At 39.9% G+C, this 72,089-nt stretch overlaps 1 protein-coding gene across 3 annotated transcripts; it reads left to right on the top strand.

Moving 5' to 3' along the window:
- The first annotated feature begins 15,401 nt into the window (after nucleotides 1-15,401).
- Nucleotides 15,402-66,956, top strand: LOC148009212 (heat shock 70 kDa protein 10, mitochondrial-like). 3 transcript variants are annotated; one of them, XM_087673695.1, is made up of 5 exons: nucleotides 15,402-15,735; nucleotides 15,821-15,879; nucleotides 64,385-64,463; nucleotides 64,550-65,116; nucleotides 65,557-66,956. In XM_087673695.1, exons 1-5 carry the CDS (start codon nucleotides 15,670-15,672, stop codon nucleotides 66,784-66,786), a joined length of 2,001 nt encoding a protein of 666 aa, XP_087529821.1. In that variant the 5' UTR covers nucleotides 15,402-15,669; the 3' UTR covers nucleotides 66,787-66,956. The 3 variants fall into 3 exon arrangements, with proteins under 3 accessions (XP_087529821.1, XP_087529822.1, XP_087529823.1); XM_087673696.1 differs by lacking the exons at nucleotides 15,402-15,735; nucleotides 15,821-15,879 and adding an exon at nucleotides 63,619-63,684; XM_087673697.1 differs by lacking the exons at nucleotides 15,402-15,735; nucleotides 15,821-15,879 and adding an exon at nucleotides 63,772-64,292.
- The last annotated feature ends 5,133 nt before the right edge of the window (nucleotides 66,957-72,089 follow it).

Raw genomic sequence — 72,089 nt, 5'->3', positions numbered from 1 at the left:
CCTAGATGCTACAAAGTGCAACTATTTCAACAACCTCAAGAGTCTATTCATTAAGAGATTCTACGAGGCTAGGTACTCCAATAATCTCATAGTGCAACTAATGAACATTAAGCAGAAGGACAAAGAAGACATCAGGGACTATGTTACCCATGTGCAATGAACGACACAACCCACTAAAAGAGTGGTGTCGACGGTCTTCATCAATGGAATTCACAATGAGAAACTCTACAAGGCCTTGGCAAGCAACTCTAGCCTATAGAGAGATGCACTAACTAGGTCTTCAAAGAGGCCATACAAGTGGATGACTAGCTCGAGGAGAGGAGCTTCCTAGGAGCTCAAATAAAGATGAGGCCAGCTCTAGAACCTCAAAAAGGGCAACCACATCTAGTAAACAATCAGTTCCACACACTCAAGGGACAAGAGAAAAGGCATTGATCAAAGTCAAAAGCTACCACAGATGAAAATGGAGCTAGCCAAACTACAAGAGATGATGAGAAGACCTATGCACCCACATGTCCAATGCATGTATTGTGGTGAAATCACATTTTGACTAAGTGTCCCGACCCTTGGTCTTGACCTTGTGCCAATTGTAGTAGGTTTGGTCATGATGCCATGCATTGCAAGCTACCAAGGAGATTTCCATATTCACAACCTTATAACCAGCCATACCTAGGGAATAGCCTCTGAATTTCTTGGGGAGAGGAGCCCCATTGGCTCTTCTAGCACCAAATGACGTGAAACTAGCCATTCCTAGGATGGAGATCAATCCCACATGCATACCTAAGCTGCCTGGATCTTTCGTAACCCATCCACCAAGCGATGCTCTAGTCCACTACATGGAGGAGCCAAATGATGAGGAGCCTTATGTGAACCCTTATGTCTTGTACAACAAAGAGGGCAATCCAGTTCTCATGGACTATCGACCAATGCTGGTGATGGTGTTAGGAAGAGGAAGAGGCAGAGGCTTAGGAGGGTAGAGTTTTAGTTTTCTAATTAATTCTAATACAATTATCTTTGACATATACATATAGATTTCTTAATTAACCCATTAGAGCATGTTCATTCACATAATATTAGCACAAATACAAAGTGAAATTTAGTTTATGAGAAAACATGAATCTTTATCGCAAAGTAAAATTGTTTTATTCCATCAATTCTATGTCCTTAAAGTAGACTCCAATCAAAACATCAATTCACCCTCAGTTAGCATCACGGCCTTCCAAGAGACTTATTCTAGGCTCATAGGGGGTTAAGCTTGTCTTAGTGCACCCAAGGAATTATGCCCATAGCCCCCTGGATCTTTGGTGTATCCTAGCTATTAATAGGTCCCTACGAAGAATCTTCTTATGTTTGATACCAGTCCTAGCATCCAAATGGACAATTAGCTCCTTGCTAAAAGAGCTCACTATCTAGCCTTGGTGGAGACCAAGCACACTCCTCGAAATTAATCTATTTAACACAATCCTTTGTAATGCATCAAGCAATCCTTTGCAATACAATCCATTCACAATATATATCTAAATACCTTGCCCTCTAGCATGGGATTCCATTTAGCAAATCAAGTTGGCATGAACTTGAGGTAGGCCTTAACATGCCTCCTTGGAACAATGTTAATCTTCAAGGTTGTTATGTCATCTTTAATTTGATAGCTATGTTATTGTGTGTAGATTTCTGTAACATGTGGATTTTATCATTCAAACACCATGTCTATTTTTATGTTTAAATGTATATTTAATAGGATGTGGAAATGACATATAGAATGTATTTAAAGTGTCATGAAAATTAAAATTAGGTTGCAATTAAATACAAGTTTAAAATCACAGTTTCCCTTCACAAAATACAAGTGATGTTAGATGTAGGCTTTTTGACACACATTATTACTTAAGTATAGATGCACTCGTAAGTCTTTTTAAGTTCAACAAATGCATCTATGTGGCTATCTACAAGCCTAATCCATTGTAATTTATTGATGCTTAAATACATGTGATAATAATCACTTCTAAATAGGGGTTAGGTAGCCTCCAAAAGGTAGTAAAATCTTATTTTCTCTCATTTACGTGCATGGTTCATGAATGAAGTTGTGTTTTATTAATTTTATTATCATATGGTTCAAAAAAGTTGCTGACTACGAATGACTAGCACTCTTGATCACATTTTACTATGATCTATGTAGCCCATACATGAATCCACCTTTAATCTTTGGATCTTAGAAAGGAGGTGTAGATAAAATGAGTAAGAGATAGAGATAGAGACACTAATTCTTCAAATTTCTCTACCATCACAACATAGTCATACATATGAGTCTATATCTTTATAGGATGCTTACCTTTGATCTACTTGCAACAATATGATGACATTTACCTATACTAAATAATATTTGTAAGTTGTAAAATTGTCCATTCTACTTAGTGTGTGCATGAGAGACACTACAAGAGATTAGGCTTGTAGATTGGACTTAAAAAAGAAAGCTTAATTGTGCATCAAGAAGCATGTGTCTATAGTCACATGTATTTTGTGTAAGATAAGCACAATGTTAAATGCAACTTTTGATGGTAGTCTAAAGGCTCCTTCAAATGCATTCCATCAACAATTTTCACATGCTTACAAACACACCTATAAAATTGATCTATTCTAGCACAAAAAACCTAGGCAACTATTGGTTGCCAAATTTAATAAAATAAAGTTATATAATTATGTGTCTAACAATGATTTTGATAATATATTGAGTAAATTTTAGAATACAAATATCACTACGTTAATCTTTACACTTATGTGAATGGATTCTTGTATTACCAAAAGAAATTGTGTGTAACTACATCTTATAGAACTCTCGTTATGAATGAAATGCATGCACCTCTATATATGGGTTATCAAGGAGTATACATGCAATATCAATCTAAACTTCTAGGTTTTGGGCACAATAAGTCGTGTCTAAAGATCCATAGGGTTAAATAGCCAATGGAGCTTTAGTAAGTATAAATATAGAAATGTTTTGCAAATAGACAAGTTTAAAAGAACAAGATCGATTAGAACTGTCAGAAAGAGCATGCCTATCTGCCTTTTTTAAAATTGGTATGACAGGGTTAAGATGGTTTACTCACCGCTTAAAGATAAGATCCTTATGAGATCAATGCAGAATATACAAAAATATGATACCTTTATTTAAAAGTTATTCTACACTTTTATTCAATTGCTTTGGGTTTCAAATAGATCAATTGATTTCCTCTAGCTGGTCCATCATAGGGAATGCAAAAACCGAGATTTACTTGATTTAGTATTAGGTGGGAACTCTAGGCAATAATTGGCTAGAGTTCCCGCCTGGTCCATCTAAAGTATAATGTTTCTAAGTGTATATATATAAATGCATTAAATGCCATCATAAAAAATCATATGGTTTACTTATGCTTTTTCCGATACTTACCGGACCTAAAGCAAATTTCCATGGATCTTATAACTGACCACATCTATAAAAAATGACATGATATGGACAACTGTGATAGATTCAATAGACAAGCATATTTTATACCACATTAAAAGATTTTATCTACACCTCAAGCTACTAAATTATTCATTCTCACCATCTTTTGTTATCATGGCTTTCCAAGGTTATCCTTATTGATCGTTTGAGATGGCCGTTTTACAATCACTTTTGGGTTGCTCTTTTCAAAAATCTAGAAACAAAAATGGATTGTACATCTTTGTTTTACCCTAAGAGTAATGCCAAACCAAAGCAATCAATAGTACCATCCTTGATCTCCTTAGGTCTTACACTATTTATCATCCTAATATTCAGGATCAACATCTACCTTCTTCATTTGCATATAACAATACATCTCATAAAACTATTGGTCCTTCGTCTTTTAAGATCATATGCGGTAAGAAATTACCTATACCTATATCTATCATACCCACTAATGTACCTACAGAAGTTGACTTATTGACAAATGATCAATAGAAAATTCTATATTAAGTTACTAAGACAAGATTCAACAATAATAATTGTGATATACTACCCAAGCAAATAAAAAGTGCAAATCTATGTCATTCGAAGAAAACTATTTAGTATGGCTTTGAATTGAGAAAAGAAGATTGAAATCTATTGAATGGCATCCTAGAATTAGACTTGCTCCAAGAAATTATGGCCCTTTTAGAATTGTTCGCAAGATAAATGACAATGCTTTTCGTTTAGATATTTCACCTTGTTAACAAATCCATGGCAATGCTTTTCATCTAGATATTACACCTTATTAGAAAATCAATAATTCTTTTCATATTACTTTACTTAAACCCTTAAAAGGCAATCTATCTCTTACTGTATGTAAGAAACTGATAAGAGATATTATCTTAATGAGTTTGATAAATAATACAATTTCACATAGACATAGGCATAAAAGATGTTGAGACTTGTAGTTTTTCAAAATCATCATTCATTAATACAAAATTGTAATCTCTTTATCTCACCTTCTTCTCTAAGCTTTTATGGGTCCTCTCACCTCTCTCTTGTCTCTCTAGTATTTCTCTCCTCATCAATCCCTCTCTCCTCTTTTCTCTCTCTTTTGCACTCTTCTCTCTCCTCCCTAGTCCTCTTCTTAACAAGTGGTATCAGAGCATTGGCCTTTGATTCCATCTAGTCACATCATGACCAAGGTTTTCCCATTCAGACAATTGATCCAAGTTACATAGGTACATATTCTATAACTCTTGAAGGGGACTAGTGCAGAAACCAAAGGTCCTTCAAATGCAGAATATGACCTAGTCAAAGCTATTTCTTGGACATGGAGGCAAATTTGGAAACAAGATGGACAAGTTAGTAGGTTATCACCAAGATACATGCTATTTTTAAAGGTATTTTAATTAAAGAAGAGGTAATTAGAGTTATTCAAGTCTTAGTCACTTTTTACAAAGTCTCTCTCTCTCTCTCTCTCTCTCTCTCTCTCTCTCTCTCTCTCTCTCTCTCTCTCTCTCTCTCTCTCTCTCTCTCTCTCTCTCTCTCCTCTTTAAGATTTTCATAAAGCTTCCATGGTGGATTACTCTCTAATCTCTCTTCCTACTCACAAGGCATCGTTTCCTTGTCAATGACTAGTATAAAATCTGCCACAAATTGCACATAACTAATTGTTATTCATTTTCTGCTTTCTGCTTGGTGATCTCTCATTTGTGCTTCAAATACTCAACAATCATTGAGTTACAAGGCTCTTCAACAAGATCTACCAACATTTGATCTCTATTTCTTCATCTTCTTTGTCAAAAACCCTAAATCACCGCAGGGCATCCATAGATTCAAGCTTGAAGCTCTCATTTTCTTCAACATTTGTCATTCCCCAACCTTCAACACTCTTTTACCATGGCTCTACTGCAACAATGGGACCAATATTGTATTCATTGAAGAGGATTCAAGCATTCAAAGGCATTGTGGGGCAACATTTTGGGAATTCTATACCTAGAGCTCAAATTTCTCATTACTAGGCTTTCAAAATGATTAAAGACACTTATATCTCAAGGTTTATATGCCCTAGAAGCATTGGATTGGACTAATCTATGCAGATTATGGCTATTGAGCATTATGGATTAGTTTGGGGTTTGCCTTCTAGCTTGAAGGCTAAGGCTTGATTCTCATTAAATCATTACTCTTTTTCAATCTTTCATGAGATAATCTACCTTTTTAATCTTTGAAATCACTCTTAAGCCAATTGTTCAAGCCTATCCAATTGTTGATGGTAGATTATGGTAGGCTTCTGATGTAACATGAATTAGATATAGATGCCTCTTTAGATTGATTAAAGCCTCTTGATCAAATTTTAGCATTGAGTCAATTTCAATTACAATGCTTTCATTGAGAACCGTGATTTGTGCATTGGATCTAATTATGCCCAAAAATACAATGTAAAAGAGTAAGTTATGCAATCAATGAGTCGCTAAATTGCAATGGTAAGACCCTCAACCCGTTCTTCATTTCAATTCTCTATTTTCGATTGAACCATGCACTTTATGAAAGGCTAAAAGCTTCAATTTTAGAAATTTATATCATCCCTATTTTCATTTATTAACATGATCTTGCCATGATGAATATTCCCACTGAGGAAAAAGATTGATGTTGGGGAGTTAATGGGACAAAAGAGAGGTGACCCTCCCTTTCTATTATTAAAGATCTTGAAGGGGTGCAACCGACTAACTTGGAAGGGGACTTTGCCCGCCTCTTGGTGATTCGGATCTTGTCATGTCATTTTATCCCTTACACAAGTACCACAATTGGACTCATTAAGGATTTTAAAGACTTGAGCTGAAGAGGGTCAAAACAATGTATTCACTGATTAGCCCACACAGATTACATGTTACTTTGGTCTTTTAAAATAGGGTACAAGTACTTGTAGATGAACCATGGCACTAGATTTTATTTTGGGATGACTTCCATCCATTCACAACTGCAATGAGCTATTATAGGTTACTTGTAGCAAAACAGGGCACTGGAGCTTGTTTTGGGGTGATACCCATTCATTTATAGGTGGTACAAAGTCATTTTAGGGCATAAACAGGACTGTTCCATATCATTGCAATTCATTCATAGTCCCATAGGTCATATACAGGTTGTTGTAGGGTTTAGGTACCTTGCTTTGGACTTACAGGTGGTTGGAACACCAAAACAGTGAGTTTACAAGGTACTGGATAGTTTTGTATAGCTATGAAAGAATATTCTTAAAATATTTATCCTAATTTTAATGGAGTGTTTGGTATCTCATCTCAAATAGGTAATAATTAGCTTTAATTTGAATCAGAAACTAGCTCATTTACATATCAAAGTCAACAATTAGAGCTATTTTTGTGACATGTAGTCTGTTTGGATAGCACTTGGACAATATATAGAAATGCCAGGGAATAGGGGTAAGAACAAGGAAATTCTAGTAATAAATTAAGGAAGTAACAAATGCAATGATTGAGTCATAACATGAGGAAGTAAAATCATAAGAATATGGGGCTTATAATACCTTGAATGCCACTCTATGTAACCACGAGACTAGGCATTCCATCAAGCATATGGAGCTTGATTCAAAGTTGAATTGAGTGGTTAAGTAGATGGTATAGTCTAATGCCTAAACCAAAGAAAAAATGGAGCAAATAGCCCATTCTACCAAAGAATCTTTGGATAAACTCATTTCTTCTACAAAGGAATCATTGGACAAGCTCATCGCTTCAACAAAGGAATCATTGGACAAGCTCATCGCTTCAACAAAGGAATCAATGGACAAGATCATTGGCCAAAATCTCATAGTGTGTGGTAGCACAATTGGTTGATACGGAAAGTAGGAATTGATAGATTGAATATTGCACTATAGACATAGAGCAACAAACATGGAAAATACTAATAGGATAGACAACATCACACAAATAGTGGGTGAAAAGCTAGATAACAATAATTTTGCAATATGGAAATTTTGCATGGAGAATTTCCTGATTGGAAACGGATATTGGAATCTGATTACAAGTGATGAGGTTGAACCTAAGCTTCCGGAACAAAATCCCACTGCTTAATAGTAGAGATAAAGATAAGGACTACAACTATTGTGGGAAGTATGGGCATAATCCTAAGGAATGCTAGAAGAAGCAAGAAAATCAAAGAGACAAGTAATAGGGACATTATGCTACATCTAGTTAGGCTAAGAATGCTACTATTGGTGATAATTTGTTTGCTATGACCTACGTTCAGAAGAATGTCACTAAGGCTAATAAGTCAAAGTATGTATGGTACATTGGTTCCAGGAGCTCCCAATCAATGACTCTACACAGTGAATGGTTCACTAATATGGTTCCTAATAAGCATGGTTATGTTTATACAGGTGATGATACTCGACATAACATTGAGCATAAGGGTGTGATTCCCTTGGTCATGCATGATGGGCTGAGGAAGAATTTGCATGATGTCTTGCATGTTCCTTATAGAATCTATTGTTAGTTGGGCAGATGATTGAATAGAATTTGCAAGTGTGGTTCGATAAACATGACTAATTTATTGAGGAGTTTGGAAATGGTTGTAAGCTTATTGCTAAGGGCAAAAGACATGGTTGAATGTTTACTCTTGGTTATGTTTGCATGTGGACAAGGTGCAGTTATAGATCTTGAGATTTAGCATAAGAGGATTGGTCATGTTCATATTCAAAGGTTGCATACTATGTAGAAGAAGCAACTAGTTACAGGCTTGCCAAAGTTTACGTACATCGATCTAGGTCATGTTTGTGACACCTGTTAGTTCAACAAGCAACCTTAATTTCCAATTCTGACACATGTTCGGAATAGCCTAGGTCACTACAATTAATCCATTTTGATGCTTGGGGGTCAATCCATAATGCTACTATTGGCGAATCAAGATATTATGTGTCATTCATTGATGATTTCGGTCAATATACATGGGTGTATATCATGAAGCATAAATACGAGGTACTTGTCATTTTTAAGGACTTTAAGCGACAAGTTGAGAAAGATTTGATTGCTCAATCACTTGTTAGTGGCAATGATATATGTATCCAATGAATTTGACAGATTCTTGGTAAATATGGCATTCACAGGTAGCTTACTTGCGATTACACTCCATAATAGAAAGCAATAGTAGAAAGGGAGAACAAGGTTCTTATGGAAACTGCATATGCGATGCTCAATGAGAAAATATGCCACTGTATTATTGGGATAAAGATATTATGACAACTATATATGTGTTAAATTGTACTACTCATCTGGGATTCATGACATGACACCATATCAAAAGTTCTATGGACATAAACTTGACATTAGCCATTTGAAAGTCTTTGGCTACATTGCATATATACATATTCTAGATGAGAAAAGAAGGAAGTTGGATCCTAAAGCACATAAGTTGTGCTCATTGGCTATGCACAGGAGTGGAAAGGGTACAAATGCTTCAATCCATCTACACATGAAACGGTAATCAATAAAGATGTTATCGTTGATGAGCTAGCATCTTGGTATGGCTCACTTATTGCTATTCCACGTGATGTATCTTCAGATCATGTATCTACTGAGATTTCGTAGCAGAGTACTACTGTCACTAGGCCTATAGGTGATGTATCTCTAAGGGTTTTTCCTTGGACTGGTAGGTTATATAGTCATGCATCACCATCCACTAATAGCACACTGTTAGTGAGGGGGGAGAAGTGAAGCAGAAGGCCAAGGAAAAGAGAAAGTTCTTGATGATGCTCCTAGGACTTTAACTTCTAGATATGACTTGATGGATTGCCTAGATAATGAGCTTGGAATTCTATCTGTGTATACTCCTAGAGTTAGGCAGACTAGATATGTACTGCCTCATGAAAGAGAGGAATTGAGCAGTCCACCATAGTTGAGATGCTTACAAGGGGTGAGATACCCCATTGACATGCTTATATATAAGTGAGTTTTAGGAAAGCATTATGCATATATTACAAAGGTCATGGAATACAAAGATCCTACTACATTCAATGAAGCTACCATGGACAAGATTTGGTGTAAAGCAATGGATGCGAAGATCATTGCACTGGTTGGAAATCAGACTTGGAAATTGGTTGGGTTTCTTGATGGAAAGAAGTTGATTGGTTGTTAATTGCAAGTCTGATGGCAGCATTGAAAGGTATAAAGCCAGGTTAGGGGCCAAACACTATGCACAATAGTATGGTTTGAATTATGTAGAGATATTTAGCCTTATTGCCAAAATGACAACTATCAGGATAGCGATTGCATTGGCTATAGCAAAGGGCTAGAAATTATAGCAAATGGATGTTAAGAATGCATTTTTGAATGGAGACTTAGTAGAAGAAGTATTCATAGATTAGCTGAAAGGGTATGGCACCCTTAGTATCCAAATTATGTCTACAAGAAGCTGGAAAAAGCACTCTATGGGTTGAAACAAGCTCGAAGAGCCTAGCATGCACGGATTAGTGCTTACTTGCAGAGTCTTGGATTTGCAGTTGGTATAGTTGATCATAGTCTATTTACGAAGAAAACATATGCAAGTCTTGTGGTATTAGTCATTTATATAGATGACCTGATCATTACTAGAGATGATAATATTGGGATACACAATGTTATGACCATGCTGAAAACTGAAATTTAATATGAAGAATTTGGGAGAACTGAAGTTCTTTATTAGTATTGAGGTTTTAAATTCGACTAATGGACTATGGCTGATGCAAAGACAATGCACTTGAGATGATGAAGAAATAAGTTATGATAACTCTCAAACCCTTGGATACTTCATTGGATCAGAATACTAAGATGGATGTGAATACTAGAGCTGAAATTTCAAATATTACTATGTACAAGCACATGGTAGAAAGTCCCATCTACTTTACCATCACTAGGCATGATCTTAGTTACTCAGTTGAACTTATTGGTCAGTTCATGTAGAAGCCTAGAAAACCCTAGTTGGATGTAGTCAGGAGAATTATGGGCTATGTCAAGGCTACATTAGACTATGGACTCTTCTATAAGAGTGGTAAGCACATGTAACTCATGGAATATACTAATGCAAACTGGGCAATTTGTCCATATGATAGATGGTCTACTAGTGGGCATGCATTCAACTTTGGCAATGGAATGATTAGCTAGAGCAGCAAGAAGCAACCGATAGTTGCACTCTCTAGTACTGAGGTAGAGTATAGAGATACTGCATTAGCAACACGTGAGATTGCTTGGTTGCTAAAGTTGGTGATAGATTTGGATATGCAAATAGACACTCCAATCACATTGTATTGTGACAATATGAGTTGTGTAGTTCTCATATGAATCATATGTATCATGTTAGAACAAAACACATAGAGGCACACTATCACTTCATACAGGAGATGGTATTTGTAGGGTAGATAGATCTCTTGTATGTCAAATTTGAAGACCAAGTAGCCGATATCTTTACCAAGTCACTAGGTTAAGATAAGTTCAGTCACTTTAGAGAGATACTTAGGGCTAATAGTGTTTTTTGAGCTTGAGAGGGAGTGTTGAAGATCAAGCTCATTAGTTCATGTGACTTATACAACTATATTCAGCTATAGCTTAACTGTACGATGTATGTGCTCAATAAGTTGAGTTAGTAACTCAACCATAGTTAGAACCTTAGTAAGTTGTAGACCTAGATTACAACACTTGTGTGTGTCACAATAAGAGTGTGGAAGACTATGAAGAACAATGAAGAAGAAGATAGATGAGAGCTCATTGCTTTGTTCATTGCTCCAACTCTTCACCTCTATTCTCTCTCTTGTTCTTTCACAAGTTGTATAGTAACAAGAGGCTCCTCTTGAAATATCATCTTGCGTACCTCAACTACCTCGTCAAACTGCTTATGTGCCTTCTCCTCATGGAAAACAACATCATGGCTATGGATGATCTTGCTAGCCTACAGATCCCATAAGCAATAGCCCATCTCACATGCATTCGCATAACTAAGAAAGATGCATCTCATTGAGTTAGGGTCCAACTTATTGCATTTGTCCTTGAGAACATAGCAAAAGCCTCACATCCAAAGACATGCAAATGAGCATACGAGGGAGACTTTTTGAACTATACCTCCTCTGTAACTTGGCAAACAATAGCAATGCATGGGGATCTATTTATCAAGTGTACAGTAGTAGTAACTACCTCAGCCTAAGAATGTTGTGGTAAGCCTACCTGGCTAAGCATATGATGGACTCTATCCTAAATCTTCATGTTCATGTGCTTTGCAACACCATTCTAGGGTGGGGTGTAAGGGGCGGTCAACTAACGCTTAATACCTCGCTCATCACAAAACTGCTCAAATGCTTCAGAGACATATTCACCCCCATTATCTAACCTTAGGCATTGCATCCTATACCCAGATTGGTTCTCAATAAGAGCAAGCCAATGTTGAAAGTTAGCAAATACATTCAATTTCTGATTACATATTGAATCTGATTTTTTTAACGCACTTTGCATATAGGATATGTGTGTTTTGAGAATTAAAGGACTCGATAGCACGAGCATGCTCGGTATGCTGACCCTATGCAACACAACAAATACGTGTAGAGTGAAAGCATGAAAATGAATGGTTTTTCACTATCACAATGATGTTTTAAATGAAAAAAAATGGTTGAGTACTATGAATCATCCACTCTTGCATTGCATTCAACACAAGGTATCATTCTGGATGCATGGCAATTGTCTTCATAAACATTGATCAATGCTAAGAAAGTACCTGCCATATCTTTGTGTTCCAATGGGTAAAATTTGTGCTATCAAGTTTTTCAATATTGAAAATATCACTATTTTTCAAAGAACCATCCATAATGATAGTATAGTAATGTAAAATCCAAGAGAATGGACTACTATAAATGATTGCAAGCCAACCCCTAAAACTCACCAAAACAAGGGCAAAATATGAGAGAATACCAAAGTATAGAGATGTCTACCACAAACTGTAAGCAATAGACTGCCAAAGTATAATGTCCACTCTCCAAGACAATGCTGAAAAACATAATTACAACAATGTTGAAATAAAAACACTAGTACATGTCAATCCAACTATAGGCAAATAGCCAAGAAAGAAAGCTACCATTTCCAAGAATATCCAAATAGCAACCAATATATAGAGAATGCAACTAGGAGTGACTAAGCATAGACCATTGATACCAAAGATTGTCACAAACTTAAAGTGTCAATAAACTATACATCCTATAAGCATATACAACACTGACAAACTGATAATAGAAGTAAGTGCCGTTGTCCAAGGCATACGGAATCAAATTAGGCCACAAGCAAGAGTAAGTGCATCCAATAACATACAAGAGAGGATATACATGAACCAGGAGTTCATGTATATTATCTCTTAAATTCGTAGATCTAAAATAAATAGTTATGAGCATAGGAGATGGCTTCGTATAGGGAAGAAGATTGAAGAGCGTTTAATTTTGCTAGAATTTCCAATTGCAAACCATCTTCATATTTTCATTATTGTGTATCCTCGACGTCTTCTTCCAACATGTGTAAAAGAAGAAGATGCTACCATAATGAATCATGAACCCCCTCCCTTCTTTTAGTTGGAAGTACTCAAACTATAAGCAATGTGTTTATTGGAGGAGCAGCAAGAACATGCTAGCATACAAAAATTGGAGGGAGAATAATAGCCATATACAGTTTGATCTATAGTAGTTCAAGCCTTATCCAATTTAATTGTGACCTCTCTCTCTCTCTCTCTCTCTCTCTCTCTCTCTCTCTCTCTCTCTCTCTCTCTCTCTCTCTCTCTCTCTCTCTCTCTCTCTCTCTCTCTCTCTCTCTCTCTCTCTCTCTCTCTCGCCTTGAAGGCTGTTAAACATCAACATGACCCTATTACCTTGAGAGGGAAGAACATTTATAATAGTAATAACAAGCTTTGTAAAGGCTAGAGAAGCAAAAAGTGAGGCATGACACAAATTGGGTGCAATCCCCCCCATGCATTATAAGGGTTCTCCCCAATATTGCATGCATTTATTAATTTTTATTTGTCTTATGCCTAAAACAACATATTGCATCCATGCTTTTTGTGAATAGCTCTGATTTCTCTAATATCTAAATAATATCTAAAATCCAATATAGTATCTTTTGGCTCAATAACAATAACAATGCCCATCCTTAGAAGTATGCAATAGAAATGCCATAGGTGTCTCAAGTGCATAATCAACAATCCAAAACATATTAATTCTCTAAACATCTACATAGCGCAATAATGCGACTAGTGCTACATGTTCACACGTGCAACAAGTTGTGATCATGGGGTAAATATAGGGTAATTGAGCCAATAATCGAAGACATAAGAATTCAAACATTGAAATTCACTGTGGATATAAATTTTTTATGCTTGAGAGTATCAATGTATCTGCAATGTCTTTCCCTAATGGAAAAATAAATCTTTGCTTATGCAATGAAAAATTCAAGCTAAGAATCCCAAGTGATCGATTTCTTTGTAAAAATGCACCTTCTAATGCATAAATACGACAATGAGGAGTCATTAAAAGGACTTTCATATTCCATTTTTTGGAGAATAGAGTTCTGTGCATAGAATAGGGAAAGATGGCCCATAGTTGAATACCTAAGGATTTGAAAATTGGAATTGAGAGTATCAATGTATTCACAATGTCTATCTCCATTGATAAAACCAAATTTTGCTTGCATAAGGTAGAATTTGAGCTAAAAGTCCCACCCAATTGACTTCTTTGTAAAAAGATGCACCTATGATTTTACTATGCATATTACATAACAACTAGGAGACTTTAACCATACTTTTGTATTCCTAGGTAAGAGGGCCATTAGTTAAACACTCGAGGATTTGAATATTGGAATTTACTATTGAGATGAAATGTGCATGCTTGAGAGTATCAATGTGTTCATAATGCCTATCCTTGCTCACAAAACAAGTTTTTCTCCTACAATGCAAAATTCAATAAAAAATCCTATGTGACAGATTCCTTTGTAAAAAGAAGCACCTTCTAATGCATATTACATAATAATGATGAGCCTTTAACAAGACTTTTGCATTTGAATTTTACAATAGGGTTTGTGCATAAAAATAAGGTAAAAGGGCTAGTAGTTAAACACCTCAGGATTTGAAGATTGTGGATATAAATTTTGTACATTTGAGAGTATTGAGGTGTTTAGAATGTGGATCTCTATTGGCAAAATAGATTTTTACTCGAGTAGTATAGAATATGAGTAGAATATTCTATGCAACATAATTCTTTGTAAAAACATGCACCCTATAATGCAAATTACATAACAACTAGGAGCCTTTAATAAGACTTTGGCACTTCAATCGTAAAATAGGATCTAAACCTACATCCCAAGCCAAATTGTCAATCTACGTTGCCATAGACCAATTGCTCCTTACTCACTTTGTCATCATCATAATTATCCACGAAATGTTATATAATCAAGCCCCTCTTAGTGCTAAGAAATGTTTTATTATTGGCACCTATTCTCCCTCTCTTGCCACATGCACATTTACCAACTTAGGAGAGAGAAAATGACGAATTGGAAACACACAGACACATGTAAGTTGAAGCTTGACGTGGGTCCTGATGAAAGTCCAATAGAGAGAGAGAGAGAGAGAGAGAGAGAGAGAGAGAGAGAGAGAGAGAGATTTAAACAAACCATTGAATGTCTTTCCCATCTTGGAAGGCCATATGGAATGACTTGTTAGAGTTTACATAGCACCCTCATTTTCAAAGGTGCTACATTAACTCTCCAGGTCTCTAAGATGTGCTACCAAGTAATGATCTTGTACCAATGAGTCATAGCCTAGAAGATTGAGGTGGGTGGGTGAGCTTATCTCGGTCTCCGGCGTTCAACTTCCCAATACCTACCATCTCTCGATGGTTTGCTTCTAGTGACGTCCTATATAAACAGCCAAAAATGGCTCACACTACAAAAAGGTTATGGTCTTGTGAATTAACACCCATCGAGCCAAGTCTAATACACCATATTGATTAGTGCAAGACAATTCACTTGTGCGTCTCCCAGCCCTTCAGCCATTACCTTATAGTATAGAAGCCTAGATGACGGCTAATCACGAGAAAGGGTTTAGGGCTTTAGAAGTCAGTCAGAAGGGCTAGACGTTTTCGGGGAGGAATGCCAGGCCAGTGTGGTCTGGCTTTCTGCTGAAAGGGTGCGCTCGTCGGTTGTCGCCGAAGCTTTCTTGCTGCAGCAATGGCGAGGCTTCTCAGAATAAGTCAAGCCTCACTCAGAAGACGAGCGCCCTGTCGTCCATTTCCGGTACTACTGTGCTGGCTCACACATTCTCGTCGTCGTTTGCTATGCTGCTCTTTTGCTTTCACTCACGGCAATGGTCATTTTGCAGGTAGGAGACCCCTCCACAGCCCTGAGGTTTGGTTTTGCTGACATTCTGAGAGCCCTTAGGTACTTGTTTCACCTGCCCCTCTCAGAAATGTTGATTTTTAGGTGGTTGCTACTTGTGTTCTTTAGCACCCCCTCAGAAATGTTCACTTTTAGGGAGCAGCTTAAGCATTTTATCATATTACAATATTGTTCTACTTGTGAGTATCATACTTATCAAAGCATTTCCTAGTTGTGCTTTTCTAGACTTGAACATGGAAATAGAGTACAAACTCAAGAACGCACAGCGGCAAAAGAAAGAAACAACCATCAGTGGCCTTTAAGAGGGATAGTGCTCCCATTGGGAGCGCATGAAAAGGCACACACACTTTTCAAGGATGCACATTCTATACCACACCCATAATAGTTTGCTTCTTTTCTCTCTATATTAGCACAAAGGAGACCTAACAAAGCTTTAATCAAAACAATAATTTGAAGGCTGAGTTGTTATGGCCATTGGATCTACTTTATTGACTTTCACCTAGTGACTATGACAACACCCCTTCTAGTAATAAAAAGTTCAGTTTGAGACTTTAGTGCAAGGTTCATCGCCGTCTTCCTCTTCACATCTTTACATTTTTCATCCCATTGTTGGCTCTTGTGGCTATCTTGCACATTCAATTCAATTGTAGTGATTAAGTTATAGAGTTTGGACCCACACTTAGAGTAGGTATGTAAGAACACAATTAGACTAGCTAGGGAGTACATTGTTGCCATATCTTCTAGCACGCATGTGCGCTTGCAAACCTGAGTAAAATCATTGTTGGCATATACTGTGCTAGCAAGCATGGCAAACATCACAAGCATTGATGAAACTAGCTCATGTTTTGAGAAATTTAGTGGAGAATTTTTTTTTGGGAGGATGCCATTGGTTTTTAAAGAAAAGGAGATGTGGAAATTTGTCATTGGTAAAGAGTTAGAATCAAAAGAGAATACGGAAAAGGAAGTCATGAACTACTGTAGAAAAGGTTGTGTGAGGATCTTGGAGGGCCATTTTGGATGGAGAGAGAGTTGTGAGAGACTAGGGAGAGGCAACCAACAATGAAATGATAGTATTCTCGGTTTGTCAGATTAGTTCAAAAGTATGTAATAGCTGATTGCGTAGCGTGATAGGACACGGCAACAAGCTTTCTTCTTTGCCCTAGAGAGGTGGTGATAGAAGGGAAACTTGTTGTTGCACTAGGTTTTATTCCCCTTTCGAAAGCTGTTACTGCCATTAGAATTGCCACTAGAGCCATCGTTCGAAAGATTCCCTATGCAATTGATTTTCTCTCTCATTCTATGATAATCTCTTAGCAGCTCTTAGTAAGATTCAATCATTAATGATGGATAGTTAGAGCATTTATTGCTGTAAAATAACAATTGCAATAATAATTTGTGGAGAATTTATTGTTGTAAACCCTAATTTTTAGCGAAAATTGGAGTTAACCAACCACCTTAGGTTTTGTGCTAGAGGGATGGGGATGGGCTCCTCGCTTTGGCATGACGGCTCTACTATTAAAGACCTATCAGGTGGAATCTTTGTTGGAAATTGTATAGTTTCAGCATTTCCAAGAGCTCAACCCATCCCACTTGATTGTAACATGTCATCATGCCTAGAAGGCCGAAGAGACAAAGGCCTAGAAGACCTATCACTCCTCAAGGACCCCCTCGATCCCTGAATCTCAGAGCGTGTCATGGGCCCAACGAGGAGGATGTCGAATCTCGCCTCGGCGCTCTCCATCCGTTGAACTATATGGAAGGTCCACCATCAACGGAGGAACAAGCGGTGAATTCGATGGTTGGGTAGTAGGCTCCTCATATGAAAAAGAGTCCTCAAGAGACTTAGGCTCACGAGGAACAATCGGTGGGGCCCAGCTATCACCGGGATCTCCAAGTACAAGGTGATCCTCACTCCCTCTGGGGCTGGAACCTCCACGAACCATACATCATGGCTTGTGTAGACATCCTTCTTAATATGAACATACAATTGGTAGCCTCGAGATTGTGAGCTATAGCCCACAAACACTTGTCTTTTGGAAGTTGCTTCAAATTTGTCACGCTGTGGCTTCGGGATGTGAACATAAGCATCACACCCAAAAACCCTGAAATAAGAAACATCGGGCTTGGATCCAAAGTACGTCTCAAAAGGAGTCATACCAACAATAGCGGAAGTAGGGGAAAGATTAAGGATGTGAATTGAAGTAGCTAGAGGCTCAGCCCATAGACACTGAGGTGTCTGATGAAGCTCCATCATAGTATGGGCCATCTTGATCACAATGCCATTCTTCCTCTCCAAAATGCCATTCTCCTGAGGGGTGTTTGTATTGGCAAACTCCTAGTGTACGCCACAATTTGTACAAAACCAAGCAAACTCATTAGAAACAAATTCTTTGCTCTTATTCGATTGTAAGGTCTTCAACTTTCGCCCCGATTGGTTCTTCTCAAAGAGCAACCAATCCTTGAAGTTGGAGAAAGCCTCTGACTTCAACTTCAAGAAATAGGTCCATGTCATCCTACTGTATGTTAAGAGTGTAGCGATGCGGAAGCGTGGGACCTAGATTGAGAGAGTGAACACAGAGAAAAGAGAAAAAGAGATTGTGAAACATAGAAAATTTACAGTGAAGAATGTTGTATAGGGATGCAGAATTATACACAGGTGCAGAGAGAATATTTGCGTATGTCTCCACCTTGAGGATCTTGATCTTTGTCAGTCCGAGTGTTGTCTATCACTAGTAGGTTATCTCAGAGAATATCTGCGTATGTCTCCACCTTGAGGATCTTGATCTCTGTTAGTCCGAGTGTTGTCTATCACCAATAGGTTATCTTTGTCAGATATAGGTGATAGACAAGTGTTGAAAAGGAGTGCTATAAATAGCAAAAGAAAATATCAAGAAAATGACCAGCATCAGGTCGGTTGCATTTAATGCAGCTAACTGCATAAAAACTGTTTGACCGCTCAGCCTGGCCAATTGCGGACTGCCATGTGGCATCTGCGTCGGTTGCTGACGTGTCTTGTTGACGTGGCTGCTGACATGGTTGCTGACGTGTCCTACTTTTTCACAATTGAAGGCCGAAGGACGCTGTGAAAAACATGGGTGTCAAAGGCAAAAATTGTAACAAGTTACACTCGTTAGATTCTAGGTGAATTTTGGTGTCAATTTGCCCCTAGGACCATTAATTTGCCATTAAGTGTCAGTGGTGAAACTAGGGACTAGGTATTAGTTAATGGATTAATGCTTGTCCAAGGGTCAATTAATGCATGGGACCACTTTGGGTTGCAAATGGCCTAGCCAATTAATTTTTGGATGGGCAAGCCCAATTTTTTGGGCATGGATTAATTCTGAAAATTAATTAAATGATTGGAAATTGCTGAAAATGGATTAAGAAAGCTGCCGCTTGGTAAAACTTTCCCATGCAAGTGGGGGAAAGGAATAGGGCTGAAGGGAGAGGGAAATCTCGTTTTTTCATTTTGGAACTGTTGGGAAGAAGTGTTGGATTGTTGCTACCAGCTTTTGGGGCCATTTCCCAGCCATTGGAGACCATTTTGGTGATGCAGATTGCATATTCTTGACCTTGGGAAGCTAGCAATTGCTGCTGATACACTTTCTCTTGAAGATCATAGTCTCTAATGCTCCTATTGTTGTTGGTGCATTCGTTTGGGGCTGGTACAGCAGGGCAGCTGCGACAAATCTCAGAATTTCCTCTCTCTACAGCATTCTCTCATCTCCTTCAGCCTATGCCCAGCTATTCTCAGCCATTTGGAGGAGATTCCAGCCATTTTTGGTGGGCTGATCTGTAATTTCTGCAGTAAACCCTAATTTACAGCAGAAATTAGGGTTTAGCAGCCACCTTGGGATCCGTGCCAGAGATTGAAGGCTCAAGGGATTGAAATCAGCAGTTGATAACTGAAGATTATCAAGGGATTTCAAGAGCCAGCCCATCCCGAATTGATTTGGGGAAGCATTTGGCCAGCCAAGGGTCAAATTGGAGAAGAAGTCGTGGGTGAATCAAGGGGCAAATGACCCAAAATGCTCGCTGGTCATTTATGACAGTAAAAGCAATTGGTTAGCAGGAAGAGATTGAAGAATCTCAAGTTGTACTCCTTTCAATTGAATGAAAGCTAAGGAAATACCCCAATGGGCACCAATTTTGGGGAAGAATGTTATGGCAAAGTATGTATTTCATTTTATGTGCATTTATTTATTGCTGTAATTAACTCTTAAATCAGGTTATCACTACCCATTCCAATAAGGAAGGCTGGTCTCATAGAGTGAAGCAATGCAGAAGCGAATGACCGTGATAAAGAGTGAATAGAGTGAGAAGAGAGAGAGAGAAAGAGACAGTGAAACATAGAAAATCTGCAGTGAAGAATGTTGTGTAGGGATGCAGAATTATACACGGGTGCAGAGAAAACATCTGCGTATGTCTCGACCTTGAGGATCTCGATCTCTGTCAGCCCTGAGAGCAATCTCCGCAATTAGTAGACTGAAATTTGTTAGAGACAATGTGTAGACTGCTGAAAACTCAGCCTATTTATAGGCTGTAAATAAAACGATAAACGATCAGGTTTCAATGTAGCTGATTGTAGTTGGACTTTTCGTTTGCTGCCATGTGGCATTGTTGACGTGACCGTGTTTAGGAAATGACTCTCAGCAGTAAGCCACTGTTGGGAATAAAGGGCTATCGTGCTTGTTATATGTACACGGGTGTGAACACACCCTTAGCACATTTGTACTTTCTCATATATCTATCTAAAACCTAAAGAGGTATACTAGTCTTTTGTATCGAATATCCATTGTGTCGTGCTCACTCTCTCCTTTCTACTGCTCTCTACTCTCTATGTGTTTTATCCGTTGCGTTTACTCTCAGCTTAGTCAGGCTTCATCAAATTGGTATTAGAGTACACAGGCTGTGTACGCTTCCCTAAGCCAATGATGGTGTCAAGTGATAGCAGAGGCGCATGCGAGCATGAGCTTCAGATCCCAGATGTGGAACGCCAGTTGGCAAGTCGCAGGTTGCTAGCGACGTGTTTGAGGTGACTAAGCTCAGGCCACACGCTACAGACAAAACGTTGCAGGCGACATGCTGCAGGCGACTTGCGACTCGATGAACCAAGACCATGCAACCAGCCAAGTGACACGCAACGTGGTTCAGACTGTCAACAAGGCAGCAATTGATGAGACGATAGTGAGGCTGACGCGGATTGACGACCACGATTAGTTGCCACGAACGTGGCATGTGAGGCCAAGCGACAACGAGCAGAGGTTAACACCATTTTTTTTGGAAATATCTTTTTTTTTTCCTTCTTCATGAGGCATTCACACGCAAAGGCACAAAGCCAAAATTTCCCCAAGGAATTTGGGGCTTTTCTCGGATCTGGGGACTTTAATGCAGAATTGGATAATCTGACTCAGAAATTGCAAAATTGGTACACATTTGCCGAGAAATTTTGGGGCTTTCCACATTTTAGTGAAGTTTTCTCAATTTCATTGAAATTTGTGCACATCGGACCCAAGAAATTTGGGAATTTGTCCAGATTTGATGCGAGTAAGATACAACAGTGATATTTTTCTCAAAAAATGCAGGAATTTGTGACATTTTGCCTCCGACATTTAGGGCTTTTCATGTACATGCAAGAATTGGGCTGAAATTTACCCAATTTCTCGACATTGATGCACATTGGACCCCGTGCACATTGGGGCTTTTGCTATTTGGGTGAAATTTGTGCGCCATTTGGTCATTTTATGTATATACGGGTTTAGGGTTGGTTAAGAATCAGATTGATAAGACACTTAAGTGATTTCGCTTTGACAATGGTGGAGAATATGTGTCCAAAGCCTTTCAGGCACTTTATGACAGCAAAGGGATAAAGAGAAGCTCACTGCCCCTCATAATCCGCCCCAAAATGGTGTTGCAGAGTGTATGAATCGGACCATTCAAGACAAGGTCCGTACAATGCTATCACATGTTGCTTTATCCCATGGTTTTTGGGCAGAGGCTGTTATGACAACCATACACTTGATTAATCGGCCACCAAACAAGTCTTTCGAGGGGGGGGTGGGGGATTTCCCAGGAGGCGTGGTCAGGCAAGCCACCTTTATGCTCACCTGATAGTGTTTGGCTTCGAGGCTTTTGTGCACATTCGTAAAGAAGAACCTAGCAAACTTGAGCGAAAGTCCTGTAAATGCATTTTCCTAGGTTATGGTGACGAGGGTGAAATGGAGTATAGATTATGGGATCCTGAGAAAAGGAAAAATAGTACGCAACAATGATGTTATCTTTCGGGAAGATCGCATGCATAAACAACCAAAAAAGATTGAGGAGGTCCGTAGGGTTGTTTTTCGGGAAGAAATACCCTTTGTATAGCAAAATGTGCCCGCTAAACAACAACAATTACTTGCTGTAAATGAACCTGTAAATGTGCATTTGCTTTGGAAAGTAGAAGGCATTTGTCATTGGCTTTACGGATGCAGACTATGCTGGTCATGCGGGCTACAGAAAGTCCACTTCTGGGTATGCGTTTACCTTCATAAGAGGAGTAGTCTCTTGGATCTCTAGGCTACAGAAGTGTGTTGCATTGTCTACTACAGAGGCAGAGTATGTGGCTGCCACTGAGGCATGCAAGGAGACTTTATGGCTTTCACGTCTGGTGGGAGAGCTTGGCATTACAGAGTTACTTGTTTTTCATTGTGATAGTCAAAGTGTTATCATGCTAGCACGGAATCCCGTCTTTCATGCAAAGACAAAGCACATACATGTGAAGTATCACTTCATTAGAGATGTACTTGACAGCAAGAGCATCGAGCTTGTCAAAGTACATACAGATGATAATCTTGCAGATCTTCTCATGAAGGGTCTTTTTGTAGAGTGGCTTGATCATTACTGAGAGATGATGAAAGTTAGATAGGTATATCTATTTCAGCTTTGTACATAGCTAGACCTAGCTAATTCTTTTCTCCTCTTAAGGTATATTGCCTTTAGGTGAGAGGTTGTTGGGAATAAAGGGCTATCGTGCCTTTTATATGTGCAGGGGTGTGAACACACACCCCTAGCACATTTATACTTTCATATATATTTATCTAAAACCTAAAGAGGTACACTAGTCTTTTGTACAGAACATCCATTGTGTCGTGCTCACTCTCTCCTTTCTACTACTCTCTACTCTTTGTGTGGGTTATCCATCGTGTTCACTCTTAGCTCAGTCAGGCTCCATCAGCCACCACATAGAGTGAGTGCAGCCAAACATGAGGAGATTATAAGTCAAGTGAATGAGCTGTTAGAAGAAGGGTTGATTTAGCTTAACTCATTTCATTTTTATTCTCCAATGCTTTTGGTGCAGAAAAATGATAGTTCATTGTGTATGTGCATTGACTATTGTGCTTTGAACAAGGTTACGATAAAGAATTACTTTTCAATTTCTCAGATGAATGATGTTATGGATAGATTAGAAGTGGTAGCCATATTCAGCCGTATAGATTTGAAAAGTGGGTATCATCAGATACGCATTAGATCGGAAGATATGCTTGAGAGAGCTTCTAGGATATCTTTTGGATTGTATGAATTTCTTGTTATGCCTTTTGGACTTACGAATGCTCCTGTCACTTTTATTCGGATGATGGATCGCATCTTCAAGCCACATAGATGATTTTTGGTACTATCTTTGATGACATGATTGTCTATTCAAAGAACGAGAGAGAGAGTATAAAAGGCATTTGGAGATTGTGTTCAATGAATTACGTGAGCATAGGTTGGTTATTAATGACAAGAAACGTGAATTATTCTTGCATGAAATATCCACTTTTTGGGGCATTATGTATTGGCTAATGATATTCTTATGGACCTCACAAAGATTGAGGTAGTATGATCATGGCCACCTTTGAGAAATGTGTATGAGATCCATAGCTTCTTGGATTGATGTTCTTACTACAGGAAGTATATACGTGGATTTTGGTGAAATTGCATCTGCATTGCATACTTTGTAAAAGAAGAATGTGTCATTTAGATGGACAGCAGTGGAAATTTCAGCATTTGAAAAGTTGAAGGAAAAGATGACATTAGATATTGTGCTTGTGTTGCTCGATCTAAGGAAGTCATTCGTAGCTCAGTGTGATGCATGTGGTGACAACATTGGAGTTATTTTTATGTAGGATAGTCGAGTTGTGGCTTATGAGAGACGAATTCTCCACGGTGCAAAAAAGAATTTGCACGTTTATAAAAAAGAGCTCTTGGCTATAATTCATGCATTGTCCATGTGAAACTATTATTTGTTGGGGGTTGTTGGGGGCAGATTTTACAGTGTAAATAGACCATTAAACTCCGAGATACTTTCTGACATAGACAAAGTTGTTAGAGAAGCAAATGAAATGGGTAAATTTTCTTTTTGTGTTTCACTTTCAGATTGTATATATTTGTGGTAAAAGGAATGTTGTGGCTGATGCACTGTCATATAAGCTACAAGGTTTATAACATTGGGTTGGATGCCATGAAAGAGCAACATGTTGATTCAGACTTTGCTAATTTACGATAAGCTTTGCAATGGCCAAAGGCATGAACACTTTGTGCTAAGAGATAGATTTTTGATGATGCATGGACAATTGTGTGTCATAAAGCTGTTAAGATCCAAAGTTATCATTGAAAGTCATGCTCCTTCGTATGCAGGACATAGAGGTATTGATGTGACGGTCAAGGTAGTGGAGCATTTCTTTTATTGGCCAGCTTTGGGACATGTTGAAATTCTCATCATCCTTCCATTCAAAGATAGATGGTCAGTTTGAGAAAGCAAATTCCACAACGTTAGATCTTTTGAGCTGCTATGTTTCACACTACAAGATATAGTGGGAGCAATATTTGCCCTTGGTTGACTTTGCTTACAACATAGTGCATAGTTCCATGGGCAAAGCTCCATTTGAGGTGGTTCAGAGAGACAAGAAGGTACACCCTATTCTACAAACTAAGGATAAGATCTTTGAGGCTGATTGTTGTGTGGAAAACTTGGACGCAGCCTATGCAAAGACAAAGTATGCACTTCAGAGATCGTAGAAAAAGCAAAAAGAGGAAAGCTCATCACCACAAATGTGCTTTGTAGTTTGCAGAGGGCGATTATGTATTGGTGCTTTTTGCAAAGGCAAAGCTAAAAAAGATGAAAGAAAGAGAAAGATGTTGGAGTAAGAGGGGCACAACTGAGAGAGATGGAGGTCGAGTAGGAGTAAGCGTGAGAGTGTGACGGTTGGAGAAGATGTAAGCAGAGTGAAAGGTCGAATCGATAAGAGTGTACCAACAATGTGTTGGTACACAAAGAATAAAATGTCTTTATACTTGGGGCACGTAAAGGGTGCGTTCACATGTATAATGTGTGTGTACTATACACGGAGATTATCAAGCCTTTATATCCCAACAACCTTCCACTTAAAGGTTTTATATGAATCTCTAGCTAACCAACTCCCACTGGTCGAATGCAATGCTTGTGCTGAGCTTTGCTTAGACTTTTAGTGAGAACATCTACAGGGTTATTTTGTGTTTTAATCTTGGTCAATGTGATTTGACCATCTTCCAGAATCTGTCTGATGAAGTGATATCACACATCTATATGCTTTGTGCGTGAATGATACATGGCATTTATAGCCAGATACACAACACTCTGACTATCACATCCCAAAACTGCAGTATCCATAGACATGCCGAGATCATCTATAAGTCTGCTAAACCATATAGCTTCCTTAGAAGCTTCAGTAGCTGATATGTATTCAGCTTCAGTGGTACTCAGTGCAACAATGTTTTGCAACCTAGAACACCAAGAAACAACCCCACCAACAACTGTAAAGATATACCCGTTGGTGGACCTACGAGTGTCTAAGTCACCAGCAATGTCTGTATCACAATAACCCTGCAAACTAAGTGCACCGTGCCCATAGCAAATACTTTTTCTTTGTGTACCCTTAAGGTATCGAAGAATACACTTGACAGCCTCCCAATGTGCTTTGCTAGGATTTGATATAAACCTACTGACAACTCCCACTACATGAGCAATGTCTGGACAAGTAGCAACCACAGCATACATAAGAGAGCCACAAGCTAATGCATAAGGAACTCCCTTCATAGCATTTACTTCCATGTCATCTTTCGGGCGGTTGGCTTTGCTAAGCTTAAGATAAGGAGGTAAGGGTATTCCAAAAGGCTTAGCTTCAGCCATGTTAAATCTATCCAGTACCTTTCCAATGTACTTTTCTTGAGATAAAAACAACAATTTCTGCATTCTATCTCTACGAATCCTCATGCCCAAAATATGCTATGCATTTCCCAAATCTTTCATGGAGAAAGCTGATTTCAGCTGATTTTTGAGAGCATCCAAGCTAGTTTTTCTTTTCCCAGCTAGTAACATATCATCCACATACAAAACAAGTATGATGGGGCTGCCATCTATATCCTTTTTCAAGGACAAGCAATGATCTGCATGGCTGTGTGTAAACCCATGAGATAGCATAAAAGTGTCAAACTTTTTGTACCATTGTCGTGGTGCTTGCTTCAGTCCATACAGGCTACGTTTTAGCTTACACGCCATCTACTCTTTTCGAGGAACTACAAAGCCCTCAGGCTGTTTCATGTAGATTTCCTCATCAATGTCACCATGCATTTTCATAATCAGCAAGCCTATCTTGCTGTCCATGACCTCCTCGTGCTTCTATGCTGTACAGCACCTTCATTTTCATTTCCAGCACCTGCATTTTCATAATCAGCAAGCCTATCTTGCTGTCCATGACCTCCTTGTGCTTCTATTTGTTGTCCATCATCATTTGGCTAAAAAATAACCGGCTGATCATCAGTTTTAGCCTGTGGTACAACACCTTGAGGCTCATTTTCTGAAGTAATGGGTGGTTGAAAACTCTGAAATTTCACATTTTTCAGATCTTTATTAGAGGCTAAAGTGGTTTTCAGCAATTTTGCCTCATTGAATGCAACATTACAGCTGCGAATAATTTTCTTGGACTAAGGTAACCACACTCTGTAGCCAAATTCACCCTCATCACCATAGCCCATGAAGATGCCTTTGGTAGATTTTGGGTCAAGTTTGTTCCTCAACTCATCCCTAACATGCACAAAAGCATCATAGCCAAATATGCGTAAATGGTCATATGAGGGCAATTTGCTAGATCAAACCTCCTCAAGGATGCCATTATTTAAGGACCTGTTTGGAGAGTGGTCGCAAATGTGAACCGCGGTTTTCAGTGCCTCTCCCCAAAATGCATGAGGGAGATTGGTAGTGGATAGCATGCATTGCACTCTTTCACATATCCTGTTATATCTTTCAGCCCACCCCATTTGAAGAAGGGCTGTAAGGGGTTGTAAGCTCCCTCTTAATATCATGCAAGTCACAAAAAGACTTGAATTTAGTCGATGTGAACTCACCCCCATTATTAGTTCTCAAGCATTTCAGCTTTCCACTTGTCTGAGTGGCCACAAATGTATGAAAAGTTTTAAAAACAGCAAACACTTCACTTTTTTTTTTAGCAAGTACACCCAAATCTTCTTGGAACAGTCATCAATAAAGGAGACAAAATATGCAGCACTACCCAATGATTTCACAGGCATGCTACATACATCAGAATGCAGTCCAAGACATTGGACTTACGAGAGACACCAGAGTAAAAGGAAATTTTTATTTGCTTTTCAAATTGACACTCATTACAAAAATCAAGTTTAGAGCCTTTTCCATGAATCCTCTTCAGAGAGGTAAGGATTCAAGTCCTTTTTGGCTCACATGGCCTAATTTCTTATGCCATAACTCCAAGTGGTTGCAAATTTCAGCAATTACAAGAAACTCACCATTCAAGGCTTTACAGTGCAAGCAATACAAAGTGCCCTTCTTGGTTTCTTTTGCAATCAGCATGGAATCCTTTTTCACTTTCCACAGACCACCTCCAAACAGTGTGGTGTAGCCATGCATTTCAAGCTGACCAACAGATAGTAAACTCTTTTTAATGCTAGGCACATATCTGACATCTTTAAACACAAGCTCTTGCCCATTGTCTAAAGACAAGTGTACAGTGTCAATCCCATCAATGCTACAAGCATGGTTATTTCCAAGATACACCTTTTCATAACTGCCTGCATTGAACATAGCAAAACACTCCAAGTAGGGAGTCATATGGAAAGAGACACCAGAGTCTATAATCCAAGTCTGAGTGACGCCATCATCAACTGACAAGAGTGCATCAATCACATCAGCCTTGGTAATTTGCATATCTTGCATGTGACATACAAGGGCATCATAATCAACTGCACATAATACATCAGCCTCTGTATCTGAAAGCTCTTCTATGACCATGCTAGAGGCCACATTGGCCTTCTCTTTGCCTTTGGTTGTCTCCGATGCATCTGTCTTTTCTTCCTTCTTCTTTTTATGTCTTGCATTCTTCTTTCTCTTTTGATCCCTCTTGTGATACATGCAATCAGGTTTCTTGTGGCTCTTTCGACCACAGTGATAGCAAGTAATGTCACTTTTTCCTTTACTTTGCTCTTGTTCCTGTTTCTCTATCTTGCATTTGCATTTTTCTTTTCAGCCCTTTCTTATATTATAAGTTGAGTTGCTGCCTTCTCCACTAGACACATGTCTAATTTCTTCATTCAAGATAGAACCCCTCACCCCATCATATGAAAGATTAGGGTTATTGTTGAGTGAAATCACCAAGGTTTCCCAAGAGTCAGGCAGTGTCATGATAAAAAAGATCGCCCTCAACTTATCATCAAAGTCCAAATTTGCATCTTTGAGCTGATTTAGAATTCGTGTAAATGCACTCAAGTGCTCAGTTGCAGGCTTTGACTCATCTAGTCGCATATTCACCAACTTGCGTATTAAATGCACTTGATTAATATGTGTGGTGATCTCATAAGTAGTTTTCAGCTTTTCCCATATTGCATAACCTATATCTAAACCCTTAATGTCTGTCAGAATGTCATTAGTGACACCCATCTTTATGTAAGCCACAACCTTTTTATTCACTTTGGCCCAATCTGCATCAGACATTAGTGCAGGTTTATCTTCCTGCAAAGCATTCTCACAATCCTTTAGGAACAAAATGCCTTGCATACAGTCTTTTCAAAGGTCAAAGCCATGACTATCAAACTGTTTGATCTCCATTAAACTCTTGATGTCTAAAGTGGAAGAAGTTGCAGCCATTTTATCGGGAACACACGAGTAAATGCACTAATCTGCAAAAGCACAAGCTGCACTAGCAAAATGCATTGCTGTTCTTTCGCAACCAGAAGTAAATTTCTGCTGTTTATACATGAACCAACCAACAAACGGACAAAATATGCAGAAATTTACCAAATTTTGTTCCAATCCTCAAAATTTCAAGTCCAAAATTGCATAAATGTTGGTCAATCAGACCCAACTGAACAAAACTTTGCCAATATATGAAAAGCCCCAAATTTCTAGGATCCAATGTCAAGAAATTTTTCCCAGAAGAGCGAAAATCCGATAAATTTGGTATAACCCCAAATTAATTTGGGTCACCTCTCTCAATGTCTACAATTTCTGACTAGGAATTTACTGTCATGTCTAGATGGGACCAAATCTAGGAAAAGCTTCAAATTCTCTGTCAGATTTGCACAGTTTTTGAAACTGTGCCTCTGGTGTGTGAACTCCTGTCAAGGAGGAGGGATTCAAGAAAAGATTAAAAAAAATGTTTGGGATTCATCACGTCGCGCGTCCTTCCCGCTGCCTGCTGCCGTTAGTTGCCAGTCGTCTGTCGACGCATGTCACGCCTAACTATGTTGGTCGCGCTGCTCTTGTGTTGGTCGCTGGCACATCGTGTTTGGTGCTTGTGTGCCTTGCAGGTCGCGACTGTTGGTTATGTTGGCGCCTGCTATTGTCCGATTGCCCACTGCAGCCTAGTCTTGTCACGCTTGCCATTGCCTCGTCGCTTGCACGCCACGCTTGTTGTTGTACGTCTGCCTGTGGCCCCTCGCGAGCTCAACCTGTTTGTGAGATGATTGTCGCCTGTCAGTCAGTGGTCTCGGGAAGCATGCACAATTTGTGCTCTAATGCCAGTTGTTGGAGCAAGAGGGGCACAATTGAGAGAGATGGAGATCGAGCAAGAGTGATCATGAGAGTGTGATAGTTAGAGAGGGTGTAAGAGAGTGAAAGGTCGAATCGATAACAATGTATCAACAATGTGTTGGTATACAAAGAATAAAATGTATTTATACTTAGGGCACGTAATGGGTACATTCACATGTATAATGCGTGTATACTATACACGGAGGTTACCGGGCCTTTATATCCCAACAAAAGATTGAATCTTAAGTCGAGTACGAGATACTATGGGCCTCTCCAGGTGTTGGAGAAGATGAGTACTGTGATATATTGGTTGAAATTACCTCCACATTGGCGGATACACAATCCCTTTCATGTTAGCTTGTTAAGGCCTTTTCATGGTGATGTGCCAGAGTATATGCTTGCTAAAATTAGGCCTGAGATTGAGGAGTTGGATGAGATTTTAGTACAATAGTAGATTTTGGCTCATAAGGAAAGAAATACCAAAAGTAAAGTTTCCAAGAGATACTTGGTGAAATTTAAGAATTATTCACCAATGTATGTCAAATGGATGGAAGTGGTTAGCTTGGCAGACCATCCTTAGTTGTCGCAACTTTACCTAGATGCCTTTTAGTTAGAGCCGACTTTAGTTCAAGCTCCATCAGGTTCAAGCGAGCAGGGGTTCAGAGTATTGTATGATGCTCAAGGGAGAGGTATCACTTTCACTTCTTCACTTATGGACAACTCTCGTATGTAGTGGATCTCAGATGTATTCAGCATGCATCCAAGGTATTGTGCTGAGTGTATGTTTGCCATGAGGTTACTACTTAGTGTACTAGTCACTATGAGATATATGCATATGAGTATGAGTTTCAGCCAGGCAATTTGTCACTATGAGATATATGCATATGAGTATGAGTTTCACCCAGACAATTTGGCATGAATTTTGCCTTAATTTTGAGATAAAAATTCTAATCAGTTTCAGCTTAATTTTTGATTAGCTTGAGAATCATTTATAGTCATTTTTGGGATTAGTTTTACATCAGTTTTTGCATTGATTGCTGGCGAGTTTTTGCATTGAGTTTGTGATCAGTTCTCAAATCATTAAGTGATTAGTTTATGATTAAATTATGCTCAGTTTTCAATGATTTACATCTAGTTCCATGGACAACAATATATGTTATGATGCCATTGCTGTTTTAGCTATGGTTTATACTTGGTTATGTTATGCTATAGTTTGGTTTTGCTAGATGAGTTGAGCTCATGAGAAATGGATATGTGACATGATAATTTGGCAATGTTTTTAAGATTCTTTGGGAGTCTTATGTTATGTTATGATTGACTGGTAGTTTTTAGCATGCGTTGGACATATGTAATGGTTGAGGAGTAGTGCGCAATGTTGTGTTAACTATGATGCCTTGTAGAAATTCCAATCCACTATTGTGCTTTTGATGCATTTGGCAGTGTAATCGAGAATGATTGCAAGGATTTTAAGAGGGAGAGTTGTCATGAGAACACGTATTTTTGAAATCTCAATTAACATGTGGATTAATTTTTAATCACATGATTAAGTAAATGTTGCATATGTTAGGTGTAATTGGGATAAGAGTAAATTTACGAGCCCGAGATCCAAGAAAATCACGGGATGTCAATGGCAAAAGTTGCTCTAAGTTATAACACTCAAGTACTTGGTGATATTTGGTGTTAGTTGTTAGCCTAGGTCATTCATTTTGGCCATAAGTGTCAATTGGTGATACTAGAGAAGTTGCGTTTGGTGGTACTTAATGCCAATCTAATGGTCAAAGATGATGCAGAGATACTCGAGAATGAAAGTTGTCTATCCGATTCAATTATTGGCGAGTCAGATTATTTTTTTGGACATCGAAATAATTATTAGATTAATTTTCAGCATTTAAAGACGGAAAATTAATATTTAAATATAGATAATGTAGAAAAACCATTTGCAAAGATTGCCACTTGTCAAAAATGCCCATGCAAGATTGGAAAATGTCTTTAGAGGTTGAAGAGAGGCATTTTTAGTGTATTCAGCTTGCAAGAGAGAGCAAGGAGGATGATACTGGTTTGATCTATAGCCATTGGAGGACCTTTTGAGACAGCCAGGTGTAAGAGAAGACCAATCAATAATAGCTGATATCATCTTCAGGTTGTTGAGCAGCTGTAGTAAGTGACTGATCCCCAGGGTCTCATCCAATCTTGTAAGATCTCAAAATGAGCATGGAATATACTTGGGCATATGTTTGCAGTAGGTAACAGGGCTAGAATATCTTATCTCCGTAGAGAGTTGGCCAATGTAAACATGGATAGGGGTGTTAGCATGACAGATCACCTTGCTCACAGGATTTTCGTGAGCAACTGCTCGATGTGGATGAAATCATTTAGGATGCTGAATTGGTAAACATCACATTGAACTCTCTTCCTGAGTCATATCTTGGTTTCTGCACCTCCTTGATGATGTCTCTGAGGAGGGTAGTAGCCCCTTACATTTGTGAAGCTGGAAGGCCTCCTGTTGCAAGAGGAACAGACTTGGAAGAATGCTGCATTGTGTTTAGGGTATGTGGCTATGCTTTCCAAGTACAAAGACAAAGGAAAAGTCAAGCAAAACACAAAAAATCAGCAAAAGGTTGAAGCTGGACAACCATTAAATAAGATTGTCCAAGACATAGAAAAGTCTAAAAAGAAGGAAAAATGTCATTATTGCAAGAAGCCGGGTCACTATATTGATGAATGCCATAAGAGATTAGCCAAAGAGAAGAAAAAGGACTCCAGTTTGGCTGCCCAAGAGACATCAGGCAGCAAATCTACTAATTGTGGTGCTTTAGTCAACTTTGTGGAGGGGGACTATGCATTCCTGACTTGCAGTTATGATTCTTCAATGATTGATTTAGTATTTATTGTTGTTGAAATGCAGTAAATATGGTATTTTGATAATGTAGATTCAAAGCACATCACTTCTAGGAAGTGTTTGTTTTTATCTTTGTATTCAGCCCTTGTTGGGAAGCGTGTTACATTTGCGAACAACAATTATGATATTATTGGCATTGGGATAGTCACTATTATTGCTGCAGATGGTTCTGACTTCATGTTTCTAGATGTCTTATTTGTGCTTGGCATTACAAAGAACTTGTCGTCTATCATTGCTTTTAAAAAGCATGGCTTTTAGGTCATCTTTGAGGATGACAAATGCATTGTTAGAGAAAAAGGAGACATATTATGTACTCAGGTTGTCTAGAACCTTGAATAAGGGTTTGTTTTTATGGGATACCTATGATGCACACAGTCTCATGATGCTCTAGTAGTGACTACTCTATTGGCCGCTATGCAGAATGCGGAGCTATGGCATGCTCGTTATGGATATATGAGTTTTGGGAGTTTGGGACCCTTCAGAGGTGTCATATGGTAGATGCATTGTCTCCAATGGAGACTCCTCCTCATTCACGAAAGGGATGTATTTTGGGCAAGATGCATAGATTTGGCTTAAAAAAGGATGGCGCAGTGCATGCTGTGTGGAAATTGCAACTTATTTACTTTGATGTTTGTGGTTCCATGAGGACACGTGCACTTAGAGGTCGTCTTTACTTTATTACATTTATTGATGACTACTCTTGATATACATGGGTATATGGGTTGAAAGCAAAATCTGATATGTTTATGCATTTTAAACATCTTGTTGCAAAGCTTGAGGCTGAAATTGGCTTGAAAGTATAGACGCTTTGCACGGATAGAGGGGGGGAGTACATGTCTCGTATTTGCTTGATGATGGCATGGCATTACATATCAAGCCACTATTGGAGTGACTCCTTAGCAGAATGGTGTTGTTGAAAGGAAGAATCACACTCTTATGGAGATTACTCGTTGTATGATGAAAAGCAAGGGATTGCCTCATACGTTTTGGTTAGAAGGCCTCTAGCGTGCAAATCATATGTTGAATTGGGCACCCACTATGGTACTAAAGATCATCTCATTTGAAGCTTGGCATGGCAAGAAACCCAAGGTTGATTACTTTTGGATGTTCGGTTGCATAACCTATGCACATGTTCCGAAAGAGCTTCAGGGGAAGCTTTATGACAAGGCTGTAAAATGCATATTTATTGGCTATAGTTCGGAAAGCAAAAGCTATTGCTTGTATGACCCATGCACAAATAAAGTTTTGGTTAGTAGGGATGTCATATTTCTTGAAAATGTTGCATTTTCACATGATCAGTTTCAAATGCTAGCCACCCATAACATTGGTGGTATTTTGAGGGTCTCTTGCCACTTTCTTTGGAGTCCATGCTTGTTAATGACTGGATATACATAATATAGCAAGTTGTTGCTACACCATATGCGTCTGAACAACGGGGCATTGATGATGATTTGCCACATGCAGTGGAAGATGCAATATAGTATGAAAGGGTTGTTACAAATGTAGCAAAAACAGTCCCAAGATGGTTGTTACAACCTCTCTAGGAGAGTAAAATGGATGCTCCTTTAGCTCAACGCACTAGAAGGGTTGCTAGACTTGTAACACATGATGCAGAGGGATCCATTTGGCTGATTTTATGGAAGTAGATGATTGTGATGAGCATGTATTTATGAGCTCACTGCTGATGATGATGAGTCTACTTCCTTGGACGAAGCTCAGCAAGATGTATATTGGATGTAGTCCACGTAGGATGAGTTAGATTCTATTGCCACTAACAGTATATAGGATCTTGCGGATTTACCACTTGGCAGAAGTCCTTCGACACAAAATGGGTTTTTAAACTCAAACGCAAGGCTTATGGTACCATGGACAAATACAAAGCATGGTTGGCAGTAAAAGGCTATGCACAAAAGAAGGGCATAGACTTTGAAGAGACTTTTGCTCCTACATCCCATCTGAGTAGGGTGAGATGTGTTATTGCTATGGTTGCAAATTATGTTTGGAAGGTACATCAGTTGGATATTAAAACAACATTCTTGAATGGGGATTTGCACGAGGATGTTTATGTGTCACAACCTCCATAGTTTGTGGTTAAGGGGAAAGAGCACATGGTATGCAAGCTAAACAAAGCTCTTCATGGTCTCAAACAGGTTCCTTGTGCATGGTACTCTAAAATCGATGCATATTTGGCCATTGGATTCAAAACAGTTCAATTGCTTCTACTCTATACAGTATAAATGAAGGGGGGGACTTGCAAATTATTATTGTTTATGTAGATGACATGTTGCTCATTGGAACTTCAGAAGCAAAAATTGCAGATTTCAAGGCTGAATTAAAACATGCATTTGCTATGTCAGATATGGGTTGTCTATTCTATTATTTGGGGATTTAGTTCACCCAAAATGGTATCATTATGTCACAGTCATAGAATGTGGATAAGTTGTTACATAAGTTTAATATGCAAGATTGCAAACCTATATGCACTCTTATGGAGCTATGCTTAAAGTTGTCTATGCATGATGGTGAAGAGATATCTGATACCTTCAGAAGCAAAAATTGCAGATTTCAAGGCTGAATTAAAACATGCATTTGCTATGTCAGATATGGGCTGTCTATACTATTATTTGGGGATTTAGTTCACCCAAAATGGTATCATCATATCACAGACATACAATGTGGATAAGCTGTTACATAAGTTTAATATGCAAGATTGCAAACCTATATGCATTCTTATGGAGCTACGCTTAAAGTTGTCTATGCATGATGGTGAAGAGATATCTGATATTGCAATTTACAGCTGGGTTGTGTCTTATTTATCTTTGCAACGCATGCCTTGACATTCAATATGGAGTATCTTAGGTGAGCATGTATATGCATAGCCCACGGACTATCCATTGGCAAGTTGTTAAGCGGATCTTGAGATACTTGCAAGGTACTGAGTCACATGCATTATTATTTCCGAAGTGGGGAGACTTGCAATTACAGGCATATAGTGATTCAAATCAGGCGAGTGATGCAAATACTAGGTAGTCTACTAGTGAAGATTGTTTCTTTCTAGGCCGTTCATGCATTTCATGGCTAAGCAAGAAACGATCTACAGTGGCTATCTCGTCTTGTGAGGCTGAGTACATGGCAGCTTTCACGGCAACGGTGGAATGTGTTGCGCAAATTGTTGGCTGATCTACATTTACCATTGGAGGGTCCCACATCCATTCTTTCAGACAGTCAGAGTGCTATTGTAGTGGCACAAAATCTTGTGTTTTACGCTCACACGAAACATATTGAGGTGCATTAACATTATGTCAGAGAGGGATACTATATAGGAGAGATCATCTTGATGTATGTTCCTACACAAGAAAATGTTGCAAACATTTTCATCAAGGCACTACCTCCTGAGAAGTTCGAGGCTTTTCGCAAGTGCTTAAACTTGCTACCCTTTGATGATTGATCATTCTTGCACTCTACCACATTGGCATTGCAGGGGGGTGTTAGAATTTGCCAATTCTATGGGTAGTGTCTAATGTTTAGTGTTTAGTTTTTTTTAAGTTCTTAGTGTAAACACAACTAAAGTTACAAGTTATGTCACCACTCTTGGAGTTAGAGTTAGTTAATTCTAGTTGAGTTAGAGCTAGGTCTATGTTAGACCTATCTTGTACCTTTCATTCTTTTTGTTCAATTAAGTACATTCTACTCTTTTGCTTCAGCACACTCTCATTGTCTCCCTTTTCTCTCCTCCATAGCTAGTTGTCATTTTCCAATATTACCCCAAGATTAGAAGTTAGCAGTTCTCGAGGTCATGACCACATCCCAAGGGTTGGTGTCCTAAACCACCAATTCACACCATCCGGGTGTGCGAATGTGTTGATCAACCAGCCAAGAGTCGAAGAGTGGTGATCACAAAATGATGTGTAGAGTAGGGCTTTCAGTCCTATAAGTAGGACTCGATTGCCTTGACCTTGGAGTAAACGTAGACAGACAGGCTTATCCTCAAGATTAGGAGTTAGCAATACTCGAGGTGACGGCCACATCCCAAGGGTTGAAACATGGCATCCTATGCCACCAATCCACACCATCCGGGTGTACGGATGTGTTGATCAATTGGCCAAGGGTCCAAGAGTAGTGATCACACAATGATGTGCACAATAGAGCCCTGAGCTCTATGAGTAAGACTTGATTGCCTTAATCTTGAAGTGTACTTAGTGTATTCACACTAAGTTGCTTTATAACCATTGTGACTAATGCTACTAGTGCCCATTTGGATGTCCAAGGATGTAATAGCATCATGGGAGGGTGATGGCTCCAATACCTTCAATTATAGAAACATTGATGAAGATGGAGTAGATCCTGCCTTTGAAGACTTTGGAATCCTTTTGGATGTCTCTTTTTTGTCCTTCTCATTCTTATTTGGGCAAATTTTCTTGAATTTGCTTTGCCTTGCCACACTTGCGGCTAGTGGAGCCCTCCTTGGATATGTCATTTTTCTTCTTGTCTTTATGTTTGTGTTTTGGCCTATCAAAGGTGTTAGAAGACAGGCATTGGCATAGGAACTCACTGTAAGCAAGGGAGTATAAGGGCAGATGAGTGTGAATAGCCCTAGGGGTAGGGGAAACCCTAACCCTAGCTGGCAAGGGCTATATAAACAGCCTATGGGTCACTATCAAGGGTGAGAGAGTGTACCCAAGTTGTACTCTAAGCAACTTAGTAAGCAAGATTTCATTCTTGTACTTTGAGCTCTCCTCTCCCTCTTGTGCACACACTCCAATGCTGCAAACTCTGATTCTCAACATGGTATCAGAGCCATCTTTGATCTCCTCGGCTTCCCTCAGCCTTAGCTATTATCATGAGCTATCATTTCCTTCACCTTATCCTTCTTTCCTCCATAGCTGCGTGCAACCTACCTCCATTGGAGGACTTGGGAAGGACAAAGGAGGCCATATCTCCCTCTGATTTCTTCTAGGGATTTCTTGTCTATCTCAGGGCAGCATGACACGATAGACCTCAAGATTAGTCGATGGCGTGGGCAGCATTGCGTGAATCTCAGAAACAGGCGCAGTTTTTGACAGCGTAGAATTCGGGCTGCTGTACACGTAGCAGGCGGCGCAATCCGTGCAGCTATCTTGGGGCTTTGATAGCCCCCCAAGTGGGCTATCCTCAGCTAAAAGGGTTTCTGGGAATTCTTCTCACAGAGAGAGATCTCTGCCAAACCCTAACTGTGTTTTTTTGGGCAGCCATAGCCAACAAGCTCCAAGCTTGACATTTAGTCATGTTTCACTCTGAGCTTCATTAATAGTGATTTTAATCACTGAAGCAGAGTCTCTGAAGCCTATTCCAGATTCTAAAGCTCTTGGGCATGCTCAATGGATATCACTAAACAATCAGGAAGCCTACTTCCAATCGGGTTCCATTCAAGCACTTCACTAAGCTTGACAATAGTGTTTTCTAAACACTAATCATGAATCATCAGGTTAATTGCTTGCTGGACATTCACTAAAATCGAGTGAGTTTTTTATTCCTCTTCATATATTACTGTAAGGCTATGTGTACAATTAACACATAGACCATCATACACTAGAAGTGTATTGCATACCTTAAGTAACTTTGTCTCAAGTACATTGGTTAGTGAAATCAATAGCATGAGTGTCATTGTACTCTCCTCGGAATCATCAGCAAAACAAGCATTCACACTTGTGTAAATGAGGCACGAAGTGTTTTTAAATAATAAAAAATGAAGCCCTAATGGTTTAATTGTCATACAAGATGTTGAAATAACCTAAACCTAGCGTCACTTATTAGTGCTAGGACACTAGGAGCAACAATTGCATTCAATGACAATTTAAATGCCTAGGGAGCTTGGTTCATGGATCAAAGAGCATCAGCGTGTAGCCCATGAGATGGTCTACAAATGCCCCTTTATGAAATGGGTGGACTGATCTAGGAAAAAATGATAGAATCCTAGAAAATAAAAAGCAATATAAGGTCATGGTTGCACAAGTTCATTCAAGTAGATATAGCAACCTATGATAGTAGAAAGTATGATATATCATGGAAAAAATGGAATCAAGTTCAAAGCTTGCAGAAAAGCTTGGAACTTTGGCCTAGGAAGAGCCTTCGTGAAAAGATCTACCAAGTTGCTGTCAATGGGTATGTAAGACCACTTTATTTCTCTAGTTGATATCCGCTCATGAATATAATGATAATGAACTTCTATATGCTTTGTGCAGGCATGGAACATTGGGTTCCATGCAATGGCCAAAGCACTCTAGTTGTTAGTGGGAGCCGTCTAGTGCATATGAAGATTTGCAAGTAACTTGTAGAGCCAAACACACTCCATTGTGGTTGTATACACTGCATTGTATTCAGCTTCACAAATGGAAGTTGTAACTGTAGTTTGTTTCTTGCTAAATCAAGAAACAAGAGATGTACCCAAGAATAAGTAGTTGCCACTATTAGAGAGAGAAGAATCTGAACATCCAGTCCAATTACTATCAGAATATCCATGCAATGAGAGTGAATAATTAGCCTTGTAGAGAAGGCCAAGATCTTGGGTGCCTTTAGGATATGGAAAGATACGCTTCACTGCTTGCTAATGAAGTACTGAAGTGTTGTGCATGTGTCCGCTCAATTGGAAGACATCAACCTAAAGATCGACCTCGTGTGATATAGATAAATCAAGCATCCAATAGCCTGTTGATATAAAGTAGTATCAAAGGATCCACTACTATTATCAGAAGTGAATCTAAAACCAGGCTCCAAGGGAGTAGACATGGGCTTGCAATCCTCAAATTGAAAGCGTTGAAGAAGTTGTCCATTGTACTTGGATTGTTTCATAATGATTCTTCCCTCAATGATTGTTTCATAATGATGCTCCCCTCAATGATGGCAAATTGGATAACCAAATAATAGTGAAGTAGACCAAGATCTATCATGGCAAATGTTTGCTGTAAATCAGCCTTAAATGCTGCAATTTGATCAACATTGTTCCCAGTAACAAGGATGTCATCAACATAAAGCACAAGAATAATAAAATAAGATCCCTAATGTTAAATGTAAAGAGTAGCTTTGGTAGGTGTCACCAGGTGGCGATACTTTTTGCAGTTTGCTTTTCTTATTTACTTATATAAATATTTTATTTTTCTTATATAAATATTTTATTTTTCTTTTCTTTAGTTGATGTTACTTTGGTGGTGGGTCAGTTTTTCAAGCAATGGCTAGATTACCCACAGGTTATTAGGGATACTTGCCAAGATGGTCACTAGGAATGATGCCTATTGAGGTAGCAAATCCACTTTATGCTAATATTAATCTACAGTCCGGTTATCCGACTTTACAGAGTCCTTATTTGATGCCTAGAGTTCAAAATGCACTGGCTGGTTTTTTTCAGCCTAGTGGGCATATGGCAGCTAAGACAGGTGAAATTAATGCTAATAATACGCCTGAGGGACTCCCCTTTTTACACGCACTTGTCTATGACAACCTGACACCAAAAAGGGCAAAGCCTAAAGACTATAAAGAGAGTGGTCAGGCATTAAAGTTTGAAACCTTCAGTGGTATGCAAGGTAAGTAGAAAGCTTTTACATTTATACAACAGTTTGATGTAGGTTACATTGGAGGGAATTTTACTGAGACTTCTAAGGTACGGAAAGGCTACAACATTTTTGAAAGGTAATGCTTTGTAGTGGTGGAACATATTGTTGATGCAAGGACATGCACGTGCCACTTGGGTCCATTTCAAACAGTTGTTTGCAGCTTCATGGTTAACTAATACGTTTGAAGTAGATGTCATGATTGCATGGCATAAATTGGACGCGGCAAATTGTGCAGATTTAGAAGAGTACAATAAGAAATTTTGGAACGCACTTTTGTCCGTGAGTTCTTACAGGACAGTGCCCTTGTTAGAACAAATTGTGCAGATTTAGAAGAGTACAATAAGAAATTTTAGGAAGTACTTTTGTCCGTGAGTTCTTATAGGACAGTGCCCCTGACAGAACAAATTGAAAAGTACTGTTGCTATTTGCCCGAAGCCATCAAGGATTACTGTACCAAGACCAGGGTTACAAATATAGTACAGTTAATTGAAAATGTTGGTGTGGCAAAGGCACTGAAAAGAAAGATTCTCAGTTTAAGTAGGATCTTGGCAAGAAGAAGAGTCAGAAAAGACTAGCTTTACAAAGAAGTATTTTTGGAAGAAAAGTTTTCAGCAACAGCCTCAAACTTCTTTTAAACAAGGCAAAGGACAGAAGAGGCCACTTTTTGGCAAATCATTTGAAGGAAGAAAGGCTTTAATGATGGTTGGAAAATGCTTCATATGTGAACATAAAGGCTATATTGCTTCCAAGTGCCCACAACAATCTTCTAAAGATGCGGAGGATAAAGATGCGCCAAGTAAAAAGAAGCCTAGCATTAGCTTAGTGCCTGATACGGTGGGAGATCAACCAGTTGATGATGCTAAATAATTGTGCAGAGCTTGGGGAAAGATCAGAGATTCCACAGTGCTTATTTGCTTTGATCTTGGAGCTCGCGCAAACTTAATCTCACCGGCATTGGCACCTAAGCTGGATATACGTCCTGAGGAAATGGGACCAGTTGGATAGACTTATTTGGCATGCCTAGGACATATTGAACCTGTCACCTCCATTCTTGGCAAACTCCGTATGCATATTTAGAGCTATGTGGACACAGAGGAGTTCCATATTATGCCTTTAGAGGGTTGTGATGTTCTGTTGGGTATTCCATGATGCCATAGAAAGCGTGCTATCTTGGATACTTATAACAGAACGATTACTCTTGTACATAAGGGTAAAACTTATGTGTTAGATGTGAGGCTTAAAAGAGAGTCTGTCCTAGTTGTTTTTGCTTATGCAATTACTTCTGTAACGAAAAATCATATTTTTGCGTACTTGGTTTTTGCAAAGCAAGTTAATGAAGTTGACAATAATGTGTCTGTACTAGATGAAAGTAAAAGGGCTTTCTTGGATAAATTTAGTTACTGTTTCTCAGATTTGTTACCAGGAGAGTTATCCCCTGAGAGGCCTGAAGATCATACCATAGAAATTATTCCAGGGACTAGTTTGCCCAATACGCCACCGTACAGGGTCAGTGCAATGCAGCAGAAAGAGATTATGACACAGGTTAATGAGCTTTTGGAGAAGGGACTAATTCAGCCCAATAGTTTCCCGTTTTGTTTACATGTGTTGCTAGTTCAGAAAAAGGACGGCTTTTGGTGAATGTATATTGACTATAGAGCCTTGAATAAGAACAAAGTCAAGAATAGGTTTCCGATTCTGAGGATAGATGACATTCTTGATCGATTATTGGGAGCAGGAATGTTTAGCAGGATAGATTTGAAAAGTGGGTACCATCAGATCAAAATCAGGCCAGAGAATATCCATAAGACTGCTTTTAGAACGGCATTTGGTCTCTATGAATTTTCAGTCATGCCGTTTGGATTGACCAATGCTCCTGCCACGTTTAATAGGACGATGAATAGAATTTTCTTTATCTCTTGGCCAGACTTGAAAACCATTCATGATGTGCGCAATTTCCTTGGCCTATGCTCTTATTGCAGAAGATTTGTAAGACACTTTGCAGAGATTGCTTCTCCTTTAGATGCTCTTGAAAAGAAGGATGTCAAATGGCAATGGACTGACAAAGAGAAATCAGCATATAGATGTTTGAAGGGAAAAATGACTACAGATCTAATATTTATTTTGCCAGATCTGTCTAAGCCATTCATAGTGCAGTGTGATGCATGTGGAAACAACATTGGTGTTGTATTAATGCAGAATGACCGAGTTGTGGCATACAAGAGTAGAGTACTCTTTGTTGTTGAAAGGACTTACCAAATTTATGAGAAAGGGTTTGTTTGAGCCTTGGGACAGGATTGAATGGGCATTGAAGAATAGAATGTTGTTGGGATGTAAAGGTCCTTTATTCACCTCCGTGTATTTTACACGTGTATTGTTATGCTGTACATGTGAATGCACCCTTACGGGCCCTAAGTATAAATACATTTTATTCTTTGTGTACCAACACATTGTTGGTACACACAAATCGATTCGTCACTCTTACTCTCACTCACCTGCTCACTTCCTCTGTTGCAAATCTTCACGCTTCTGCTACCCGCGCACTCCAACAACTGCTATCAGAGTTGCGGTTAAGGTGCTCGCGCTCCTCCGAGTTCGTGCGAGACATCTTCAGTGTTCGCTCGTGCGAAATACATAGGTCGTTTTTGACCTGGCAGGCTCACACAGGTCGTGTCTGACCAGCGACAGCTCACAGGAGTGGTCGTGTCTAACCAGCGACAGCTCACACAGGTCGTGCCTGACCAAGTGACTGCAGGCGACAGCTCACAGGAGTGCAGGCGACAGTTTCCCTGCAGGCGATAGTTTCCCTGCAGGCGGCAGGTCACGAAATTGAAGCGACAGCTGAGGCAACAGTTTTCTTGCTGACGGGCAGGCGCAAGGTTGCGTGGCATCAGGCGACAGCGACATGCTGCATGGCATCAGGCGATGGGCTGACGGGCAGGTGCAAGGCCCACGGCTGCAGATTCGACACATTTTTCTTCCAGAAAATTTTTAAATTTTTCTAAGGTTTACTGCAAGCAGCCCCTTTGCCACTGACGGGAGTGCGCGCGCGCAAGCACAATTCTCAGATTTGGGCAAATTTGAACCTAGAAATTTGGGGCTTTTCCCAGATTTGATGCTGTTTATGCTTGACAGTGACATCTGTGTCAGAAATTGTAGACATTGTGCGCATTGACCTCAATTAATTTGGGGATTTTTCCAATTTGTTGAAATTTTGCTCATCCGAGTAAAATTTCTTGGCATTGGACCAAGAAAAATTGGGGCTTTTCATGTATTGATGTAATTTTGCTCAGCTGAGTCAGTTTGGCTGACATTTGCGCACATTTGGACCTGGAAATTTGGGATTTTGTGCAGAATTTGATAAATTTCTGCATTATTTGCTTGTGCAGTGGCTGGTTTATGTAAAAACAACAGAGGATTATTGCTGGTTATGCAAGAACAGCAGTGTATTTGCTGATTTAGCTTGTGCTCTTGCAGTTCAGTGCATTTACACTTGTACTTGTGATAAAATGGCTGCAACTTCTTCCAGTTCTGACATTAAAAGTTTGATGGAAATCAAGCGATTTGATGGTCAGGGCTTTGATCTTTGGAAAGATCATATGCAGGGCATACTGTTCTTAAAGGATTGTGAGGATGCTTTGCAAATGGATAAACCCGCACAAATGTCTGAGGCGGATTGGGCCAAAGTCAATAAAAAGGGTGTGGCTTATATAAAGATGGGTGTCATTGATGACATTTTGACCGACATTAAGGGTTTAGACATTGGTCATGCAATATGGGAGAAGTTGAAAACTACCTATGAGATCACCACACCTGTTAATCAGGCGCATTTAATGCGCAAGTTGGTGAATATGCGGCTGGATGAGTCCAAGTCTGCAGCTAAGCACTTGAGTGCGATTAGGCCATATGAGCCAGAAAGGACTTGATGTCCTCACCTCTTTGAAGAGGGTTGATGGAAAATGCTCTAAACTTGATTTTTGTAATGACTGTCAGTTTGGAAAGCAAATGAAAAATTCCTTTTACTCTGGTGTCTCCTGTAAGTCAAATGTCTTGGACTTAGTGCATTTTCATGTATGTAGCATGCCTTTGAAATCGTGGGGTGGTGCTGCATACTTTGCCTCTTTTATTGATGATTGTTCCAGGAAGATTTGGGTTTGTTTGTTGGAAAAGAAAAGTGAAGTGTTTGCTGTTTTTAAAACTTTTCATGCATTCGTGACCACTCAGACAGGTAGAAAGTTGAAATGCTTGAGAACTGATAATGGGGGTGAGTTCACATCTAATGAATTTAAGTCCTTTTGTGACTTGCATGGGATCAAGAGGGAGCTTACAGCCCCTTACAGCCCTTCTTCAAATGGTGTGGCTGAAAGATACAATAGGACCCTATGTGAGAGAGTGCGGTGCATGCTGTCCACTGCTAATCTCCCTCATGAATTTTGGGGAGAGGCACTTAAAACCGCGGTTTACATTTGCAACCGCTCTCCAAACAGGTCCTTAAACAATGGCATCCCTGAGGAGGTTTGGTCTGGCAAACCAGCCTCATATGACCATTTACGAATATTTGGCTGTGATGCTTTTGTGCATGTTAGAGATGAGCTGAGGAATAAACTTGACCCGAAATCGACCAAAGGCATTTTCATGGGCTATGGTGATGAGGGTGAATTTGGCTATAGAGTGTGACTACCTCAGTCCAAGAAAATTGTTCGCAGCCGTAATGTTGTGTTTAATGAGGCAAAGTTGCTGAAAAGTACTTTAGCCTCTGATGAAGACATGAAAAAGGTCAAATTTCAGAATTCACAGCCGCCTATTACTTCAAATGATGAGCCTCATGGTGCTGTACCACAGGCTGAAACTGATGATCAGCCGGTTATCTTTGAGCGAGATGATGATGGATAGCAAATAGAAGCACAGGGAGGTCATGGACAGCAAGATAGACTTGCTGATTATGAAAATGCAGGTGCTGGAAATGAAAATGAAGGTGCTGTACAGCATGAACAACATGTTGAAAATGGCTTACAGCAGCCAATAAATGCTGAAAATAACATGCCTCCAGATGTAGATCCGATTCCTGAGAATGTAGATCATTGGGTACGCAGGTCTACACGCCTAAGAAGGCAGCCACATAGGTATGACCCCTCTTTGCATTATGTGATGCTTACTGATGAGGGTGAGCCTCTGACATATAAAGAGGCTAAGTCATGCAAATTCAGCAATAAGTGGGAGCTAGCTATGCAGGAAGAGATTAAATCTCTGTATGCTAATGATACTTGGGATCTTGTGTCGTTGCCCAAAGGAAGAAAGCCTTTTCCAAACAAATGGGTTTACAAAGTAAAGACAGTTGATGGGAAACCCAAGTACAAGGCAAGATTGGTTGCCAAAGGGTATGCACAGAAGGAAGGGATTGACTTCCAGGAGGTCTTCTCACCTGTCGTGAAGATGACCACACTACGTGTGCTTTTTGCTCTCACTGTTGTATTGGATTTAGAGCTGTATCAAATGGATGTGAAAACAACTTTTTTGCATGGTGACATTGATGAGGAGATCTACATGAAACAGCCCGAGGGTTTTGTAGTTCCTGGAAAAGAGCAATTGGTATGTAAACTAAAACACAGCTTATATGGGCTGAAACAAGCACCACGGTAGTGGTACAAAAAGTTTGACACTTTTATGCTCTCTCATGGGTTTATACGCAGCCATGCAGATCATTGTTTGTATATGAAAAAGGATACAGATGGCAGCCCTATCATACTTGTTTTATATGTGGATGATATGTTGCTAGCTGGGAAGAGAAAGACTAGCTTGGATGCCCTCAAAGATCAGCTGAAATCAGCTTTTTCCATGAAAGATTTGGGGAATGCAAAGCATATATTGGGCATGAGGATTCGTAGGGATAGAATGCAGAAATTGCTGTTTTTATCTCAAGAAAAGTACATTGAAAAGGTACTGGACAGATTTAACATGGCTGAAGCTAAGCCTCTCGGAGTGTCCTTACCTCCATACCTTAAGCTTAGTAAAGCCAACAACCCAAAAGATGACATGGAAGACAATGCTATGAAGGGAGTCCCTTATGCATCAGCTTGTGGCTCTCTTATGTATGCTACTCGTCGAGACATTGCTCATGTAGTGGGAATTGTCAACAGGTTTATGTCAAATCCTAGCAAACCACATTGGGAGGCTGTCAAGTGTATTCTTAGATATCTGAAGGGTACACAAAGAAAGTGTATCTGCTATGGGCAGGGTGCTCTTAATCTGCAGGGTTATTGTGATGCAGACATGGTAGGTGACTTAGAGACTCGCAGGTCCATTAGCGGGTATGTCTTTACAGTTGCTGGAGGGGCCGTCTCTTGGTGCTTCAGGTTGCAGAACATTGTAGCACTGAGTACTACTGAAGCTGAATACATATCAGTTACTGAAGCTTCTAAGGAAGCTATATGGTTGAGTAGACTCGCAGAGGATCTCGGTATGTCTATGAGTACTCCAGTGTTGGGATGTGATAGCTAGAGTGCTGTGTATCTGGCTAAAAATGCCATGTATCATTTACGCACAAAGCATATTGATGTGCAATGTGGAGGATGGTCTAATCACATTGACCAAGATCAAAACACAGGACAACCCTGCAGATGTTCTCACTAAAAGTCTAGGCAAGGCTCAGGATGAGCATTGCATACGACTAGTGGGAGTTGGTTAAAGGTTCACTCCGGATCTTTAAGTGGGAGGTTGTTGGGATGTAAAGGTCCTTTATTCACCTCCGTGCATTTTATACGTGTATTGTTATGTTATACATGTGAATGCACCCTTACATGCCCTAAGTATAAATACATTTTTTTCTTTGTGTACCAACACATTGTTGGTACACACAAATCGATTCGTCACTCTTACTCTCACTCACCTGCTCACTTTCTCTGCTGCAAATCTTCACGCTTCCGCTACCCGCGCACTCCAACAAATGCCAGTGGTTTGGGACTGTTTGGGAGATGGTGTAGGACAATGAGCCTGGCCAAGACAAAAGATGCACATGGCTCACGTAATAAAAGTCACCGTAACTGAGTCAAGTTACACTTTTTGATGTGGTTGCAATGATAAAAGTTTCTTAGAACAACTTGATGAATACAAGGGTCATCATCCCTAAAATTTAAGGAGTTACTATTTTTGGACCCCAAAATTTGTTCGCGTCATGATCTTCGTTTTTGCACGAGGATTAATTCTGTGGTTTGTGTCGAGGTCAAATTTTGCACCAATCATGGAGAATTTCAGACTAGAAGGTTTAAACAGGAAAGTTGTTACGTGTATGCCATGTGTCACAATTTGGACAGAAATTTCCAAAAGAGAGAGAGAGCATAAAAAAAAACGTAATCGGCAAGAGCGGCAAATCAAAGGGGGAAGTTTTCAGAGGGTGAGGGTAGATTGCTGCAAGTACATTAGCTATGGAGAGTACTTCTTCGTCTTTGACTCATGTATGGAGGTAGAGCTTGCCCCCTCTGGTCACAACTCTCTCTCTATTCTTAGAGGAAATGCTCTGCATGATGGGCTGATTCCGTCGAATGTACAGTTCTGTGTTTTCTTTGGTCTTTTGTTGAGGCAAGAGTCTCACTGTCCAGGTTCAGGAGCAATTGATTGCTTCTCCAATGTAGGCACTAAAGAAAGTGATGATCATGCCACACAGAAACATGGTTTTCAATTTTGATTTAGTGCAGTTTGTGGGATTGATTTACTGCTGGGATGATACCAAGGTCAAAGGGTTTGTAGTCCAACTGATATGGAACAGATCTAGAATGGAATAAGGCTAAGAATAGGTCAAGAAACATGTAAAAACAGTAAATACAGAGTTCTGCAAACTGCAATTTTGCACTTGAATTATTGAGTTGTGGTCACAGAAAGTGTTTTCTTACTTGGGATGTTGTTTTGGATATGCTGTACTGTCCTTATGTAATTGAAATTTGCTCAAAAAAGATGAAATCCAAGTTGTTCAGATTTTTTACTTTGAAACATTTCATTTTTTTTTCTAACCTTCCATCTTTTAATTGATAAATAAATATCGAAAGGGGTGCCAGACTTCAAAGTTCAGGGCCAATCTAGTGTCGAGTGAGGGAGTGAGGTCTTTGTTTGTGTGTATGTGAAAAGACTAGGTATTAATTGAAGGGACTAGTTTATGCGAGTCATAGACCGGTTTCAGTAAGGCTATTCTAAAAACCATGATGCAATAGATGAGATTGTATGCAGGATTACCAAGCCCGTGGAGCTTGCTTTAAACCATACTAAGCCTTCTTGAGACGATATACTTTGTGCTCAGAGCCTTTAATTGCAAATCTTGGAGGTTGAGAAACATATATCTCTTTGTAAGATATCCATGGAAAAATGAAGTCTTGATGTCCAACTGATGCACCTCCCAATGAAAGTGGGCAGCAAGGGCAATAATTCTCTTGATGGTAGTAATGTGAGATGTATGGGCAAAAGTCTCCTCAAAGTCGAGTCCTTGCTGTTGGGCATAGCCCTTGGTACCATTTGATTTTCTTTTAAGTTTGTAACCTCATTTGGTACCTTAGTGCACTTGTTGTGAGGCAAGTCACATAGCTCTCAAGTGTTATTTTCATGGATGGAATCAATTTGTGCCTTCATTGCTTCCATCCAACGATGATTTGAAAAAGCATCTTGAGGCTCTTCATTGCATGTTGTAGCCACCAATGCACATGTAAGAAGATTAACTTGGTCCTTACAAGCAGAGGCTTGTGTGCGGGCAGCCAAAGCAAGAGGTTGTTTGCTGTCCTGAAGAGTGTCTAGCAGCCAGCAAGGGACTCTTTTAGGCTGCTGAATTTCAGCCCTTGTATGCTCCAATTGATGAAAAATAGGGGATTGTTCTCAAACAAGGTATCATGATACTGCTGTTGCTGTAAATCAGGCTCAATAGACTGCTGTATTGTATCTGTAGATGGTGTAAATGAAGGCTGAGAAGAAGGATTAGCCATGGAACCATTATGGAAAAATGGTAGGAGGTTGTAAAGATAATTGAAGCATCAATAGTAGGTTGTTTTTGATAGTCCAGCAAGGGGTGAGAAGCATTTTCAGCAAAGATAACATCTTTGCTAACATTAACCTTGCTTGTGGAGGGTTAATAAAGATGGTTTCCTTTGCTTTTGGCACTATATCCAATAAATATGCAGCGAACAGCCTTATCATCCAGCTTATGCCTTTTTTGAGAAGACACATGAGCATACACTAATGATCTGAAAATCCTCATGTGTGAGAGAGAAGGCTTGGAGCCAGTCCATGCCTCATAAGGAGTGATGGTGTTTAAGGCTCTTGTGGAACACTTGTTCAAAACGTAAGAGACACATAGAACATTATTGAACTAAAAAGAATTAGGTGAATTCTTACTCTTCAGCATGCATCTTGCTATCTCCATAATTGATCTATTTTTTCGTTCCGCTACTCCATTTTGTTGTCGAGAGTAAGGAACAGTGCGCTGCTGATGAATACCTCGAGATGCAAGATACTTTGAAAATTGTTTGGAAAGATATTTGCCCTCCTTGTTGGTGTGAAGGATCCGGATGCGAAGCCGCTTTGGTTTTCCACCATATCAATAAAAGTTTGGAAGCAAGAGAAGACTTCGGACTTAGATTTCAGCCTATATACCCAAGTGAATCGGGATTTGTCATCAATGAATGTGACAAAATATAGAAATCCACCAATAGAACTAGTCGTCATAGGATCACAAACATAAGTGCGAAGGAGATGCAAAATAGATGGCAAATGAACATGAGAATCCTTAGGAAAGGAGAATCGATGCATCTTACCAAGTAAACAACCTCACAAATGTGATTTGATGGGAAGTGAAATTTTGGAAGATCTTTGACCATATCCTTTGACTAGAGCTTCATCAATGCTTGATAGTTAATGTGATCAAGCCTCTGATAAATGTGTATCATGAAAAGATTCTTTTGTTAATAAGGCATTGTCAATAGGATTTTTAGGGAGTTGTTGATCATAAGTATCAAGATGATAGAGACCTTTAGCGAGAGTGTCTATCAAGAAAATAGAAGAAGAAATCTTGTCATGATATACCGAACATTGGGGGCCATAAAAAATGATGTGAAACCCTTTGCAGGGGCCATAAAAAATGACATGAAGCCTAAAGTTGCAAGGGTTGAAATGGAAATAAGATTCTTCTTGATGTTGGGCACATAGAGAACATTATGCAATATCAAAGGAGTGCCCAAGATGGAGACAACCTGCACATGTCCAATGCCTTTAATTGCATAAGAGACATTGTTAGCATACATAACTTTACTCCCCTTATGTACATCAGAGAAGGATGAAAATAATGTTCGGCAAGAGGTGATGTGCTTTGATGTACCATTGTCGAAATACCAAGTAGAAGATGCATCAGCAATAGAAAAACACACATCATGAATAGAACGATCAAACTAACACTGAATGAAAAAGGTATAATTCTTAAATAGAGAATAGTTCGCTGTCAAGAGCAAGATCATACTCCTTTTTCTTTTTTGATGCAATGCACTTACAACATTCAGTGATGTCGTGCCTTGTCTTATGGCAATAATTACACCTCTTAGGTTTGTTGAATGTACCGTTGGAAGGATTAGGAGAGGATGAACTAGGATTGAAGGGTATCTTCGATGTTGAAGGAGTGGAAGAAGAAGAACGACTAGCATGAAAGTTGGCTGTTTTTTGACCAGCAACCTTGTTTTTCACCTTGGTTTTGGGTTTTCCACGATGATGGGTAGAAAAGGCTTGTTCGGTTGCCATGGTGGCATTGTGGTTCAAACGGCTTTGCTCCTTGTGCAACAAAAGAGACACAAGTTGTTCGAAGTTGTAGATAAGTTGGTTACTCATAGTTACCAACCACAAGGTGGTAGCAAAACCTCGGTATGACTCCGGTAGACCATTAAGAGTGATGGAAACAAGCTGGTTATTAAGAACTTCTTTATCACTATTTAATAATTGCTCAATAAGATTTGTGATGTTGGTGAGATAGTTATCCATATTACCTCCTCCTTCCATGCAAACATCTTCTAGTTGCTTATGTAGGTAAGCAACACGCGCTTCATTGCGCACTTGATATAATGATGTAAGCTTTTGCTATGGATCTTGACTCCTTGGATGTCTTGCACGATCGGATGTGTGGAATGATGTCACTCTTCATGGATTTAAGGCGATTAGGGTATGCTTTTGGGTGTCATGGCCATTCCATCAAATTTGATCTTGAGTTGGATGCGTTGTCGAAGAAGAAGATGATTTGGCATCATGAAAGCCACCTCGCAATGTGGAAGCAGGAGGTGGTGCTGATGTTAGAGAAGCCGGCATTTGCTTGCTGCTATTGGCAATATGCTATAGATTCTTCGCAATAAGAACATGTTGCATCGTGTAAACCCACATTGGGTAATTGGTGCCATCGAGCTTGTCATTGGCACCAAGCATGCTTGACAAATCATTATTATTTCTGGCCATGAGTGATAATCTGCAATAAAATAACATTTTCCAGGTGAAGAGAGAGAAAATGGATGCTTGAATAATAATAAGTCACTGATAGAAGAATTGTTGTCTACCTCAATGAAGCCAAATAATATGGAGAATAATAATTTATCTTGCTGTTTTTTTGCTTAGGAGAGAGAAACATGTAGAAAATAATTTTCAAAAATAAATTACCCAATGAAGGCAGTGAGCAGCAATATGCTAAAATAGAGATTAATGGCTAGAAATGCTCCAATAATGTAAATGACAACAAAATATCAATTTACCTAATAATATGGAAAAATAGTTAAATTTGTCTTCAATGGTGGGAAAAAATAGGGTCAACAACCAAATAATATGATTTTGGAGCATGTCGAGAGCCAAGAAAGTGAATCGAGGCAAAAGTCCTAAATTTTGGGCATCTCGGTGGTATAATTAGGCAAAAGCTTGGCAGCAAATTGGGTGGGTTTGGCAAAAACCCCCAATTTTGGTGCAATTTGTGTTTGAGAGGGATAGTTGGTGTGAATAGTGGTCTGTTGATTGAAAAAATGAGGGAGAGAAATGATCGCTTTTATTCAAAACGATTTTTGAAATGTTGAGGTTGTTGGGAAATAAGATGCCAGATGGTTGACTGATGTGGCATGGTGAAAAGAGCTTTTCGGTTGGTTGGTCAATAGGCGAAAGTGATGTGGATAGGTGACACGTTTGGCATGTTGAATGGCACATTTGCAAGTCAATGAAAGGCATGCATAAAAGCGACAAGAGCATAATGACGTGTCGGCAGGAGAGTTAGCTACTCGGAACAGGGAACGATGGGCAGGTCAGTGTGGTTTCAAGTAACATGCAACATGGTTGATGGTGTTACAAGGCAGTGTGGTAGTAATTGGAAGAGGGGAGGCAGACTGGTGTGTGAGTTGGTCGGTCGTGGGTTGATGTGACTAGTATCACTTCAGGGGTGGCTCTCTTCAGGTGGTAGCTAGGATCAATAGGGACTATCGATAGTATGCAATTGACAATTCAAAACAAGCTTGTAAGAGCTTGAATCTTGAGTGATGGGTGACAACCAACGAGCAAAGATAGTGGCACAAAGTGTGCAATTACCAATGAGACTTGAGCCGGTTTCAAGGGCTAATGGCTTGTGGGATAGTTGACCGAGCGGGAGGAGCTCAATGGTGATGGCTGGTAGTGAATGATTGCGAGTGATGGCAAGTGTAATGAACGAACTTTGCTCTCATACCATTGTTGGCCCAAGTGTGGAGTAATTGTGCGATTAATTCAATGGAAAATGAATGAAATTGAAAGAATTAATTGATGCACAACAATACTTGATCACGAATGGGAAGTAATGAATTAATATGAGAGAGAGATTACAACACTCTAGGCGATCACATTGAATAATGCCGCACTTGTGCAAATGAAGTTCAAAGTTGTTGGGATATAAAGGTCCTTTATTCACCTCTGTGTATATACGTGTATTATTTAGTTGTACATGTATAAATACATTTTATTCTTTGTGTACCTACACATTGTTGATACACCCTAATCATATCGTACTTTCTCTCTGTCACTCTCACTCACTAGTTCACTCTTTTGTTGTTGAAGATCTTCACGCTTCGCGATAGCCACTCACAACAATTGGTATTAGAGTTGACGGTACAAGCTGACAGTCACTGCACACAGTGCAGTTTTCATTGAGATTGGCGGATGGCATGGACTGCTCGACAAATCAGGTGTGACCTAACGGGACCGGCTCACGGGGTTGAAGAAGCAGATGACCAATGAATAGGTCGCGCAGGAAGGATGCTTATTTGGATTTTGATGATAAGTTGAGGGTGATCTTTCTAATCATGACACTACCTGATTCTTGGGAGACCTTGGTGGTTTCTCTTAGTAATAGCCCCAATCTCTCATATGATGGTGTGAAGGGTTCAATCTTGAATGAATAAATTAGACGTAAGTCTAGTGGAGAAGGTAGCAACTCAGCGTACAACCTTAGAGGCAGGGCTGAAAGGGAAAATGCAAATGTTGTGGACAGAGAAGTAGAAGCAAGAGAAAAGGAAAGGAAAAGAGTGATGTTACTTGCTATCAGTGTGGTCGGAAGGGTCACAAAAAGCTTGATTGTAGATACTACAAGAAGGAACAAGAGAAAAAGAAGACTGTAGGAGACAAAAAGAAGAAAGAGGATAAGACAGGTGTATCTGAGAGGCAGCCAAAGGCAAGGAAAAGGCCAATGTGGCCTCCAGTGTAGTCATAGAGGAGCTCTCACATGCAGAGGCTAATGTACTATGTGCAGTAGATTATGATGCCCTTGTATGTCACATGCAGGATATGTAGATTACCAAGGTTGATGTGATTGATGCACTTTTGTCAGTTGATGATGGTGTCACTCAGACTTGGATTGTAGACTCTAGTGCCTCTTTCCATGTAACTCCTTGCTTGGAGTGATTTGCTATGTTCAATGGAGGCAGTTACAGAAAAGTATATCTTGGAAATAACCATGCTTGCAATATTGATGGGATTGGCATTGTACACTTGTCTTTGGATAATGTGCAAGAGCTTGTGTTGAAAGATGTTAGATATGTGTCTAGCATCAAGAGGAGTTTACTATCTATTGGTTAGCTTGAATTGCATGGTTACATTGCACTGTTTGGTGGTGGTTTGTGGAAATTGAAAAAGGGTTCCATGCTGATTGCAAAAGGAACCAAGAAGGGCACTTTGTATTGTTTGCACTGTAAAGCTTTGAATGGCAAGTTTCTTGCAGTTGCTGAAATTGGCTGTCATTTGAAGTTGTGGCATGAGAGATTAGGCCATATGAGCCAGAAAGGGCTTGATGTCCTTACCTCTTTGAGGAGGGTTAATGGAAAAGGCTCTAAACTTGATTTTTGTAATGACTGTCAGTTTGGAAAGCAAATGAAAAATTCCTTTTACTTTGGTGTCTCTAGTAAGTCCAATGTCTTGGACTTAGTGCATTCTGATATATGTAGTATGCCTGTGAAATTGTTGGGTGGTGCTGCATATTTTCTCTCTTTTATTGATGATTGTTCTAGGAAGATTTGGGTTTATTTGTTGAAAATGAAAAGTGAAGTATTTGCTGTTTTTAAAACTTTTCATGCATTTGTGACCATTGAGACAGGTAGAAAGCTGAAATGCTTGAGAACTGATAATGGGGGTGAGTTCACATCTACTGAGTTTAAGTCTCTTTGTGACTAGAGGGAGCTTACAACTCCTTACAACCCTTTTTAAATGGGGTGGCTGAAAGATACAATAGGACTTTATGTGAAAGAGTGCGGTGCATGCTGTCCATTGCTAATCTCCCTTATGAATTTTGGGGAGAGGCACTTAAAACCGCGGTTCACATTTGCAACCATTCTCTAAACAGGTCCTTAAATAATGGCATCCCTGAGGAGGTTTGGTCTGGTGAATCGGCCTCATATGACCATTTATGGATATTTGGTTGTGATGTGTTTGTGCATGTTAGAGATGAGTTGAGAAGTAAACTTGACCCGAAATCCACCAAAGGCATTTTTATGGGCTATGGTGATGAGGGTGAATTTGGCTATAGAGTGTGGTTACCACAGTCCAAGAAAATTGTTTGTAGCCATAATGTTGTGTTTAATGAGGCAAAGTTGCTGAAAAGTACTTAGCTTGTGATGAAGACATGAAAAATGTCAAATTTCAGAATCTGCAGCCACCTATTACTTCAAATGATGAGCCTCATGATGCTTTTTCGCATGTTGAAATTGATGATCAGTTGGCTATTTTTGAGCCAGATGATGATGAATAGCAAATAGAAGCACAAGGAGGTCATAGACAGCAAGATAGACTGGCTGATTATGAAAATGTAGGTGCTGGTAATGAAAATGAAGGTGCTGTATAGCATGAATAGCATGTTGAAAATGGCTTACATACTTTGTGGAGTGCTCTCACAAGGCATGGAGGGAGATTGTATCCAATTAGTCTTCTTGCTTCGTGTCGTGCAAATTTTCTCTCTTGGTTTTTGAGTAAAACCTATGATCTACCATACATAGAGCTAGTTCTATGTAACAGGGAAGTTGCTTGGAATGACTAGAAAGAGAAGGTCACTTTATCACTTCACCATCCTTAGCTATCTTGCTCTTGATCCAGCATGAGAATGTATCAGAGTCAAAACCTCACTCTCATTCTTACACTAGTAACTTTTTTGTTTCTACCAATCTTCTTCTTACACTAGTAACTCTTACTCTGCATGGATTGAAATATGTCAACTAGAACTTACACCAACTAGTAGAATCCTTAGTCCTTATGGAGTAAAGCCATATTTTCTCCTAGTAAAATGCCAAATTCTTACAAATATTGAGAGTAAAAGCTTTATATCCTATTCCATGTACTTTCCAACCATGCAGATATGAAAAAGAGATCCTCCTTAGAAGAACATTCAAGAAGGATGCTAAGCCTCTTGGGGTGCCCTTACCTCCATATCTTAAGCTTAGTAAAGCCAATAGCCCAAAAGATGACAAGGAAGCCAATGCTATGAAGGGAGTCCCTTATGCATTAGTTTGTGGCTCTGTCATGTGTGCTATGATTGCTACTCATCCACACATTGCTCATGTAGTGGGAGTTGTCAGCAGGTTTATGTCAAATCCTGGCAAAACACATTGGGAGGTTGTCAAGTGTATTCTTAGATATCTAAAGGGTACACAAAGAAAGTGTATTTGCTATGGGAGGGGTGCATTTAGTCTGGAGGGTTATTGTGATGCAAACATGGCAAGTGACTTGGACACTCGCAAGTCCACTAGCGGGTATGCCTTTATAATTGTTTGTGGGGCCATTTCTTGGTGCTCTAGGTTGCAAAACATCATAGCACTAAGTACTACTGAAGCTGAATACATATCAGCTACTGAAGCTTCTAAGGAAGCTATATGGTTGAGTAGACTTATAGAGGATCTCAGCTTGCCTATGAGTACTCCTGTGCTGGGATGTGATAGCCAGAGTGTTGTGTATTTGGCTAAGAATACCGTGTGTCATTCACACACAAAGCATATAGATGTGCGATATCACTTTATCAGACAGATTCTGAAAGATGGTCTAATCACATTGATCAAGATCAAAACATAGGACAACCTTGTAGATGTTCTCACTAAAAGTCCTAGCAAGGCTCAACATGAGCCATTGCATACGACTAGTGGGAGTTGGTTAAAGGTTTACTTCGGACCTTTAAGTGGGAGGTTGTTGTTGGGATATAAAGGTCCTTTATTCACCTCCGCGTATGCATACGTGTATTATTTAGTTGCACATGTATAAATACATTTTATTATTTGTGTACCAACACATTGCTGGTACACCTAAATCATATCGTATTTTCTCTCTCACTCTCACTCACCTATTCACTCTTTTGCTACTAAAGATCTTTATTCTTCACGATAGCCACTCACAACAAAAGTGTCTTTAAATAATAAAAATTGAAACTCTAATGGCTTAGCTGTCATAGGAATCCCTAAAATAAACCCTAACTCTAGTGTCACTTAGTGCTAGGACACTAGGGGCAACAACTGCATTCAATGATAGTTTAAATGTCTGGGGAGCCCAGATCCTGGATCAAAGGGTATCAATGTGTAGTGCACAAGATAGCTTACATTTTGCGTGCATATGGGCTACCAGTTAATGGTGGGTTTGCAGCCAATCGGCCATTCATAGTAAGGCAACATTCGAATTCAGCCAATTTTCTCGATGAGACTGTTAAATTTCTTTCTTCAGTTTCCTGTCCATTTTCTTAAGTAATTCATAGCTTTCCTAAAGAGAACTTTTTAGTCAAATTCAGTCCCAAGAGGGTGTAATTGAAGAATTCCTACTGCCAAACCTTGATTTACAATAGAAATTAGAGTTTACCAGCCACTTGGATAAGAGTGCTTGGAATTTAGGGCCTAGTACTTGAAATTCAGAAGCTGAAATATAGGGAGATTAGAGAAAATTTTAAGAGGCCAGCTAACCAACATTAAGTTTGGGGCAGAATTTGTCATCCAAGGGGCAAGATTGACAATCAATCCTCAAGCAAACCAAGGGGCAAATTGGTTTGAAGACTTGTTGTAAGCTAGATATTAGTGTCCTTCAAGTTTTAGCAATACAAGTTCAAGAAATACCACAAGGGGCGCCAATTTTGGGGCCAACTAGGTGTCCAGTGTCCAAATTAAGTGGTAGCATTTGTAATTTTAGTTTATATGGATTTTATGCTTGTTGTAATTAGTGCTTAAGCAGGTCATTCATCACCCTATCTGAGAAGAAAGGCTGTTTTCACAATGAAAACATTTGCCATGGGTTGCTGAAAAACACACCGTTCTCAGCACTTTTGTTGAAATCTTCGCAAAGTCAGGTCCACTTGTGACCTCCTGTCAAAATGCAAGTGTAGGTTGCCCTCTTGATCAGAAAATGCAGCACTTCTCTCTTTGTTGACACTCTCTCCAGCCTTCTCTTGCATGCAAAGAAATACCCAAGCACCAAAAATAAACACAAATGTACAACACAACACAAGTGATAATGGAAGAACATAGAGGTGAAGAATGGAAGAATGAATGAACAATATAATGCTTAATGCAATAAACACACTCTATAGAGTGAATACTAAACCTCAAACTTCAGTGTTTGTTTAAAGGACCAGGGTAGAGAGATGAGTTGGATAGTGTCTTGTACTCTAAACAGACCTTGCAACATAGTAGGTAGCTTGTGTAAGCAATCAGCAGCTGCAAAGGCAGATCTGAGAGTGTGGATCAGGTTGAAAGTGATAGTGGTAGCAGGGCAATCTGCACAAGAGAAGATGCCAAGGCAGCAGGCTGAAATCGCAGTGTAGACAGCAGTCCACTGCTCCTGGGCAGGCTGGAAGTGCTGGGGCGGCAACCCAGGCTGTAGAAAACACAGCAATCTGCTGCTGTTTCGGTGACTGTTTGGTGTTGATCAAGCTTGGACTGCATAGGGAAGCAGCTGGCTGCAGTAAACACAGGGCTGGACAGCACCTGAATGAAAGTGTAGATGATAGCTTGGAAGGGTGCCTCAGGCTGATGGATGCCTGACTGCACCATGAACTGAAGTATCCTCTGAAGGAGGGGTGTAGGCAGTAGTGGAAAATGAGCGCCAGCAACAAGGATGGACTGAGTTGAAGGCAAGCCTTCTATTTGTAGATGTGTGGACCTTCCCACATATGAGGATTTGGCTTATGGGACATAGACACTCTAGAAGTTTTGTAACAATGAAAAGTTGGTAATAATATGTTTTGGGGCTGTTTTAAATAGCGAATTGAATGGTTTAAGTTTCTAATGCATTTCTTGGCTCAACACAGCAGTAGTCTTATGTGCAGCCCTCCTGTCTGCACTTGCATGGTGAAACTCCTCCTCCAGGTTTGTCCACCTATGCAACAGCTCATTGCTGTTCTCTTACCATGTCAGAGTGCTGTGATGCAGGAGTGAATGCATGGTTTGACCAGAATGAGTCATGAGAGAGAGAGAGAGAGAGAGAGAGAGAGAGAGAGAGAGAGAGAGAGAGAGAGAGATATTCTGTTGTGCTTATGATTGTACATGAGAAATATCAGCCGGTTCTTATTAAAAATGATACACATGGCCGCTTTGTGGTAGTTGAAGTTTTATTTGAAGGAGACATCTTATGGTTGTTGGGCCTATATGCTCTGAATGACCCTTTATCCCGCCAGGATCTTTGGAATACCTTGAAGACCTCCTTGTCACTTGGCAGATGGGGTTTTTTGATGGGGGATTTTAATATGTGTGTTGATTCTTCACAGTCCACTTCAAGGCATTCGGTGATGGACGCTCCGGAAAGTCGGGTGTGGGATGTGTTTGCTCTTGCTGTACTTAAGCAAGATCTATGGTCTTGGCTACACCCTCCTTCTATAGGGTTTACTTTCCATTCGGCACAGTATGCAACTACATGGTCGTGGTTGGACCGAATGTACATCATGCAGGATGATGATTTTCCCTCTCTAGCTTGAGCTACTTGCACAACCCATTGCACCTTTCATGTAATTGCTGGATAGACTCCCTTTACGTTTCAACTCCTCTTATTTGAAGCATTCAATCTTTCGGGGTTATATGCAACAATTGATTGATAGATTTTTATTGGACTTCGCCTTTGAGGGCACTACTTCCTTTGAACGATTGCTCTCTAATGTGCAGCGGGTCGCTCGACAGTATGGGATTCACCATGCCTCTCTTTGTCGGCGGCGTTGACATGCAGTGGAGGACTTATTGACTTTCGTTCGTTCTTTGCTGATGGACACTCCGGATGATGAATTTTTGCTGTCACTGGCGATGCGTTTGGCTGATCTTATTAAAGAGTTTCAGTTGAAGTCTTATCAGCAGGCCAAATTGCAAAATTTGACTGAGAATTTGCAAGATAGTGCTTGTCAAACTCATAAGTTCTTTCGTGCTCTGCATGCCTCTCTTGCTCGAGAAAATATGACACGACTCCAGAATTCAGGAGGTCGAATGGTCACTGACCCTCAGACTATTGTCAATATGTGCAGGAATTATTTTCTTGATCTTCTTGGTTCTTCTCAGTCACCTTTTGACCAGGTTACGCATGCACGTTCAGTCTTCTATGATCTGGTCCGACATCAGGTTCCACTTGATATGCAAACTACTTTGGAGACAGATATTTGTGAGGAGGAGGTCATGGATGTTTTGTTGCGCTTGCCTAAAGATAAAAGTCCCGGTTGGGATGGTCTCACCAATGGATTCTTTGAGAGTTCTGCTACCCAACTGGCGAAGCCATTGACGGCTATGTTTCAGCAGGTTTGGGAAACAGGGTTCATGCCTTCCTCATGGAAAGAAGGTCTTATCAAATTGCTTCCAAAGGTTCCTTCGCCGTCAATGTTGCAACATTGGAGACTAATTTCTTTGATGGGTTCGATGTATAAAATCTTTTCCAAAGTGCTGGCGAATTGGCTCCACAAGCATCTTCTGGCCATTGTGCATCCTCTTCAATATGGTTTCATTAAGGGCCACAACATTCTGTATGATATCTTAAATGTGCAAATGGCTATTGACTATGCAAGGCACTTTAGTTAGGAAGTGGTTTTGATTCAATTGAATCTGGAAAAGACTTTTGACTATTTAGACTGGTCTTTCCTTGTAGAACTTATGTCTACTATGGGCTTTGGCACTCGGATGTCCCGCTTGATCTACACCATTAGTGCTGCCGCTTCTTCGCGAGTTATGCTTAATGGTGGTGTTATAGAGCCCTTTGTCCTTGCACGCTTTGTGAGATAGGGTTGTCCTTTGAGTCCTCTCTTCTTTGCCCTGGCGACTCATCTAGTTCTTGCGATGTTATCTTCCATGGCAGCTTCTACTCAGTTGGCCAAAACAAGTACTGCAGTGGATTTCACAGAAACTGGCAGTGAAGTTTCTGTATTGGAAGTCGCAAGCGTGGCCCTTCCATGTCCGCCTCAAAGTGGCTCAGACAATTATACTGCCAATGCTCACATATTTCTTGCCATTGCTGCCTTGGACTCCGACTACTTTGAATGCTCTCACTCGGCCCATTCGTTTCATGTTATGGAAGAAGGATTCATTGCATGCAAGTATTTCGTGGATTTTGTGGTCGCATACATATACTCCCAAACGTGCGGGTGGTGGGTCTATTTTGGATGCTGAAACTCATATGCTGGCACTTCATTGGTCTCTTTTTCGTGCCATGTGTGTGGAGCATCACCCGTGGGCTGTTATAGCCCGTTATTTTCTTGAGGACCGCGGGCTTATGCATGGTAATACACAAATTTGAAGCTCCTGGTGGCATGTTCTTAATGCAGACTCTCGGTTTTCGAGTCCTTACTCATCCTTGCTTGTTCATTTGGTTGGCTCTTGGCAATTGGTTCTTCAGAAGGCGCGTTGACCGCTTAGATACTAACTCTTTTCAATTGGAATTGTTGGCAGCCTCGAGATTACTTTCATGGGAAGGCAAACATGAGCTCAGACCAAAATTTAACTGCATGGCCCGTTTGGGTTTGACTTTAGTTGGCAGATGCCACCCTTGCCAGTCGTAATGTCTTTATATCGTTTTGTTCTGCGAGGAGGCTTTTCAGAATCCCTCATGGATACCATGATTTATGGGAACAGCTTTTGTTAGTGCTCCAGAGCAGGCAACCCTTTCTTGCCCTTGCTGTGGATCGTCCTTGGGAGGACTGGGTTCTTGCAGGTCGGTTGAATTTAGAAAAGGCCTCAACTAACCAGGTGTACCATCTTCTGATTAAAGATCATCAATGGCTGGTTACTAAAGCTAATACTGTATGGGGGTTGCGGAAATCTCAGTCATGGTGGAAGGCAATTGTGATGGAGGGCTGGGTGAACAAGACACCTTTCAAATGCAAGGTCTTTCTTTGGAGGGTAATGATTGGTGGTCTTCCTCTTGCCTCGGCCCTTTCCAAGCATCGAATCTTTAACAGCAATTGTTTCTTTTGCACCACTACTGTGGAATCGGCCCGTCATCGATTTATCTCTTGCCCTCTCGCTAAGAATATCTGGTCGCTTTTGTCAGCGGTTTGGCGAGCTGTGGTTGGTTTCTCACTGAGCCCTTTCGATTGGGTTTTTGTACGCCCAAAATACCCCACACCGGAGCAGTTGCATATGAAGATCCTGTTCCATTTTCTTAGATACTGGGGATGCTGGCACAATTGGACTACTTGAAATGCCTTTCTTTTTGATTTGGCTTCTAATGTTCCGGGACACATTGCCAGGCTTAAAGGCCTCTTGCTTGGGTAGATAGATCTCATTCGGCACTCTGACTTGCTCCCTCAAGAAGACTTACTTCCTTGGCATATGGCAATTTCCTCTGCGTCTTTGCCATGACTTGTGTAACTTTGTCCTGGTTTGGTACTGACAGTTGACACATGTTGGCTTAGAGCCATCGTGTATCTTGTAATCGTGTAAACTTGTACCTTTTTTTCGTAATTAATACAATTACCTTTTACGAGAGAGAGAGAGAGAGAGAGAGAGAGAGAGAGAGAGAGAGAGAGAGAGAGAGAGAGAATTCCGAATGGTCCAGTTATGCCAACAGCCCCAGTATCGAAGAAAGTGATACATGAGCTTCATATGTGGCTGCGTAGGAGTAGGGTATTTGGGCTGGCCAAAAACCCAATCAAAGGGGCGCAGGGTGATACCAACCACCCCTCGCCAAACAGCCGACAAAATAAAAGAGAGAGAGAGAATATACTGAATCATCAGGGAAGAATCTGTACAATAGTATGTGTAGTAGATCCCTCTCAGAGAACCTCACAAGACCAATTGAGCCTCTCGGACAATCTGAATAATGACAACCACATGTGCAGGCTAATTAATAGAGCGTATCAGGAGTCAGGTTGGACCTGAATATGGGATGATTTTCTACAAATAATGCAAATAAAATGATCACATGAAATGCTGTACAAAAGCTGTCTGTGTTGGTAGAACTGGCTGATTAGTCATACATGCTGGCCAACTTATGAATACTGCTGTCTGACAATGCAATATACCCACGAATTGGTACATATAGGAGACAAATTTCTGACAATTTCACTGTGCCTTTGGTAATTATAGCTGATTGGTTCCATTCCTTATCAGTGGTCCAGCATTCAATAGTAATGTGCGCCTTGATGGAAGCTTCCTTATCATACACTTCTGTTTTTCATTGTACATATTAATCACCCCATAGAGTGCGTGAATTTTTTGCTGGTTAGTATACTGTGCTGTTTTAATGATCAAAGCAATGCATAATCATAAAATATAACTTTCATTTGAAAAGATAGTCATGTTGTTTTCTGCAGTACAAAGGCTTCCGGCAATGATGTGATTGGTGTTGATCCAGGGACAACAAATTCTTGTGTTGCTGTAATGGAAACTTGTACCTTTCTTGTAATCGTGTAAACTTGTACCTTTTTTTCGTAATTAATACAATTACCTTTTACGAGAGAGAGAGAGAGAGAGAGAGAGAGAATATTGAATCATCAGGGAAGAATCTGTACAATAGTATGTGTGGTAGATCCCTCTCAGAGAACCTCACAAGACCAATTGAGCCTCTCGGACAATCTGAATAATGACAACCACATGTGCAGGCTAATTAATAGAGAGCGTATCAGGAGTCAGGTTGGACCTGAATATGGGATGACTTGCTACAAATAATGCAAATAAAATGATCACATGAAATGCTGTACAAAAGCTGTCTGTGTTGGTAGAACTGGCTGATTAGTCATACATGCTGGCCAACTTATGAATACTGCTGTCTGACAATGCAATATACCCACGAATTGGCACATATAGGAGACAAATTTCTAACAATTTCACTGTGCCTTTGGTAATTATAGCTGATTGGTTCCATTCCTTATCAGTGGTCCAGCATTCAATAGTAATGTGCGCCTTGATGGAAGCTTCCTTATCATACACTTCTGTTTTTCATTGTACATATTAATCACCCCATAGAGTGGGTGAATTTTTTGCTGGTTAGTATACTGTGCTGTTTTAATGATCAAAGCAATGCATAATCATAAAATATAACTTTCATTTGAAAAGATAGTCATGTTGTTTTCTGCAGTACAAAGGCTTCTGGCAATGATGTGATTGGTGTTGATCTAGGGACAACAAATTCTTGTGTTGCTGTAATGGAAGGAAAGGTAAGTATTTTTTTCACTCCAAATAGGATGGGGAAGATTGCGATATTTAGTAGGCCTGTGAATGAATAATCATGGCATTTTGACAGCTCCCTAGAGTTGTAGAAAATGCTGAAGGAGCAAGGACTACGCCTTCAGTTGTTGCTTTCACAGCAAAAGGTGAAAGACTTGTGGGCATACCTGCTAAAAGGCAAGCAGTAACTAATGCATCAAACACTGTCTTTGGTGTCAAGCGGCTGATTGGAAGGCAATTTGATGATGCACAAACACAGAAAGAAATGAAGATGGTGCCGTACAAGATTATTAAGGCTCAAAACGGTGATGCTTGGGTAGAAGCAGGGGGACAGAAGCTGTCCCCAAGTCAAGTTGGGGCCTTTGTTTTGCAGAAAATGAAGGATACGGCAGAGGGTTATCTGGGTCGAACAGTCACAAAAGCTGTTATCACAGTGCCGGCATATTTTAATGATGCACAACGACAGGCTACAAAAGATGCAGGCAGAATTGCTGGTCTTGAGGTTCTACGGATTATAAATGAACCAACTGCAGCAGCTCTTTCATATGGACTCGAACAGAAGGAGGGCTTGATTGCTGTCTACGACCTTGGTGGTGGCACTTTTGATGTCTCGATTTTGGAGATGCTGGATGGTGTGTTTGAGGTTTTTTCATCTAACCTAGTTACCTCTCCTTGGCTGTTAGTAAGAGGAGGTGGTTTATACTACGCATCCTTTCTTACTCTTTTAGCATCATTCAAAGTTATATAGTACAGTAATGTATTTTTGAATAGTATCCTTTCTTTCTCCTCTTAAATTAGCACCACTAAAATATATGCTAGAGTAATGCATTATTAAATAACATCCTTTCCTACTTCCTCTCTCTCCCTTTTCTTTTCAGCATCATAGTATGATGCAACAAATTGATAGTATGTGCATTTCAAAACCAGGGCAGTATTGATTGTTAGCTAATCCAGAACATTCGGTAGGCATGTTACCTGGTTCTGATTGTGTCAATTCACATGGTGGCTCAAGATTGAGAAAGCAGTATAACTACTGAGTTAGGACTTCCTCATGCTTTTATGCTTGTTGATCTCTTTGTACAGGTGAAAGCCACCAATGGGGACACTTTCCTTGGTGGTGAAGATTTCGACAATGTACTGCTGAATCATTTTGTTCAGGAGTTTAACAAGCAAGAGGGCATGGACATCACAAAAGATAAACTTGCTCTTCAAAGGTTGCGAGAGGCTGCTGAAAAGGCAAAAGTCGAGCTCTCTACTTCGATGCAAACAGACATACAGTTGCCCTTTCTTACGGCTGATGCATCTGGTCCGAAGCATTTCAACCTCACCCTTACACGGTCAAAGCTTGAGGCCCTGGTGATGGACCTGATTGAAAGAACTCGCAAACCATGCAATGATTGTCTGGCAGATGCAGGGTTGAAGCCTAGTGAGCTGGATGAAGTACTCCTGGTTGGGGGAATGACCCGAATGCCCAGGGTTCGTGATTTTGTGGCCAAGATATTTGGTAAAGAGCCAAATAAAAATGTTAATGCTGATGAAGCTGTTGCCATGGGTGCTGCCATTCAAGCAGGGGTTCTTCGAGGTGATGTCAAAGATATCTTACTTTTAGATGTGACACCTCTATCTCTGGGGCTTGAGACTCTTGGAGGAGTATTTACAAAGCTAATTGAGAGGAACACCACCATACCTGCAAAGAAGAGTGAGATTTTCTCAACAACTAGAGATTTTCAAACAGTGGTGGGTATATCTGTCTACCAAGGAGAAAGGAAAATGGCTGCAGATAATAAGCTTCTAGGACAGTTTGAGCTTGTAGATATACCGGCAGCCCCACGGGGTAGAATACAAATAGAAGTCACTTTTAACATTGATGCAAATGGCATCGTCCAGGTCTCTGCTCGTGAAAAGTCAACAGGGAAAGAACAGGCAATTACCATACAGTCTTCTGGAGGGTTGACTGAGGACGATATACAGAGAATGGTGAAAGAAGCAGAGGCCTATGCAGAGGCGGATGAGAAGAAAAAAGAATTTGCAACTGTCAAAGCAAATGCTGACCAAGTTATTGGAGAAGCTGAAACAAAAATGAAAGAGGAAAAAGAAAAGGGATCTCAAGGAAATACTGGCAATATATCAAAAGCTTTGGAGGCCCTGAAGGATTCTCTTAAAGGTGAAGACATGGGAGAAATAGCTCAGAAAACGTTCCTTCTACAGCAAGTCTTGTCTGGAGCCAGTGTGCCACCTGATGCTGCTGTTGATACAACAGTTTCCGAAGCAGACTATGAAGAGGTTGAGTTGAAGGAGGAAGCAAAGAGTTAATGTAGGATTGGCTATAGCTGATTTGGCAATTTAGTATTCAACACTCTTACTCCCATCGATTTATTTATACCTAATATATTGCAATCTCTATACCAGACATCTAACTATTTGCCTAAAGGCAGGGCTGTAGGTGTCAGAAAATCCCCATTTAATGAAAATAGATATCTAAACTTGGTCGTACCTCTCATTGGCTATGTGCGTGCTAACTAAGTATATGCTGGACTGTCTATTGAGTTTCGGGAACTTGTTGCTAGGAATGGCTGTTTTCTGACTCATTAGTAATTGCCCGTGACTTATGATTACTGATCTAATGTAATACTTTTAATCCCTTTGAGAAGACTAGTACTAAAGCTTTCTGATCTTTCCAATGGGCCTTTGATTCAATGTGTGCAAAATGTTCGTTGGTGTGTTCAGTTGGTTATGAACTGTCTAGCTTTGCAATTGGAAAGATGCATAGATGTCCTGTTTAAGCAGGACTCAGGAAAGATTTGGTGTACTCCATGATTGTAAGCACGTACCTTTTGGGATGGTGACCTTGAGCTTCTCGCAGGCACGTGCACAAGCAACCTCTGTCATGTTTAACCTCGGTAGGGTGATAATAACTGTTGGCGTGAAATGAGTATTTGTGCTAAAATGTAGGGTCATAACTGTTTGGTGTGAATTGAATCGCAGTGCTAAATTGTAGCTGTCATGGTTGGCACACATTGTGCATGGAATAAAATGGCACTGAGCTCATCAGGCTAGTCTTGCCTAGCTGGCAAACATACTGCAGGTGGTGCTAATATTCACTGTGTAGAAGGCCGTGGAAAAGCTATCTAGCCTTGCTTTACAACCAAAGGAGGCTTTTTCATACTGCGCTTACTAGTATCTTGTGCCGGGTCAGACTTCTGGAGCTAACCTGTTACTGTCAATGCACGAAAGGCAGCAAAAAATGAAGCATAGCTGATATCTTGGGTATGTTGAGATATCGAGCTCCACTCGTGATACGCCAGGGTGACCGTTGTGTATTTATGTCACTGACTTGTCAGTTGCAGACGCGGTTGGTACACCGCCCATGAATAATAGCTACATGATAGCTATCCTTATCTACTCTAGTTCGTGGCTCAGTTAGTATGTCACCTTAGTTAGTTGAGTTTGGTTTGAGATCCATATATAGGGTTCTTCCATGAATAATAGCTACATGATAGCTATCCTTATCTACTCTAGTTCGTGGCTCAGTTAGTATGTCACCTTAGTTAGTTGAGTTTGGTTTGAGATCCATATATAGGGTTCTTCTATTTCTTTGTACTTGAGTTCTTTTGGCTTACACAACTAAGAAGAGGAAAACTGTTTTCAACCTCCACCCTTGTGTGTATTCTCCCATTGTGCAAGTAAGAAAGCTTCAAGTGAGACTCTTTCCTTTTCTCCCACAATCTTGACATGGTATCAGAGCCTTGTTCGTGGTAAGGAGCTCAAGAAAGCAAGCCAAGCTCGCGGTGTTCTGGTAAGAGGAGCAGTGTTGCTTTCATTTTCTGTTTTGGTAGGAGATCTCTGCAAGTAGCACAGCCAGAAAGTGCAGGAGTGCATTGTCTCAGGTTGAGACGCCTTTCGCGGTGAAGCAAGAGGGCAGTATATGCTTGTGTGCAGAGACATTGGGAGTTACAGAATCATCCTTGGTTCCTGGTTATGCAAAATCGTCACTAGGAAGTGACTGTGTGGTCAAATACCACTTTCGTCAGTTTTGCAGATTTGCCCTTGTGAGGCTGAAGTTGTGTTTTTTGCAGTGACAATTTTTTGCAGTGTTCTGTACTGGCGTCATTCTCTTTCACAGATTGTCATTGAAAAGCTTGACAAGAACAACTTCCAAGCATTGAAGTTTAGAATGACAAATTTTTTTATGGGAAAAGGATATTGGGAATTTGTTGCAGGAAATGAAGAAGAACCAGTTCTTCCTGATGTTTTCAATCAACAGCAAATGCAGGCATTCAAAACATGGCATGAGAGAGCCAGGAAAGTTATGTATTGGCTGTCTATCAATATTTCAGACTCTATGATTGTGCATATTCAGGATGCAAGTACGTCAAAGGAGGCATGGGATACTTTGTAAAAAATGTATAGCACAAATACGCAAGCCATGAAAATGCAGCTCAAGCAAGAGTTGCATAATGTGCAAAGAGAGTATGAGCATCAACGACTACCACATGAAGGTGAAGAAGATTGCAGATGCACTTTCTTCCATTGGATCGTCAGTGGAAGATGATTTAGTTTCCGTGACCTTGAATGGTCTAGGAAAGGATTATGTACAGTTCCGAACATCCATTTCCGTCCGTGAAAGATTTCCTGATTTTGAGGAGTTGATTGCTCTTCTAATTTCTGAGGAGCAGAGAAATGGTGGTACATTTTCTTCAGGAGGAACTTCAAAAGAAGCTGTATTCTACTCAAATGCTGGAAGAGGTAGAGGCAGAGGTAGAGGAGGCCGATTTGGAGGCCGTGGCAGAAATCAGAATATGCAGCAAACTCAAGAAAACCAGTCCTATGGAGGACGTGGTAACTCTAGAGGTAGGGAAAGCCAAAGAGGTCGTGGTGGATGGCAAAGAGGCCAAAATGCAAATAGTAATGTTGAATACTACTACTGTGGTAAAATGGGTCATATGGCTAAAGACTGCTATTAAAAGCAGAATGACATCATGAATGGAAAACTGCAACAAGGGAATTATGCATCTTCTAGTAGACAGGGTGATGACAGAAATGAGCACTTGTTTATGGTGCAGCACATGAACAATTCTGTGACAAGTGCAGAAGAAAGCGATGATGTATGGTATGTTGACTCAGGTGTATCAAACCACATGACAGGTCATGCAGAATGGATGGAGGATGCAAGAAAAATGGAAAAATCAGGATTTATGGAGACTGGTGATGATACTGCAGATCTTATTGTGCAGATTGGAAAAATTCCCTTGTCTATACAAGATGGGAAAAAGAAATACCTGTCCGATGTATTTCATATCCTGAATATCACCAAGAATCTGGTTTCTGTTGGTCAAATGGTTGAGCAGGGCTTGCAGGTCAGATTTAATCCTCATGGATGTTTTGTTGAGGATATGAAAAATAAATGTCGCTTGATAGCAAAAGGAAATAAGAAGGGCATAATCTTTACATTGGATGCAGACATGTCTGAATTGAGTGCAACAATGTTTGCACATGGGACCGGTGTAGTTGCAGATATTGATATCTGGCATAAACACATTGATCATGTTAATGTACAGCGACTTAAATCAATGCAGGTCCAAAATATTGTTGCAGGTTTGTCAAAATTCAAGGTTGCAGAAATGCATAAGGTATGTGAAGCCTGTCAGTTTGGAAAACAGGCAAGGAAACCATTTCCTAGACATGTTCAAGAGAGTAAGAAGCCATTGGAATTAATTTACTCTGATATGTGGACAACTAAAGCTGCATCTCTTGCAGGCTGTTATTATTTTGTTAGTTTTATTGATAACTATAGCAGAAAAGTTTGGGTGTATTTTATGAAAAAGAAAAGTGAAGTTTTTGGGCATTTCAAAACTCTTAAAGCGATGGTTGAAAAAGAAACACCCCTGCAGATAAAATGCCTAAGGTCAGATGGAGGGGGAGAGTACCTCTCAAATGAGTTTGCAAGATTCCTATAGGAGCATGGCATAAAGCAGCAATATTCATGCAGTCATACCCCACAACAAAATGGAATTGCAGAAAGGAAAAATAGGCATATTGGAGAGGTATCTCGTGCCATGCTCAATGAAAAAGACTTGTCAGATTTTTATTGGGCTGAAGCAGTTGCTACAGCAGTTTACATAATGAACATGACTCCCACTGCAGCAATACATGGAATGACTCCAGAGGGGAGGTATACTAGTAGGAAACCAGATATTTCTCATTTGAAAATTTTTGGTTGCATTGCCTATGTACATGTGCCAGATGAGTTGAGATCCAAGTTGGATCCAAAAGCTGAGAAGTGCATCTTTACTGGTTACTCTTTGCAGCAAAAAGGGTATAGATGCTATAACCCTTCTACTCGTAAGTTTACAGTGAGCAAAGATATTGTTTTTGATGAGATGAGTAGCTGGTATAAACCAGTAAATGTGATTGATGATATAGATGCACAAAATGGTAATGCCGCACAGAATTCACAGCAGCAGTCACAAAATATTAGTGGACTTGGAGCGTCCTCTAGTAGTGGTTCACATTCTTCACCATGGACAGGCAGATTGAGATCAAGAGAATCTTCTCAAAGTAATGCAGATAGTGGTATGCAGGTATCACGAAAAGGAAAAGAGAAGGTTGATCAGCCCATGTTTGATGTCAATGCAGGTCACTCTTATGTGGATGGTGAATCGAGTGGCTCAGAACAGCGCATTGATGATGAGTTGGGTATTCCTTCTATTGTTACACATGGAGTAAGGAAGACTAGGGATGTTTTGAGAGTATCTGGGAGTGAACCTACTTTGCGCAGGTCTACGAGAGGTAGGTATCCTGTGGATAGGCTGAAATATGATGGATTTACAACCATTCACTATGCATATATAGTCAAAGTGATACATGAACCAGAACCCACTTCTTTTGAGCAAGCCATGGAAAAAGAAAAATGGGAGAAAGCCATGGATGAAGAAATGGATGCCTTGGAAGCAAATGCTACATGGGAATTGGTACCTTTGCCTAAAGGTAAAAATGCAATTGGCTGTAAGTGGGTTTATAAGGTGAAGCACAATGCAGATGGTTCTGTGAACAGATACAAGGCAAGATTAGTAGTCAAGGGATATGTACAAACATATGGCATTGACTATGAAGAAACATTCAGTCCGATTGCAAGGATGGCAACCGTAAGAGCAGTCATTGCTATGGCTGCATCAAAGGGATGGTCTTTACATCAGATGGATGTAAATAATGCCTTTTTGCATGGTGATTTGCAAGAAGAGGTCTATATGGAGCAGCCACCAGGTTATGTGCATGCTGTTCATCCTGAGTTTGTTTGCAGGTTGAAGAAAGCCTTGTATGGCTTGAAGCAAGCACCTAGAGTATGGTCTGACAAGATAGGACAGTATCTTGTCACTATTGGCTTTCAGATTTCCAAGGCAGATTTCTCACTTTATGTGAGAAAAACAGAGAAAGGTATTATGCTACTTGTCATTTATGTTGATTTGATTATGACAGGTGACAGTGATGAAGATATCCTTCATGTGAAAATGCTATTGAAGCAGAAGTTTGAGATGAAGAATTTGGGAGAGCTGCGTTATTTCTTGGGCATTGAGGTGATTAGATCAGCAAGTGGGATACAGCTCTTGCAGAGGCAG

This window comes from Lygodium microphyllum, unplaced genomic scaffold (genome assembly GCF_053477565.2).
Source record: "Lygodium microphyllum isolate KBCC unplaced genomic scaffold, Lygodium_microphyllum_v1.1.10 scaffold_33, whole genome shotgun sequence".
Taxonomy (NCBI): domain Eukaryota; kingdom Viridiplantae; phylum Streptophyta; class Polypodiopsida; order Schizaeales; family Lygodiaceae; genus Lygodium; species Lygodium microphyllum.
The sequence above is the reverse complement of the archived record's forward strand: the minus strand, read 5'-3'. Positions and strand labels throughout refer to the sequence as shown.

Bases quoted from the DNA above. Each gene is read 5' to 3' on its own strand.
- LOC148009212 (XM_087673695.1), top strand. From the start codon at position 15,670: ATGGCGAGGCTTCTCAGAATAAGTCAAGCCTCACTCAGAAGACGAGCG. The intron at 15,736-15,820 runs GTACTACTGTGC...GTCATTTTGCAG, and splicing joins CGCCCTGTCGTCCATTTCCG to GTAGGAGACCCCTCCACAGC. The intron at 64,464-64,549 runs GTAAGTATTTTT...GCATTTTGACAG, and splicing joins TTGCTGTAATGGAAGGAAAG to CTCCCTAGAGTTGTAGAAAA.